The 72,089-nt window shown below is 44.5% G+C and overlaps 1 protein-coding gene across 1 annotated transcript; it reads right to left on the bottom strand.

The window, feature by feature from the left end:
• Positions 1–2,949: 2,949 nt before the first annotated feature.
• vldlr (very low density lipoprotein receptor) lies at positions 2,950–26,607 on the bottom strand. Its single transcript, XM_085984245.1, has 19 exons — positions 26,418–26,607; positions 23,714–23,833; positions 18,762–18,884; positions 17,942–18,064; positions 16,543–16,914; positions 14,629–14,751; positions 14,431–14,553; positions 13,375–13,494; positions 13,164–13,289; positions 12,263–12,434; positions 11,208–11,429; positions 10,851–10,969; positions 10,641–10,780; positions 10,156–10,297; positions 7,666–7,815; positions 6,451–6,549; positions 5,533–5,610; positions 4,464–4,633; positions 2,950–3,453 (listed from the first exon to the last, which is right to left on the bottom strand). Exons 1-19 carry the CDS (start codon positions 26,482–26,484, stop codon positions 3,418–3,420), a joined length of 2,625 nt encoding a protein of 874 aa, XP_085840371.1. The 5' UTR covers positions 26,485–26,607; the 3' UTR covers positions 2,950–3,417.
• Positions 26,608–72,089: the final 45,482 nt, after the last annotated feature.

Raw genomic sequence — 72,089 nt, forward strand, 5'->3', positions numbered from 1 at the left:
ATGAGAAGATAGTCTGTAAAGAGAATATGGGAGTTTAAGTTTGGAACTTTGACTATTTGAGGACATGAAGGGTTAGACAAAATGCAAGTTTTCACTAGGAACAGGCCCAGTCTTTTAACAGAGCACTTTTTGCTCTTGCCCATCAAGGTTAAAAATTGAGCCAATTGGGTGCCTTCAAGTAGGAAGGTGAATGTGACTGAGGCTGCTATGGGAAGGAGGGGTTCATTTCATGGGACACTGGACTAGGAAGGGACTGTACTGCTGGGATGGGCTCCAACCAGGGTGGGACTAGTGACAGAAAAGATGGTCAGTAAGGGGGGGGGGGGGGGGGGAGGATCTGGTGAAAACAAATCTGAAGATAAAGGAATTAGGAGTGTAAGCGATCAGACCAAGGTAAGGAACAAGGGTAACAAATGGTCAGGGAATAGTTATAACAAAAAGGACTGTTAAGGAACTACTAAAGACAAATTAAACTGCCTTTACAGCAGTGTACACTGCATACAAAATAAATTGTGGGAACTGGAGGCAATAATCCACAACTGGAAGCCAGCTGTAGCAGGAATAATTGAAACAGGCTACATGAACAGCCTGGCAACTAAATATTGCAGGTTATAACTAATCAAAGAATAGGAAGGGGTAGGATGAGAGTAGCTTTACTAGAGACAATGGCAGGAAAAAAAGGGATGCAAGAAACAGAATCCATCTGGATTGAAAAAGGGGACTGATAATACAGACCACCCAACAGTGAAAGGAGGTGGAAGAAATATGCAAGCAAAATGTCAAATGAGTAAAGGACAGAACAATCATGGGAGATTTTAACTACCCTCAAATAGACTGACAAGAGGCAGCAAAAGGGGTACAGGAAATTGTGTTTATAAAAAAAAAAGTGCACAAGCCTGCTTTCTTACCCAGTATGCAAAAAGCCACTGCTGGACCTAGTAATGGGAAATCAACTAGGACAGAAGGGTGGTGTGTGTGTGTGTGGGGGGGGGGGGGGGGTGGTGGAAAGAGAGAACATCTAGGCAATAGAGATCACCACACAAGGTTTTAGATAAAATCAAAAGGACATGAGACAAAAGCCAAAGTAATAAACTGGAAAAAAAAAAAAAAAGTTGATTAAGGGGTTGAGAATGGAACTAGGAAAAAATTGACCAAGAAATAGAAAAGTGGGAAACATTTAAAAACTAGAGTCCAGGAGAAATATATTCTACAAAAGAACCAGCCAGTAATGACCATGGAAGAAGAAATAAATGAGCCAAATTGAAACCAAGAGGATAAAAAAAAAAACTCCAAGTATATAGACAATGAAGACAAGCCAAAAAACAAAAACAAACCAGGACAGCAAAGTGAAACTTGAAATTAAATTCAGGAATAAAAAATACAAGCAAAGTCAGGATAGGGTCATGAAGGGACAATAAACAGACAAGGACAGCAAAATAGTACTGGTCTTTATTTTAGGGAAACGCATGGAGGAGAAAAATCAAAAATAAAGATTTAAGGGGAAAAAGAGAATTGAGAAATGAATCAATCTTGAGAATAAAACCACTGGTCTGGATGGATTGCATCCATGTATATTAAAAGTAATGGGGGGGGGGGGGGGGGAAAGATAGCAGAGGCAGTATTGCATAGGCAGTATTACATATATGCATTAGAAAAAAAGGGAATAGTGCCAGTGAAAGATAATGGAACCCTTAAAGATGTATTTTCAATTTCTAGATATTTTATTACATGAGTCAGCAGATTCCAAGGGAAGGTCATGCTTGACCAACCTAATTGAATTCTTTGAAGTACTAACAGAGACAAGGGCAATGCACTAGATGCAACATTTGGATTTCTAAAAGCCTGTGATAAAGTACCACAGACTCATGACTGAAGTCAGGAGACAAGTAGCAAGATAACAAGCTGGCTACAAAAGAGTAGATAAGGTAGTTATTCAAATTGGCAAGGAGGGGAATGTGGTGTTCAAGGGCCATGGTGATCCATGAGGATCAGTGCTGGGACCACTGTTCCAATTACAAGTGATTTGGGAAGTAAAATTTCAAAAAAAGTGTGGTTAATACAGGAAGACATTAAGCTTGCAGCATGGATGTGTAATTGGCAAATTAACTTCAATATGGACAAGTGAGGCAATACATTTTAGTAGTAAGGAGGCCACATACTCCTTGGAAAAGTACCTAAAGGGTAGAGACAGGTATCTGGGGGTACAGACAGGTTAACAAGGCCATTAAAAAAAGCACAGGGGTTCATTGCTAGAGGGATAGAATTGAAAAGCATAGTTATTAAATTTGTAGTTCCTTGGTTAGACCACACTAGAGGTACTGTGAACAGTGCTGGTCAAGATTTACTAGAATGATACCAGGTTATACCCATCAGAAGAAAAGATTAGGCTGGGGCTCTTTAGAAAGACAGAGGGTGACCTACCCAAAGAGGTTTCCACTTATGGGCAAGAGCAGAACTAAGGGCCATAAATACAGGCTAGTCACTAATAAATCCAATAGGGAATGAAGAAACTGGAGTTGAAGTAAATAGCATAGATGCATTTAAGGGACACTAAATGAGTAGAAGGATATGTGGAGTGTGTTAAGTGGTGAAGGGTGGCCTGGACTGGACTAGTTGAGCCAAATGACCTGTTTGCACTATAAATATGTAATAGAATCTTCCAACCCCACAGCAATATAGGAATAAGCAGAGTTGCCTAATAACTGGATTCTAGTATAACAAAGTTGCACCATCCATAAGGAAGAGTCTAATGATGTGGCTTCCAAGTTATGTAAAGAAACATTACTTCTGAATGGGCAAAAACTGGCTTATAGGTTCAGCACAAAGACAACTTGATACTAGCACTGTAGTTTGAAATTGAACCACATTATTGCTGTTGGAGGGGCAATGGGTAGAAAGGGTCAGATGGTGCAAATGTAGTAGCATCAGACTGAAGTATTCAACAGAATATGCAATTATGAAATTTATTTCACACATTTACAGCATTGCTTTTCCCCAAGAATGGCAATATTTCTTTAAACTTCAAGTTACAGACAGAAATTTGTATTTGGCACATATAAAAATTCTTACAAACCCTTGACAGTTTGATACCTAGTTGTCCCTTTACCCAAAACCATTGCAAAAATGTTACTGTATATATTAGTTATTTACAGAGTATTCAAAATGCCAAGACTTATTTACAAGTTTATACACAAGTACAGTATCTTTAGATTATAGCCTGCATTCTCCATACAATGGCTCCATGTGAAAGTGCTTGCAAAGTTACTCAATACTGGAAGATTGAGGAATGGTACCAAGTTTTTACTTTTAAATATTTGTGTAGTAGTAGAAAATTAATGTCCACATAAGCCACACTAAATGCCACTGAAATGGCTTTCAAACTGTAGGGTGAGACATTAAGAATCCATCTGAAAAATATCAAGCTGAATCATCTTCTGTCTTGACAATTGAGATCTGAAATTTTAAAAAGGCAAGGTTAGAGAAAGTACACATTCAAGCCTACAGGAGCTCAAAGAGGCAGGCTGACCAATTGATCCTGCACCAATTAAGAGTCTGTATGACAACTAGACTGGAGGCCAGTGAAAGCAGTACATGGTGAGATTACCAAAAATGAAGTCCGCATGTTCTTTGGCCATCCAATATACATTTCCAACCAATGGCTAACATTATTCAATTTTTATTTGTCTGCCAAATGTAGCAATGGATTGGATTTGAAAAGTCTCCAATCCCAATAATTGTTAGTTTGCTGGAAAATGAATGGACTAACTATTAATTGATACAATCTATATGGGGCTAAATTAGCAAGTGTCTCAGGACAGAATTTGGGGATTTTTAACATTTAATTACAAAAGACACCAAGTACAGATGAAAAGCTTAGCCAATTAGCCATATTGGTAGCAGCAAATGTTATTTTTTTTTTATTCATTGATGGGATGTGGGAGTCACTGGCTGGCTAGGCCTGCATTTAGTGCCATCCCTAATTGCCCTTGAGAAGATGGTGAGCTGCCTTCTTGAACCGCTGCAGTCCATATGGTGTAGGTACACCCACAATGCTGTTAGGAAGGGAGTTCCAGGATTTTGGCCCAGTGATAGTGAAGGAACGGCAATACAGGTCCAAGTCAGGATGGTGTGGCTTGGAGGTAAAGTGCAATTACATGGATTATTGGTGATGCTAAACTAGTTCTAGCTACTTGGACCAGATCAAAGATGTCAAACTAAGCTGGCAAGGTTTCCCCAGGTCAGTTATCATTGGGTGGAATAGTTAGAAGCTACCCCCCATTTCATTACTGGATCTGAAAAGCCCAATTTCACATCCCATCAACTTTTCTTTCCAAATGCAAATTTGGTGGTTCAGTATTGGGGGCTTGGACAGTGGTTTGTTAAAGTTCAGAGAGTTACTGAGTTAATGCATCAAGGGTAGAGTGCAATTCTCTTGTCCCCCCCCTCCAAGCTACATTACTTACTGCAGGGTAGGTATGACCAACTGATTGACTTTGTCTGTTGAGATCAATGTTCACGTCATCCTCAGTAGTTTTCAAATAGACAGGATTATCAAAATTCATACTTTTTGTATTCTTGTTTTGCCAGTTGCGCCAGGCAATGTAACCAGCCACACAGGCTATTGCCAAAAGCACTGAAATTAGAAAAGGTAGAAGTTATGAGGCAGGCCAGAGCAAGAATGTTCCAACACAACTGGTTTTCTAACTTTGGATCACTACCCCTGCCATGCTATACCAGCAGCAAGAAACAAGGCACCACTTAAGTGGATGAACAATGTCATGTTAAGTCTCACCATTACTGCTGAAGGGGTGGGCTGTCATTGTGGGATCATAGAAACTTACAGCACAGAAGGAGGCCATTTGGCCAATCTTGTCCATGCCAGCTGACAAGCCATCCACCCCAATCCCACTTTCCAGCACTTGGGTCTGTAGCCTTGGAAGTGCCATAACCTACAAGTACTTTTCAAATAAGGGTCTCTGCCTCTACCACCCTTTCAGGCAGCAAGTTCCAGACCTCCCACCACCCTCTGGTGAAAAACCTCAAATCCCCTCAACTGCTGACCAATTACTTTAAATTTATGCCCCTGGTTATTGACCCTTCTGCCAAGGGAAATAGTTCCTTCCTATCCATTAATAAGGCCCCTCAATTAAGTCCCCAGCCTCCTCTATTCCAAAGACAATCCCAGCCTATCCAATCTTTCAGCTAAAATTCCCCAGCCCATGCAACATCCTTGTAAATCTCCTCTGCACCCTTCTAGAGCAATCACATCTTCCTGTAATGTGGTAACAGGATACACTAAGAGATGAGCAACAGGAAGACAATCCACTGAAATTAAGTACAATCAAAAAATGGGTACAAGGGGCAGGGGAAAGAAGTGTGGTTTCTCTTGCAGCTCATTTAAATATTGGAAAACATTTAAGGCAGCAGGAAGGCTACGTTCAGCAGGAAGATTTTTGGCCAGATCTTCAAATAGCCATTTTACAGGCCACATCCTGCAGAATATCAAGTTTAAATTTTGAATATCCTACTTACAAATAGGAAGGGTAATCCAAACAGCTGTTGTTCCTTTCCCAAACTGGCTCACTTGGCGTGGAATACTTGCATTTACATCTGTAAGTGAACAGGTTAATTTCAGATGCTCAAGTCTGACAGCAAAAAGAAATGTTCTAATTTGACAATGAGTGCAGACTATGATTTCTTGCAGACATGAAAGACTCAAGCCAAAAAAAGTCTTCCTGCCCCAATTAAAGATCACTGGACCTCCATTTCAGCTACAGGTACTTGCTAGTCCACCCATTTCTAATCTCTTGCAAGACAACCACTGGTTGTTAACTTTATAAACTGAGCAACAATTTCTCCTTGTGTCCCATAACTTTCTGGGATGTTTAGTTTGTTTAACTTGCTGACATACTGCAGGGTTCATTCATAAAGCTAAAATCTCACTAGTTTGGAAAGAGTGGGAGCTCCTGCTGGGGTGTGGAGCCACAGGTGCTGCTACCCTCCTATATTCTACATGAGTGCTGGCAAGTTTCATCAATGGAGGAAACACAAGAGGATGAACTCCCATCTTTATATCCATGTGCAATTTTTAGCTGGAGGTTAGTGGGTAATGTTCAGTAGGATCCTCACTACATTTTTGCCCCAGCTCAAGGGTACTGAGGCTAGTGCTACCTTGACCAAAATTCAACTCAATAGGAAATTGAACTAGTATCTTTGCTTGGCTACACAGTACAAGCAGTAGAGCTCTCAAGTAGCAAGGGAAGGACAACATTAGTTGTGTTTTCCATTTCTCCTTCCCCCACCCACGTCTTAGACAAGCACTATAGTAGTTGATTTAAAGCAAGGGATTGACAACTTGAGCACAAAGGTTTCACAGAATATGGGACTTATGTCTGCATTTATAATAGTCATTATATACTGCATTCAAGTGAACCACTAAAATCAAGTTACCTCTAGAGCCAGGCAAGACAGTTGACATAGTTACATGGGGAGCAAAATGAACACGAGATGTAGAAGGCAGAATGTGAGCATGTCCAGTAGTTGCAGTTCCTTTAATAAAAAAACACATTTTAATTTCAAAACAAGAGGACAATGCAGTGTTTTAGCTTGGAATTGGAAAGTCCATACAAGAAAAAAGGATGCAAGCAACACAGCTAGGGACTTGGCATGAGTGCAAAATTATGAAAAGTATTCCACCACTCAACATTAAGCTTCCAAAGCTGGGGTACAGTGCCTTACCCAATTAAAGCCTTGTGCCAATTTATTCAGCCCAAGGGCACCATGGCAACCTGCTGCTGCCTTTACCAAACTTCTGGGTTCCTAAATTACAACAATGACTACAGTACTTCATTGGCTGTAAAGTGCTTGGAGACATCTGGTGGTCATGAAAGGTGCTATATAAATGCGAGTTTTTTTTTTTTTTTTATAAATAAACGAGAGATAAAGAACTGCTTTCTATAGCAAAATTTCCAGCACTGGAACATTAAAAACTAAGTTGCCAGGCAACTTTTCTAAATCTCAAATCTGGCAGCATTAACTGGTTACAAGTATTATATAGAGCACCTAAATGTAGTAAAACATCCCAAAGTGCTGCACAGGAGTATTACCAAAAAAAAAAAAAAAAAAAAAAAAAGACACCAAACCACATAAGGAGAAATTAGGGTGCGTGACCAAAAGCCTGGTCAAAGAGGTAGGTTTTGAGTCAGGGAGGAAAGAGGCAGAGAGGTTTAGGCAGGGAATTCCAGAGCTTAGGTCCTAGGCAACAGAAGGCACAGCCACCAATGGTTGAGCAATTGAGTCAGGGATGCTCAGGAGGGCAGATCTCAGGGGGTGGGGGGTTAGCTTACTGCAGTACAGCATGAGGTCCAAGATCAAAGTAGCCAGCTAACTGAACACATTGAAGAGTTAGCTACCTCTTCAGGCACTTAGACTGCTTTACAGGCAAGGTGAAAACATTGTATACAAAATTCTCTGCTCAGGTACCATTTAGGAGTGCCTGTTTTATAGCAGTAGGGTCCTTACCTCCCAGTAATGGATCTAGCAATGAGATTGGAATATACACAATTAGTGGAAATCAGAAAAAGCAAAGATTGCTTGTGTTCAGTTACTGATGAATACTAAACACAAGGTTACAATTTAATAGTTGCCCACACAATTCATGCATACCCATTCTACACTGTTGACCATCTTGTGCCAGCTCCATTCCAGAGGGGCATATGCAGGTGTACTTTGGTGAATGACTGTTAATTTGAGGAGCAGGCAGACACATGTATTCACAGCCTCCATTCTTCAGCTTCTCATTGCACCAGTTTTTGCCTGCAACAAAGTTTAAGTCATAAGAGACCAGGACTTGCTCAACAAGGACCCAAAGCAAAGAATTTGTCACATGGGAAATTCATACCCAGCAATCAAGATACAAGACAGACTGCTGGTTGTATTTGTGCCAATCTCAAAGCAGCCCAAATTCTAATAAGCAAACATTAGAAAGCTTGGCATTAGCTCAGGTGGCAGTTTCCTGGGAACATCCTTGTTCCATACAATAAAATGTTACAGCAACATGAAGGTAGAAAAATGGTTGCTTGTACCAAAACTCTACTGCAGTTCAGATGCTAGATTAAGTAGCATTAGTTTTGCTATAGTACTTTGCTGAATACTAGTCAAGTGACCAACTGGTATGAGTAGCCTGCAGCAAAAATATCCAAGATTTTTTTTTTTTTTTTTTTTTTTTAGAACGGTAGGTAGAAGGAGCAATTGTGGCTGTGTGAATGGAATGTGAGAATGAGTTATGTATGTATGTCCACATATATTCCTTTACGTATATGTATGTATGTTTTATATTCCTTTACTAATGTGTATGAATGTATGTTTTTAATTATGATTTTCAAATAAGTTTTTCTTTGAAAGTCATAATTAAATAATACATTCATACACAAAAGGAATATATACAGACATACATACTTTCAGAAGCTCCACGATAAGAAATATCTTCCTCCGCAGCCTCTGGAGCAACTGTACCCATGCTTTTTCCCCCCCCCCCACCAGAGGACAGGAAATGCCGGTTTTCCCCAAAAGCACTGTGCATGCTGAAAACCGGCATTTCATCCAGCCAGATGCTTAAGTACCCCGACCGTACTCGCGCAGTTGGAAGGGAATTACTGGGCCAACATTTTACATGTCAATAGAATGAAAAATTTAACAATTGCACGACTTGCCCCCTCGCATCTGCGACTGAGGGTCCAAGGAGGTGCATTGCGCAAGAGGTCATCGTACGTATCCTCACACTGTTCCCTTTGGGGAACTGTATGAAGTGGTGGAAGGATTTATGGCCGTGATTAACGCTCATTCTGTGACCGTAACCATCTTTGAACCAGCCATTAGGGTGGTTAGTCCTATGGCGGGAGGGTTTTACAGGCTCCCACAACCCATCTGAGGGGGGGGGGGGGGGGGCGGGGGGCCCACGGACGCAAGTATCCCGCTGGATGTCCACCCAGAATTTAAAGTTGGAACTCCGACTCCACTTGCCGGGGCTGTCTGGAGTGGGGTTCAAAACCCTACTCCTTCTGGCCCAGCGGCGGGGATGCTTACTGCTACGCAAAAGGCCCACTCCGCACAAAAGGTGACACCCATACGTTTCCTGTGCCTTTTCCCTCCGTGACTGGAGCCCTATGCTGCCATTTCACGTTGCTAATCGGATTGGGCCTTTGTCATAGCGGTAGGATCCCTGCTGCTGGGCCAGATCAGGGTAGGGTTTCGAACCCCGCTCCAGACAGTCCCGGCAAGTGGAGTCGGAGCTCTGGCTCTAAATTCTGGGTTGACATCCAGTGGGATATTTGCGTCCGTGGGTGTGGGTGGCCCCCCCCCTCCTTGTATAGCTTGTGGGAGCCTGTAAAACCCTCCCGCCATAGGACTAACCGCCCTAATGGCTGGTTCAAAGATGGTTACGGTCACAGAATGAGCGTTAATCACAGCCATAAATCCTTCCACCACTTCATACAGTTCCCCAAAGGGAACAGTGTGAAGACACGTATGATGACGACATTGCTAAATAAATAAAATTAAAAAATTTAGGGCTTTTAAAAGTCTTTAAATTGCTTTAATTCTCTTTAAAACTACTTCAGATTACTCAATAATGTAAACATTTTAAAAAGTTTATAAAAGTTACCAAAATCTTCAAAAAACTTCCAAAAACCTATTTAAACTGCTGCTTTGCATGTAAAAATGATTAGCAGCCCGACAGAAACATTGGGGGCGTGTCCAGTGAAACTGAGACCTCAAGGGGCGTGTCTCACTTACACTGCACACTCCTGGCTTCACGCTGGCTGCACTCCTGGGCGGCGTGACGTCATACGCTGCCCGGGATTCTTCTTTTTCATTCACCAAGTCCAGGCGTCCCTGGAGCTGATTTACCCCGCGCTACTGACAGTGTAAATACGGGGCTTGCATGCGCTGCAAGCCCCGTTCTGGAATTTCTGGGCCATTAAGTGCTAGAATACCATTTGGATCTTGAACTGGTCCTTTAAAAATCATGATAAAAGTATGGTTTCATAACTGAAATGCATTTACAAGTTAGAGCTGTTGCATCCAAATACAACTGATGGGCTATTTACTTTGTTTGCAAGTTAGAAAAGCTCATTGGCTTGAGTTCAAAGTTCATACCTGATGGCTGTACTAGTTCATGATAAACTATGATATCTTGAGGCTCATTAAGGTTAGAGGCTAAAAGGACCACATCTGCTCCTGTGAACTTGTTGGCTCCATAGATAGCTTCATTCTCACCATCAGTCCAGAATACACGGTCCTAAAAATAGAAGTTACTGCAGCATAAGACAGCCACGATACATCTTGATTGGCAGTGAAGCTATAAAATGTGCCCTAATCACACTTGGGCTAAAGCAAGTCTTTGTCAACACCGTTTCCATAGACAAGAGGTTGATCCATTTACATGCTCACTTCATTTAGTCAAATAAAAAACTATCAGCAACATTTTTCCAAGGCAGCACTAGTGCATCTTGCACAGCAGCCAGATCAGATTACTATTAGTGCCCTTAAGGAAGGCTAGCCACCAACTAGCAGAACTTGTTCAGAGACTAGAATTCTAAGTGTTTGTTTTATGGCTGGCAAGGTAAACCAAAAAGCCTTACTTCAAATACAGTAACAGCAAAAGGATGAGCAAGGAAGTCTGGTGACAGAAGCACCCTTCTTCGATCTTGTCCACTTAGGTCGACACTGGACAGTGTATGCATTTTTGAGTCAACCCAATAGAGGCGGCTTTTCACAAGATCTGTGGACAAAGACAAGCATTAGGCTAGGCCTGGCTTCCAGAAAGCCAAGAGAAAGTTTTGTTCACTTACCAAGTGAAATTCCATTTGGCCATTGAATATCTCTGGTAACTAGGAGTTGGCGATCAACACCATTCATTCCTGCTTTTTCTATCTTTGCTGGTTCACCCCAATCGGACCAGTAAACAAATCTGCAGGAAGAGTTAGGAAAGCCTCAGTGCTCAAGTAGTGTCAAATGCAACAACTTTTGGAAAGTTTTTAAAAAATTAGATCACATAGCTCATGTTCCAATAACCCACAAGAATCTTCAGTGGGATATTCTGCCATTGCAGGACAGTGGAATACTAGTTTAATTATTCAATTGCAAATTGAAGCAAAGTTTCATTACATTTTAGTGCATCCTATTGCAAGTGTATATTTAAAAAGTACCCAGCTAGTGGATCAACAGCTACAGAAGCTGGTTCCCTTAGATCAGTGTCAAAGAGGGTCATCTTTTTGGTTCCATCAAAGGTAGCCACAGATAGAGTTTTGAAACCCAGATCAGTCCAGTAGATGTTCTTGTAAATCCAGTCCACAGCAATTCCCACAGGGATTTGCACATCATTAACAATTCTGGAATGACCAGCTGAACTTTGTTCATCCACATGAGTACTGAGCGGGGGGAAAAAAAAAATTAGCAGTTAGAACATTGTAATTCCTTCAGAGCACCTGCATAAAATGTAGTTCATTCAATAGAAAACTAGATGTCAAATACATTAACCATGAGCTGTCCAAGCTTGACTGGTTAGGCCTCAAAGGCCAATTAGTATACAATAGGACAGATATGCCAAGAGGCAGTTTCCCCTGGCTGGAGAGTCTAGAACTAGGAGTCAATCTCAGAATAAGGGTTGGGCCCTTTGACAGATTAGGAGAAATTTCTTCACTCAGGGTTGTGAATCTTTGGAATGCTCTACCCTGACAGCTGGTGTATAGGCAAGATAGATGGAGATTTTTGGGCACAAAGCAAATTCAGGGATTGGGGGTAGGTAAAGTGATCAGCCATGATCTCATTGAATTTTGGTGCAGGCTTGAAGGGCTGTACAGCCTATTCCTACTCCTATTGCAAATGCTACTGCACCAAGATTCCTCCCCCTCCCAAAAAATGCAACTCAATTTTAGTTAGAAATCAATTGATAAATTACAAGACATCAGGCCCACACACAGATGGCAAGTTCAAATTTGGGACACAAGTCAGAGCTAAATGTGCAGTATTCAAATGCACAAAATGCTCCCCCTCTTTACTAACCCCCCCAAAAAAAAAAATCCCATGTCTACAGGAGGAAATGAGTTTTCTACACAAAGTATTAAGGCCAAGTCATTTTTTTGGTAGTACATGTTTGTAGAGTGGGCAAATTATAAATACCTATTCTGAAGTATGCTTATGGAAAGTGCACACAGGTTAGGCAATTAAAATTAAGTCACATACCTGCCCCAATCAGAATTACCTGTAAATTGCCCGCTGTCCCAAGTCAGCCCAGAAGATTATTTGGTCTGCAATATCAGCATCCAGTGCTACAGCATTTCTCAGCGGCTCAACTACTTGAGTATACTCTTTGTGCTCTAGTCCTATTTTCCTGACATCACGACGATTAGTGAACATTAAATAGGGCTCTTTACCTGTTTTGAAAGAAGTTTGCATTCAATAAGTAATCCTCTTTACAAATTTGAGCTTAATTTTCTTGTGGTTAAGAGTTACACTTCACATCTGCGCCCTCCCCCCCTAAAAAAAATTCCACTGCAGTAGACTTCATGAACAAGGGAAAGACACGGTTATGTTCAAGCTTAAACAAATTTACTACACTAATGCATGAAGTGTTCAAAAGATTTGCAAGTTACCACTTGACAGGAGTGGAGCATAACCACCAGCAGATTAGGCCATTTGGCCTGTGCTGTATATCCTATGCAATCCTATCTAAGCATACCCCATCTTGTGGAGTCCAATAATGCTTGAAGGGGCAGTTATGTATTTTAAAAAAGGTAGGACCAAGTTCTCCAGACTAGAGAAAGGTAGCAGAGAAGCCAGTTGTCTAAAGATAGTCACATTCTTCCATGAATGGATGGCATTGTACATTAATTCACATGCATCAATTGTGTATTGCTCAACTTTTATTGGTGCCTTAGTACAAAAAAAACCTAGCCACTAGTGCTAAAAACAGCTTGGCCAATTCCATATAAAGCCATGTAAATTACAGATGTAATTTACATGACTTGAGACATGATTAGATTAATATTTTGAAGTTAAACACATGCCACAAGCTAGTTGAAGCCACTTGGATCTGGGACTGCAGACATTTGGGTGCTTGGCAGGATTATGCAAATACCACTGGGCAGGAACCAGTTTCTTACCAACTGCCTTGCAAACTCCATTAGCTGGATCCATTTGATATCCTTTAGAACATTCACATTTATAGCCTCCTTTTAAGTTGATACAAATTTGACTGCATATTCCAGGATTTTGACATTCATCAACATCTGCAGAGAAAAAAAATAAAAAATAAAAATAGTAAATCTGCAGATTCTAGAAAGTGATTATTAAAACAGGATATTGCCAACTTACCACCACATGTTTTTCTGTCAACCAACTTGAAGCCAGCAGGGCAATCACATTCATAACCAATGACAAGATCTCTGCAGATGTGGGAGCAACCTCCATTGTTCACCAAGCATTCATTCAAACCTGGACAAGAGAAAAGAACTCATTAGTAACACATCAGAATATCCCTAAATTGTTGGCACAAAGTATACAACATGTTCAGTGGAGAAGTTGGTTACAAGTTTGGTAATGAAGTTATTACCACAGAGATGGTTTATTCACACCAATAGTAAACCTGCTTGGTGTTTGCTGTCACTAAGCCAAGCCCTTTAAGCTAGTTATAGGCCACTAACCAACTCATCAAGCTTGCTGCGAGTACATGGTGCTCCATAGCAAGCATAACTAGAGATCTGTGTGCATTGCTGCTGCAAGATAGCAGTATTTCACAGATCTTAGGGCTTGGAAAGATTTGTCAGATTGTTGCAGTAGGTGCTATGTGAACATACAAGTGACTAGGGCTGGCATTTAGAGAAAAGTTTGGTTAATCAGCCATGAACACTCCAGGGACTGTCCTAGTTAAAAAAAGCCACCCCATGCTAGTGGATCACAACCAAGAGACCATTGGTCTTTCTGGCTAGTCCAATGAGTTTTTGCTTCCCAGTTTGAAAAGTGCCATGTGAATACAACAGCAATACAAGTCATAACTCCTACCTTTGCTTTAGATGTTCAATATACCATTGACTGACCTTTATACCAAAGCTACAACAAGGGTAGTGGACTTAGGCCATGTCCCACAAATCAGACTGCTATTGATGTTTGTGAAAATAAATTAGGCCATCAATCTTAGTTCAAGGGTTTTGGGACAATGCCAAAAAGCAAATTGGTTTATAGTAACTGGAGGGTCTTACAACATAGGTAGCTATGGAAAGAAAGGTTGGATCACTGAAGTGAACTCAAAACTAGGAGACTTGTTAATGAACAGTACACATACTGCTAGTGTTTAAACTAGAGGTTAACACCAAGCCAGTTAACAGAACAGGAATGCCAGTTACAAGCCAATTATAATCTGGAGCCACTTACCACATTCTTTGAGAGGCTCATCACTCCAGTCCCTGCAATCTTGCTGCTGATTACACACTTGAGTCATATCTATGCATTCTCCACTATGACACTTGAAGTTAGTTGGCCCTGTACACTCTGAAACTGCAGAACACCAATGTTAAAGCTTATGCAATAGTGAAGTAACTATGCAATAGTTAAGTAATTTAAAATATTTACCATTCCTACAGTTAAGCTCATCAGTGCCATCAGGACAGTTTCTAAATCCATCACATTGTCTGCTTCCATGGATGCAGCTACCATCACCACATCTGAAATTATCTGGTCTACAAGTTAGAGGAGCTGAAATCAGAGTGAATAAAGTTTGATCAGCAACATCTACAGAGATCAAGGTTATCTGGGACCAAAGAGCCTGATCTGTACAATATATTTACCACATACAGCTGTATGGTCATGCTTGTTAGTTGGGGGCTCCCTAGCAGTGCTTTTGGAAATCCAAAAGTTTAGCTGTATTGTAGAAGAAAAATTAATTCACAGGATGTGGGTGGTGTTGCTGACGAGGCCAGCATTTATTGCCATCCCCAACTGCCCTTGAAAATGTGCTGGTGAGCCACCTTGAACTGCTGCAGTCTGTGGAGAAGGTATTTCCACAGTTCCAGGATTTTAACCCACCAATGGATATTCCCAAGTCAGGATGGGGGTAGCGTTTCCATGTGCCTGCTGCCCTCATCCTGCTAGGTGAAGTTTGAGGTGTTGAATAAGCGGTGGCAAATTTCTGCAATGCATCTTGGTAGATGGTACACTGCAGTGGTGGTTGGGTGATGAAGCAGGCTGCTTGGTCCTGGATGGTGTTGAGCTGCAAGTGTTGGAGATGCACTGCACTCATCCAGGCAACTGGAATGCATGCCATCACACTTGACTTGCAGATGGTGGAAAGGCTTGGGAGTCACTTGCTGCAGAATACCCAGTCTTGGACCTGCTCTTGTAGCCATAGCATTTGGCTGGTCCAGTTAAGTTTCTGGTGAATGGTGACCCCCAGATGTTGGCAGGGATTTGATGGTAGTGCCATTGACTGTCAATGAGAAGTGGTTAGGCTCAGATGGTCATTGTGCCACAAGTGCCAGGCAATGTTACCTGCCAACACCAAACCCAAGTTTGCTGCTGCCAGGCAATGTTACCTGCCAACACCAAACCCAAGTTTGCTGCATGTGGGCATGGACTGCTTCATTGAGAAATTATGAATTGAACTGAAAACAGCAAACATCCCCCACTTCTGACCTTATGGAGGTCATCATTGAAGCAGCTGCAGATAGTTGCACTGGTCATTGCCTTGAGCAACTCCTGAAAGGCTGCCCCCCCCCCCAAACCAACTTCCCTTGACTTCCAATTTTACTAGGGTTCCTTGGTGCCAGTCAAACACTGCCTTTAAGCAGCACCAATTCAGTTCTTCAGAGGACTTTGCAGGGTTGTCTGGGCTGGGTGTACCTTGTGTCGGAATCAGATGCTGGTGTGGTGTTACTTTTTTGTAGTGGCTTGAAGCAACGGAGTGGCTTGCTAGGTCATTTCAGAAGGCAGTCAAGTGGGTCTGGAATCATAGGCCAGACTGGATGACAGCAGGTATGGGATACAAGAATGAAGAGCAGGAGTAGCCCATATGACCCTTCAAGCCTGCTCTGCCATGAATGATAACAGCTGATCTTGGACTTCAACTCTACTCTCCTGACTGATTCCTGTCCAAAAATCTCAGCTTTGAATATTCAATTTAGTATCCACAGCTCCTTTTGGGTAGAGAACTCCAAAGATTCACCTTGAAATTCCTCATTAGTCTTAATGACTGACCCCTTATCTGGAGACTATGCCCCCTAGTTCTAGACTCTCCAGCCAGGGTAACCACCCCAGCCTCTACCCTGTCAATCCCCCTCAGAATCTGTTATACCCCTAAAGGGCAGTTGGGTTTGACAAACTTAATGGTCACTGCTACTAGCTTTTTATTCCAGATTTATCTAAATTCACAGATCATGTGGGATTTGAATTTCTTAGTCCAGTAACAACCACTATGCTACTGTACACAAGTTTCTAATTACACCAACTAGCCAAGTTAACGAATGATCAAGTGCCAACAAAAAAACTTACGGCAATTTGCTTCATCACTTTCATCTTTGCAGTCAGCATCCCCATCACAGTACCATCTGCGGTGGATGCATTCACCCGAATTACACTGGATTTCACTGGCAGAGCATTTTACGAGGGGAGGAAGGGTGCGCCCACAGCGTTCTGGAGACTCGTCAGAGTGATCAATGCAGTCAACATCACTGTCACACATCCATTGTAGTGGGATACATTCTGAACTATTGCACTGAAATTCATGTGGGCCACAGGTAGGTGGAGCACAGCCTTGCTCATCACTTCCATCACCACAGTCATCCTCACCATTACAGACAAAGGTCTTGGAAATGCATCTGCCACTGGAGCAAGTAAACTCTAGTAGACTGCAAGTAAGGGCACCTGAAAAGGAAATAAAGTTTAAACTAGATGCCAGTTCCAAGTCTGAGCTGTTAAGCCTTAATGGCAAACTATCTCAAAAAAGAGTTTACTCTGCCACTGGTTGTAGTAACCTTAAATATATGCCATTTAAGCTGCTCAGCAATAGAATTGATAACTGCAAAATGGTTATTTTTGAGAGAGAGAACATTAAAGCCTATATCCCTTAACTGATGACAGCTGAGTTTTGTTCCCACATGCAAGTTTGTGGGGAAAAGGACTAAAACATAGCATCAAGGTTCACTAGAAGTCATGTAGTGCCTAGCTGATTTAAGAAAAGCAATAGTCTTCCCTTGATCTAGTGTTTGCTATAGGAAATTAATTGTTTAGAGATCACAATTAGCCCTGTAAGCATGAGCCCAAACTCATCTTGCCAAGTGTGGTATTGGGAAATAGTGCAATCCACCATAAGCATGCTGAAAGTTAGGACAATAGGCTTGGGGAGGGTCAGCTCAAAAAATTAACCTTTTGGAAGAGATGTCCCACATGTGCCTTTCTGTAACAGTAGATAGGCAAGTGTGACAAAGCAGTGGAATTGTCCTATAGCAGAAGAGGCACATTGTGAAGGGAAGATAAGTATTGGTCAGTCACTGCATTAAAAACCCTGATGCAAGCAGCCCTAAAGCCTTGAACCTGCTTCAAGCTTGACCTGGTAAAGTTTTAATGGAAACAGTAAGTGCAGAAATTAACAGTTGGCATTAGGACAAGATCACTATTTTAGGCTTTGCTCTAGGTACCAAAACCTGAGGCAATCTGCTGGCAAGTGTGCCCTTCTGCTTCACAGCAATTTGAATACAAGTATAATTGTCAGTGCATGAACAAAAATACAAGTGGTATAATGAGCTCAGAACAGTCAATAGTGAGGCATTTCAGCCAATGGGGCTCATATCTACCCCTTCAAATGGAGTGCAAGTTTAATACATTTGGAAGAGCAATGCAAATTCAAACAGACAATGTGATTTCAAGTCTTGCAGTGGAACAATCAACCTACCACAATTCTCCTCATCTCCACCGTCATCACAATCTCTTTCTCCATCACACCTCCAGGGCATAGGAATACATTGAGCAGATCCATGGCTACAGCTGACTTCATTGACACGGCAGGTTCTCATGTCTGAAGGTACAGAAAAGGCCTTAAGCATTCTGTTAAGCAACACATTAATGTCGCAAATCAAAACTTATGGGCATGTGAAAGTGAAGTGCGCAAATAAGGACACAATGAAAGAATGACAAGTCAAGACTGAGCACTTGGGTCAATGATAACAAATGCTCTTCAGGACTGTTCCTTCAGTACAGGAGCAATACACTTTCTTCCATGCCTATGGGTGGATTAAATACCATTAACTAGCCAAGGGCTACCTAGTTCAGTTATGCATGGAACTCAAATGGTGCATGAAAATGCCATTAGTCATTCTGCAGAATGAGGGGCTTACATTTTGCTAGCTAATCCAAATTGAGAAATGTCCACACTAAAGCTGGTCTTGTGCCTGATGACAGCATCATGGACCTCAACATATATGTGGAGTATCTACAACCACTCTAGGCCCCCCCAGATGTGACTACCAAATCAAAAATGGAAGCAAGTACATGCTATTTATGCCATAGCTTGTTTTTACACCACTAGTATCAGGGCCCCAACTTAGTAGACAGACCCCAACATGAGTCCTAATGTGCTTTTGGGTTCAAACCAGACAATGAAAACTTTAGGGTCAGTATGAAGCAAGCTATACGGCACTGGAAATATCACTATAAATATACCCTTGGATCATAGATGGGGCATGTTAGTCTTCAGGTTTGCAATAAATACTTACGACAGACTTCTGGACTTTCATCCGATCCATCTTCACAGTCAGCATCACCATCACACTGCCACCTACTAGGCACACAATGTCCATCTTGGCACACAAAGTCAGAACTACCACAGGTCTTCTTAGCTGAGAGAAAAAGAATCTTATGATAGTTATTCGCTCTGCTCTGGTTTAAAGTACTTTAAACAACCCCCACCCAATTCAGGAGTTTAAAAGCTTAGCAAAAGCTCTCCTCGGCAGCAAAGGAGAGTTGATTATACTAAAGTCATAGCCAGTTTATCCACAAGTCTGTGGCAGCTTGTACTAAAGCTAGGTCATCTTATCCTCCAGACCTCAGGTCAATGCGGTCTTTTAGTTAAGGCATTAGGAAAAGTCCCAAGTGTTCAATTTCTACTTGGTGTCTGCCTCAAATTAGTTGAATTTAATGCGATTCAATGGCCAGAGAGTTGCTGGAAAAAGAGTCCCAACTTCCTGGTTGTGAAGGATCAACACTAGTCAGCAAGTCAAATCCAAGTGGAAGTGAGTGAGCTCCATATGCACAGTCCAAAAGACTGGCATAAATTTAAGACTTTTCACTGATGAACATTAAGCTTGAGAAACTAATTTGTTTTCTTTAAAAACTAAAAAAGTCAGTGATTTAGCAAGTTGAGAGCAGGGGAAAGGTGCAGTAATTTGCCTCACTTCATGAAAAATATCTAGCTTTCAGAGGAGGCTCAATGGCCTTATGCTGCAAGGATTCTATGCCATTATTTGTAAACATCTGGTTTACAAGCCACGATGAACCTGCCCTCTATTTAAAAAAAGTTGGCAGCTATGATGCTGCAGTGGTTTTTTGGCCTATATGTAGGAGGCATGTAGAAAGTGGTATACTACCAGAAATAGAACAAGAATGACAAAAGGACCAAGTCAGTAGTATCAGAATAAAGTGACTGTTCGGTTCCATTCCCAGAGTTCAAAATGAACATTTCAGGCCTTGGACCATTATTTCCTGACTTACCTACTGGATGTGATGAAGTAACCAAATTACTATTATACTTTAATGTTTATGTTAGAATATGTATAATGTAGTACCAATGTACAAAGTGGAGGTAATGAGTTAATTCATACCCTGAGTTAGACAATACATGGGTCTGTATATTGCATTTACCCAGTTAAGCTTTAAAAACATTAAGTGACTTCAAATGCTGAGAAATTAAACTGCAGAGCAACTCGTGGGAAGATTGGGGAGGATGTCTGCTCGGCCAGGTGAGGCAGCACATACACAAGATAACATATCTAAGAATTCATTTGTTGTAAACTCAACAGGGTTCCATTACATCAAAGTATGGTGGGACTAATCAGGATGTGCTTGCTTTGCAGCAGTAACCTAGAGACAAGGCCAAAAGTCTGTGCCTGTTATCTTAAGAAAACATACAAGCAAACCACCTCACTAGAGACAACTGGACGGTTGTAAAGCAATTAAGAGGCCCCAGTTGCAGAAGGTGACAGGACCAACTGATAACAAAACAGTTTGTAGGTGGCAGGAAGGATTAAATGTTATGGTTTATAATTGCCATTTAGCTATAACTATGCCGATAAGCTTTGCACCCACCCCAGGGCAGGGGTTTGATTTTTGTATAATTCTGAATGTTGCTAGGATATCGGTGGAGTCAGATTCAGACAGCAATCTGAAAGGTTCTCCCCAGGCCTGAATAAACCATTGTGACTTCAATTAGTTGGTCTGTCTTTCTTACAACAAGCTGTTGATGTTGACCTTGTATATCACTTGGTCTGCACTTTGGGGGGCTTACTTTAGTGAATAGCAGAGCTCAAAACAAAGGCAAAGATATTACTATTTGCAGCCTCTGCTCAGCAACATGAATCCATTTTCAAATACAGATTTGCAGAATGTTTACTGTAAATGGGTACACTAGTATCCAAGTTTGAGTGGGTGGAGATTTGGCCTTGAACAAGGAGAGCATGTGCTAGTTTTAAATTTCTACAATGAGGCTAGTTTTCATGTGAAGAAAGCAAATCTGTTGATCAGATCTAAAATGAATAGCTTCATGGCAGCATCATTACTTACTGTCAGTACAACACATGATTCCTCACACCTAGCTCCTTTTAGAATTGCAGTAGAGTCTCAATTCATCATGCTGTTTGCAATGCCATGTCATGCCTGTATTAGCATCTGCATCATGTCTACAAGCTGTACTTGCATGTACTGTCTTTTTGCTCCATAGTCAGGTAATGTCTTAATAGACTAAAGAAAAGCCCCTGATTTTAAAGATATGTATGGTGCCTTCAGTACCTTGGGCATTAGCAGGAATAAAATGCGAGGAAAGTCAAGTAATAGAATCTCAAAACAGGATTACTACATTCCTCCAAATGTAGTGCTCCTCAATATCTGTCTGTGCAAATATTAGCGATCAGTCTGTCTGCAGTCACTAAACTGATGGTTCTGTGATTGAGCCTCCTTTACTGGAGATATGCAAAAAAGTGAAACAAACCTCCTAAAAAAAGTAAAGAATTAAATGAGAAATTATTTTTCAAAAAGATTGAGCTCATCTTCAAATATACATCTACTGGTGAATTATGGAGCAAACCACAGCCAAAGCTCAACCCAAGAACCATTGAGGGCTTCAAGATCCATCCATCACTAAAATGAAGCACTGGGAGGAATAATTTCTCATGTCATAGCCAGAACAAACAAGTGCAGATATTGCTTCGCCATACTTACTTGCAAAATGTAGAGCTAGGAAGAGAGATGTCTGTCCAGGGGAATATATCTTAATTGTTGCAAGATAATATCCCATTACAGCAAAAACAGAAGGATTGGCCATGTAGATTACCATGGTCTCAAATCTGATAGTGACCAAGAATACTAACTGAAAGTTTTAACTTCTCCCCGCTTCACATCTTAGCTCTATTTTACCACCCTGGTCTCAACCATCTGCTGACAATTCTATCTTGGCCAGTTTCTCATTCCAGGCTATATCAAGATTAGTATTTTATGTGGGTTCTGTTATTTATCTCCCAATTGAATCAACTGATTTCTGCTCCAAATGCCTCTAGAATCCACTTCAAGACATCATTTGTCTTCAGTCTTGTACTAATCCTGCACACCCCACCCTTCAACAGGTCAAAAGAATCTGCAACAGATTACAATTTTTTTCCTAGCACTCAACAGCAATTAATAGCATGAATGATGTACTGCATGCAACATCTATGCCTTGTAAGAGATCAGAGATCATAAGGCAAGTAGAAGTCTTTAATTAGTACTGTACACAAGGGCCTCTAACTGGTCACCTCAAAAGTAACAAAAACACTTAATATCCATTAAAACTGCAATTTCTAAATGGGGACTGGATAACAGGTGGTTACTTTCATCACCTTCAAGTGGAATACATGTGGATGGAATTCCCAGGACCACATGTAATTAAAGTGGGATTATCTTTATTGGCAGCATTCATGCACTGTTTAATAGAAGAATGTTGGTAGGGTTTGATGAAGTAGGGTGGGAGAGGCTCATTGAGCATAAACACACATGGACCAAATGGCCTGTGCTGTAAATTCAATGTAATCATATGTAACTACTAGCAAAGTGCAAGAGCAGTTTACTTAAACATCAAGCAGTTGCAAGACTGCATGACAAATCATCCTTCTAGGTCAAATATTTTACACTTAAAATCAGCACATACTCCAGTAAATACTCTGTGGCAGCACTAAATTAATTTGAACTCCTACTCAAGGAGTTGAGCTTATAATCCAAGCTGATACTAGTACAGTACTGGAGGAGTGCTTATTGCAGAGAGGGTATCCTCACTAATGGTCACCCAAGGTGCAGTCTAAAGACACCAGGGCACTAGTCATGGAAGAGCAGGGTGCCGTGTCCTGGCAAACATCCATCACTCAATTAACTGGTCATTCATCCTCTGAGCACTGAAGTTGGTTGTATTGCCCCAACAGATCAGCCAATTGCTGATCAAATAGGAATTGGTGCCTGCAGTTTGTATATTAATGCTACTTAGAGGGTCCTCCCCCCCAAAAAAAAGTCACCATGCAGTCAAGTGAGGCCAATCTTATTTTAAACTGACTGATGAAGTGGATTTGCAGAGGCAAGCATTTAGATTTTAATCTGGAGCAAAGTTGGTTTTACTAGGTGGACTCAACTGTCCACCCATCACTACAAATAGTTAATGCCAATAGTGTACTGGCATTGGCACATGGTAGGAAATATCATTGGGTTAAAACTTAAGACAAGCATTGTGCCAATAAACTGAAGGGTTGGCAGAGGTGAGATTAGTACAAATGAATGCTGCAGCATAAGATATTAAAGTATTAGCATGTATTATACAGTCTTACTGGAGTGTCCTCTTTTCATTCGACCAAAAAACAAGTGCACAAATTAACAAAAAAAAACAATAACCCTTTTAAAGAGCCCTCCACCAATCAAATTAAAATTTGGTTGCCCAGATTAATTATGCACTCCAGTCCCCGCAGCGCCCACCGGTCACGAAAAAGCTCGAGCGTGCCGGCGGACACCGCGTGCTCCATCTCTAGGGCCACCCGGGCGCGAACATGGCCACGGAAGAGGGGGAGGCAATCCGGTCGGACGACCCCCTCGCTCGCCCGCTGCCAGGACCAATTGATGGCTTTCTTGGCCAGGCCCAGGAGCAGGCCCACGAGGAGGTCCTCCGACCCGCCCGCTCCCCTCCGCACGGGGTGACCGTAGATCAGGAAGCAAGAGGTTAACTAGGACATTAAGTACAAGTAAACATTACTGGACATTAGACAAGGGTGTCAGTTTACTCCTTTGAGGGTGCCAATGTGACAGTTAACAGCTGATAATTACACAAAGCATTTGAGAATAAGACTAGAATCAAACTGCTCAAGACAGCACTGTCAGTAATGAATGTCAAGATGTAGCATTGCAGCTAGTAAAAGTGAACTTCATGTTTATTTCAGTTACTTACCACAGGAACTTTCATCACTTCCATCAGTACAATCATCATCTCCATCACATTTCCATACTGAGGGGATGCAGCGTCCATTTCGGCACTGAAATTGTGACGCCTCACAAGATACTTTTGAGCCTCCGGGGAAAAATAAAATAGTTGGACATGAATTTATCCTTCAACTTTGAGAACACATCCATCAAATACTAGCCTTTTGGGTTTTTAAATAGCCTTTGGAAGACATTAAAATTTAGCTCTGGGGCTGTACTTATTTTTTAGCAATGCCTTGCAATTTGGATCATGTCTGTACTGTAGAAGTCTTGACTCAACCACTTCCTGATAGCTTGGCTTAGTCACCAGTCAGAAGGTTGTGGGTTCAAGTCAGATTGCAAGACTTGAGCACATTTTACAATTGGGCAACATGCTCCATTTTAGAGAATAGCTAAAAAGGTAAAGTATTAATAGACTCAATACAGCATTAGTCGTTGGCACAGCAACAATGCAGCTAAAGCAGGTCCTTTCTGGCAGTTAGATGACCATCATCCAGATGTGTGGGTTCAGTCTCAAACATGGGCTTAGGCTACAAGTTCTCACCACCCCCCACTTCTTTCAAGGACACACTTCAGCCCACTAGTTATGCCCAAGCCCAACTGACAAGTCGTTATTTCCATACTGGAGGCAGGCTCCACTACCAGAAGTCTGGTAAACAGGGTAGAGCTTCGATATGGTAGGCCTTGAACGACGATGCAGCATCAGAATGGAAGGAGCAGTCATACCATCTGCCAATCATTTTGCAAAATTTTTCCTGGCCCTACTCCCGGAGCACTTGCACAGACCCTGCCTACCAGGTAGCTTTTTCCTTCCACCAACCATTTAATGCTCGACACCTGGGACAAATAAGCAGCTTCCATACAACCAGCATTTAAACAGTTAAGTGGGTGTGTTCTTACCTACTCCCACCCATGTCAGCAGTCGTATTCCGCAACAAGGGGAGGGGGCGGGGACACAAAGCAACTACTCGAGCATATCTCTGCTCCACCAAAACAAGTAGCAGGAAGAACGAGTTACACTTCAAGGTTATTTAACAAACTCAGAAGAGTCTATAAAAACCCTCCACAAATACAACTCGTTTCTAGGAAAGATCCGTGTCACATTGCAAAAAAAATACACAATGGGAAAACGCGAATCTAGTTTATACAGGTTGCTCTTAAAACAGCCAGTCCAGACCGTTTTGCCAAAGAAAGAAAGCACGTCGACACAAGCTGACTGGATTGGACAGTTTCTATGATTCAAGACCCAATCACTTTCAGAGGCGGGTCCTGTGGTTCAGGGCATCAAATAACAGTGAAACAGAACATCTGACAGCACTGTAACCTTCACAGCGGCAGAAGCGGCGATTGCAGCTCCAGACAATTGGGGCACGCACTGACTGCATTCCAGTGTTGTGTTTCACTTAGAGTGGTGCAGACAGTGCAAGACAACGCCATGCGTCTGACCCACATTAAAAAATAAGTGGCAGTCCAACAAATCGGGGACTTCAGAAGTTAAAGCGCTTTAAAAAGTGGTCACTGTGTGACCATCATAGTTAGTGCCAAGGTCAAATAAAAGATAAGCTTTGAATTCAAGGTAAACAGCCAACGTTTCATGTCCCAACTGATCTACGAAACAGCCACAAAAGGCTAAAGTCTCAGATGCTTAACAGTTTGAAGTTAATTCGTTGCAAGTTGAGTTTTGACTGAGCCTAACTGCGCTTATAGAAGCCGTATTAAAGGGTAACTACAGGTGCAAATTCATAAACTAAGTTTATCTAGTGTTACCCACACCCCCAAAACACTGTCCTTGTATATACCCATAATAATAATAATAAATAATAAGACCTGTAGCTGTCCCGATTTGAACTACAGGCATTGCAGTCCACGGTAGCAGGCTACAGTTTCGGCGTGTAGACTAATTTCATGTCTCTACCTGCGATTGGTTAAGCACTGAATCCATTCACAAGATAACGCAACGCCAGCAGAGACTTGCATCACATTCGCTAGATTCTGGGGCAGACACACCAAGGTTTAAGTCTTGGATCGAAAGGCTTTTCCCCGAATAATCAGGATATGCAATTCTGAAGTTTCGCTTAAATTTCAGGAAAGCGTGAACTGGTGGGACCTACTAATACAACATGGGAAACCTCGGGACAAGTGTACTTTAGAAGTCAAGTACTTTTACAAAAATAAATGGTAGCTTCCAGCATGTGCCACGGGGTGCTAACCCCTGCCATCTACTTCTAGCAGAACACATTTTACACGAGATCAACGTTAGGTTTACTGTTGCCATTTTAATAGGGTGCTCCATTTTAATCATATATAGGTCTGACTAGTCCCAAGCGTATTCCCTACCCGGCTGTGTGGCTTTTTAATATATCAACCGACTGCTAGCCAAGAGCAAATGAATGGCACAAGGAATATATGTGCCAGCCTTCAAGATTGTTGTAATAATAAAAGCCCATTTAGATTTGCGTTCCGTCACGAGTCACAGATCACTCAACGTTACCGGGGGGGGGGGGGGATGACAAAAAGCAGCTCACAGCACCGTCGTAGCCCAAAGTCACTCAGTTTATGCCAGATTTCTAAAGATTGTATTCCTTTCTTTCGTCTCTGGGTCTTGCACTGCCACCTGCTTCTTTACAGCAACCACCGGCTCAGCTCCAAGATAATGGAGTCACATTACTTACCATTTACATGTCTGCACTGATAGGAACACACTGCCAGCAGCAGTAAAACCACACGAAAAGGAATCATGTCACTGCTTCGCCGTCAGCCGACAGCTACTGTTGGCTCCTGGATAGTAACGGGTGTATTGGATAATTTTGTTTCCTCTCAGCGAACTGAGGATAGACGGACACGCCAGAATGACGCAGGGACGTGCTCTTATATCAGTCTAAGTGCATTCCCTCTGCTCACTGGAACAACTGGTTGGTCGGCGTGTGCCCCCCTAACCCAATTACCTTGTTAAATAACTGCATGGCAAATCCAGATCTGTCGATATTGCTGCCGAGAAACGGGCTGATAATGATTGATTAACTGAATGTATCCCCACACCCCCCCCCCCCCCCATGATGGTTATTCTGTTTTTTTTACTGCCAATTGCAATGTATATGGTGAAGGTTCTCACAAAGACTTTTGAATGATGTACAATTTTTTTCCTCGCTCTTCTTGCGTTCTGATTTGCCAGAACTGGAAGATGGGGCAGATATATATACACACGCAGGGGTAAAAGTGAAAAGGTCATATGTTCATTTATATTCGTAATATTCCTCGGTCGAGCCGAGGAGAGCAGGATTCTTTATAAGTTCAGAGTCGTGTTTATACAAATGCAAGATTCTATGTAATAAAACATTTCACGTGTTTAATTAGTTCAGTACTGAAAAGATGGATTATTGCTTTGAATCCTGTAAGACACTGACAACCTCTTGTAAAAGGCATTGTTTATTGACCTTCGATAAATTTGTACAAAGGGGGCAAACTCCAAAAGTTAATGGAATTTTGCAAACCAATTCATTGACCAGTATATTGGGTGGAAGAGAGAGAGAGAGATACACATTAAGACTTTTTGCCATTTGCCATTTCAGATCACAGAAATATATATTTGAATAAATATTGAGCAAATATGCAATCTCTATAAAATCAAGTCCAATTATACTTCAGTTCGAAAACCTTAACTTAAAAAAACTCTTCAGGTAGAAACATAACACTTTAGTATTTATCACAGTCTTGAAGAATAATTTATGTACAGTATGTTGTGACAATATATCAGCTCAATAGTTCTTTAATCAGAATTAATAACATCTGCAAGTGTATCCCATACATTGATCACTGATGGTGTGAAGAAGAATTTCCTGACAACAGTCCTAAATTTACCTTTTACTGGTTGAATTTACATCCCCTTGTCCCTCGTCTTAATATTTAACTTAAAGTAATATTCCAGATTTACTTTTTCCATTCCCTTACCAATTTTATTAATATTTATAAGCTCAGGCACCTCCTTTCCTGGATTAAAAGCCTAGGTTTGGCCAGTTTTTTCTTATAACTCAGATCTTTAAACTAAATTTGATCACTTTCGTGGGCTTTTTCTCACAGGCCATTGTCGGGAGCGGTGAGAGCGGAGATTCAGTGAGTATTTAAACTCAGTTTTGCGGGTTTTTTTTCATAGGCCAGTGTCGGGAGCGGTGAGAGCAGAGTTTCAGTGAGTATTTAAACTCACGTTCACGGGCTTTTTTTCACAGGCCAGTGTCGGGAACGGTGAGAGCGGAGGTTCAGTGAGTATTTAAACTCACTTTCGTAGGCTTTTTTTCAGAGGCTTACCATTCTCACAGACCAGCGGCGGCGTTCCAGAGCCATGTCACGATTCAAAATGTGATGCGGGCAGGAGGAAGCAGCTGATTGGGTGAGTACGGCCAGGTGAGTATTTATACTACTCTATAGTTTGACAGTTAATGTTCATAGTTTATAAAGTTTAGAAGGTCTTAATATTTTGGTTATAGTTTCTAAGGTCTCTGTTGTGTAGCGGGGAGTGCTAGGAAACAAGGGTATATCATTTAATTGTAGTATAATTGGTGGTATTAATTTAATTTAAATTAATTAAAGGGTAAGTCATGGCAGCAAAGCTCGGCCCCGTGGCATGCTCCTCCTGCACTATGTGGGAAATCAGGGACACTTCCTGTGTCCCTGACGACCATGTGTGCGGGAAGTGTATCCAGCTGCCGTACTGGCAGACCGCATTGCGGCGCTGGAGCTGGGAATTCAACATCCAGGGGTATTCAATATTCAGGAAGGACAGGCAAAAAGGAAAAGGCAGTGGGGTAGCATTGCTGGTTAAAGAGGAGATTAAAACAATAGTAAGGAAAGATATTAGCTCTGATGATGTGGAATCTGTATGGGTAGAGCTGAGAAATACCAAGGGGCAGAAAATGTTAGTGAGAGTTGTGTACAGACCACCAAACAGTAATGCTGAGGTTGGGGATGGCATTAAACGGGAAATTAGAGATGCGTGCAATATGGGCACAGCAGTTATCACGGGTGAATTTAATCTACATATAGATTGGTCTAACCAAATTAGTAACAATATTGTGGAAGAGGAATTCCTAGAGTGTATACAGGATGGTTTCCTGGACCAATATGTCGAGGAACCAACTAGAGATCAGGCCATCTTAGACTGGGTATTATGTAATGAGAAAGGATTAATTAGCAATGTTGTTGTGCGAGGCCCCTTGGGGAGGAGCGATCATAATATGATAGAATTCTTCATTAAGATGGAGAGTGAAGTAGTTGATTCAGAGGCTTGGGTACTGAATTTAAATAAAGGAAAATATGATGGTATGAGGCGCGAGTTGGCTAGGATGGATTGGGCAATGTTACTTAAAGGGTTGACGGTGAATAGGCAATGGCAAACATTCAAAGATCACATGGATGAACTACAGAATTTGTTCATCCCTGTTTGGCATAAAAATAAAACAAAAAAGGTGATTCAACATTGGCTAACGAGGGAAATTAGGGATAGCATAAGATCCAAGGAGAGGACATATAAATTGGCCAGAAAAAGCAGCAAACCTGAGGATTGGGAGCAGTTTAAGATTCAGCAAAGGAGGACAAAGGGATTAATTAAGAGGGGGAAAATAGAGTAAGCTTGCAGGGAACATAAAAACTGACTGTAAAAGCTTCTATAGATATGTGAAGAGAAAAAGATTGGTTAAAGTCAAGCGTAGGTCCCTTGCAGTCAGAATCAGGGGAATTTATAATGGGGAACAAAGACATGGCTGACCAATTAAATACATACTTTGGTTCTGTCTTCACAAAGGAGGACACAAATAAACTCCCAGAGATGTCGGGGAACATAGGATCTAATGAGAGGGAGGAACTGAATGAAATCAGTATTTGTAGGGAAATGGTGTTAGGGAAATTGATGGGATTGAAGGCTGATAAATCCCCAGGGCCTGATAATCTACATCCTAGGGTACTTAAGGAAGTGGCCCTAGAAATATTAGATGCATTGCTGGTCATCTTCCAAAATTCTATAGACTCTGGAACAGTTCCCATGGATTGGAGGGTAGCTAATGTAACCCCACTATTTAAAAAAGGGGGTAGAGAAAAAATGGGGAATTATAGACTGGTAAGCCTGACATCGGTAATGGGGAAAATGCTAGAGTCCATTATAAAAGATGTAATAGCAGAGCGCTTGGAAAACAGTGACAGGATCGGACAAAGTCAACATGGATTTACTAAAGGTAAATCATGCTTGACTAATCTACTGGAATTTTGAGGATGTAACTGATAGAATAGATAAGGGAGAACCAGTGGATGTGGTGTATTTGGACTTTCAGAAGGCTTTCGATAAGGTCCCGCATAAGAGACTAGCGTGCAAAGTTAAAGCACATGGGATTGGGGGTAAGGTACTGACTTGGATAGAAAACTGGTTGGCAGACAGGAAGCAAAGAGTTGGAATAAACGGGTCTTTTTCCGAGTGGCAGGCAGTGACTAGTGGGGTATGGCAGGGATCGGTGCTAGGACCACAGTTCTTCACAATATATATTACTGATCTAGACGAGTGAACTAGATGTAATATCTCCAAGTTTGCAGACGACACAAAGCTGGGTGGGCATGTGTGCTGTGAGGAGGATGTAGAGAAACTCCAGTATGATTTGGACAGGTTGGGTGATTGGGCAGATGCATGGCAGATGCAGTATAATGTGGAAGGCAGATTATTATCTGAACAGCAATAGATTGGGAAAAGGGGAAGTGCAACGAGACCTGGGTATCCTTGTGCACCAGTTGCTGAAGGTAAGCATGCAGGTGCAGCAGGCGGTCAAGAAGGCAAATGGTATGCTGGCCTTCATAGCGAGAGGATTCGAGTACAGGAGCAAGGATGTCTTGTTGCAGTTGTACAGGGCCTTGGTGAGACCACACCTTGAGTATTGTGTGCAGTTTTGGTCGCCTTATCTGAGGAAGGGTGTTCTTGCCATGGAGGGAGTGCAGCGAAGATTCACCAGACTGATACCTAGGATGGCAGGAATGATGTATGAAGAGAGATTGGGTCGATTGGGCTTATATTCGCTAGAGTTTAGAAGAATGAGAGGGGGTCTCATTGAAACTTATAAAATTCTAACAGGACTAGACAGACTAGATGCAGGAAGGCTGTTCCTGATGGCGGGGGAGTCCAGAACTAGGGGTCACAGTCTAAGGATAAGGGGTAAGCCATTTAGGACTGAGATAAGGAGGAATTTCTTCACCCAGAGAGTGGTGAACCTATGGAATTCTCTACCACAGAAGACAGTTGAGGGCAATTCATTAAATATATTCAAGAAGGAGTTAGATATATTTCTTAAGGCTAAGGGGATCAAGGGATATGGGGAGAAAGCAGGGACAGGGTACTGAATTTGGATGATCAGCCATGATCGCATTGAATGGCGGAGCAGGCTCGAGGGGCCAAATGGCCTACTCCTGCTCCTATCTTCTATGTTTCTATGTTTAAAGATCAGGCATTGTGGCTCTTCTCTGCATTGCCTTCTGTGCTTGAATGTTCCCTTTGTGTCTTGGTAACCATAACTGAACATTGTGGTGCAGTCTGACCTGAGCACTGAACAGCTTGATGACAACTTCCTCTGAGTTGTATTCTACTATTTTGGTTATATAATTGAACATTGGCTTTGTTGATTGTTGGTTGGATATGTTTAGTGTTGACTCTACTAAAACTCCAAGGGGGGAAAAATTCAGTTGGTTTGCGCCTCCCGTTAGCACCTTAAGAGGGCGCGAATGGGGCACAAAGCAACTAGCGCCCGGGCGAGGCGATATCTGCACCTCTCACGGAATTGACCGGACATTTTGCGGCGGCGCTAAACAATACCGCCCGATCTCCTGCGCACGCAGATCTTGACATCATTCGAGCGTGCAACGCCCTTGGGGCGCCCCGGAATGGAAATTGAGTGGCGCCCCCCTCCTTTCCTCCTGGCGCTACCAATGACAGGTAGACTGGAACACTACCCAGTCGCTGTGGGGCTGGGGGGGTGGGGGGGCGTTATTTAAAGCAGGCCTCTTCCTGGCTTTTTCTGTGGTAGACATTTTTGCACCACTCGTTCTGAGAGAGAGTGAGAGAGATTTTGAGAGAGAGAAAGAGAGAAAGAGAGACTTCTGCATTGAGTCAATGCTGTCTGAAATAGTTTTGGCTTCTGACCATAACTTTGCAGGTACTTTGGTTTTTGACCTTCATTACATTGCTTGCCAAGATACTATGGGTGCTGCAATGAATGGGGGCATCGTCCTGCGCCATCAGATTCGGAGGGCACAGAGACGCAGAGAGAGAGTGGCAATCATGGCCAGATGGAGGAGGGCCAACAGGCCTTACCCTCCCAGGGTATTTCGCCAACAATTCTCCTACATTAATATGTCTGAGGAGCAGTGTTTGCAAAGGCTGCGCTTCAGCAAGGAGGTGGTCACTGAGCTCTGCCACCTGCTGCAGTCAGATCTGCAGCCTCAACTGAGGAGCAGGACGTCTCTGTCGGTGGCAGTGAAGATAACAGTGGCTCTGACCTTTTATGCCACCGGCTCATTTCAATCAGCTACTGGGGACATCGCCAATATCTCCCAGTTCGCGGTGCATTGCTGCATCCGTCAGATCACAAATGCCCTCTATAAAAGGAGACGAGAGTACATCTCTTTCCCCATGACCCCGGACAAGCAGCAAGAATGCGCAATGGGCTTTGCTAGGATAGCGGGCTTCCCCATGGTGCAGGGCGCCATTGACTGCACGCATGTGGCTTTGCGTGCGCTGCAAGAGAATGCCGAGGATTTCCACAACCTGCTTAAACGTTCAGATGGTCTGTGACCACAGACAGCTGATACTCGCTGTCAATGCCCACTATCCTGGCAGCAGCCACGATGCATTCATCCTGCGCCAGACTACTGTGGCAGAACTTTTCCAGGCACCGCATCACCCAGGTGGTTGGCTTCTCAGGGACAAGGGATATCCACTGTGCACCTGGCTGATGACACCGCTCCGGTCGCCCAGCACCCCTGCTGAGCTGCGGTACAACGAGAGCCATCAAGCTACCAGGAACAACGTTGAGCGCACAATCGGCGTGCTCAAGCAACGGTTCCGCTGTCTGGACCATTCTGGAGGAGCCCTGCAGTACTCGCCTGAGTGAGTCTCCCATTTCGTTGTTGTGTGCTGCATGCTGCATAATCTGGCAATCCTCAGGACCCAGCCAATGCCACCAGGCCTTGGAGCACCACCAGAGGAGGAGGAGGAAGAGGAGGAGGAAGATGAGGAGGATGATGATCAGCAGCACCAAGGCGGGAGGGAGGCACACAATGTCGAAACTGGAACGGCTGATAGCAAGCCGCTTCTAGGCCACTGCTGAGGAAATGGCTTCTGCCATTGAGAACAACATGAATGAAACCAACCCGCAACCCCTAAGCTGGTCAAGGCAACAATGACTGCAAAGACCAAACATGTACATTTTGAATACAAAAACTTTTTTATTTTACAAACTCTGTGTGTCATTTCCGCATGACAAACTAATAGAACGAAACACAAAAAAAACAGTCATTAACATAAATGGCTCTCACAGCCTGGAGATAATGTCCAAAACAGTAACAAAAATTGGACCACGAGCCTCGGCCTTTAATAAAAAAATGAACAACATTTTGTCACACCTCCTACTTTTTGCCCTTCGAGGGTGATCTCCTTCCCTTGCGCACTTCCCCCCTTCCCACCCTACAGCTCCTCCGTAATGGGACCCCAGTGGCTGCAGCAAGGCTGGTGGAAGGCTGCTGATTGTCACAGCCTGAGACTGCAGATGCCCTTGAAGGACGGCCTCGACCAGCTCTGGGCCTGGAGGGCCTGGCTACAGACTGCACCAACTCTGCATGGGCGGCAGCAGTCTGTCCTACAGGCGGTGGCAAGTGCAGTGGAGAAGTGACAGTGGTGGCAGCAGGAATGCTGTCATCTTGAGAGAGGACAGCAACTCCCTGCTTGACCGACACACTGGCACTCCCATGGGGCAGCACTTCAGCATCCGGAGTAATCTGCTGGAGCACAGATTGCTGGCCTGCTGCGGTGCGGTGAGAGCCCCGGGGAAATGTGTCCGAACCAGCGAGGATGGCAGCAGTCAGTGCTCGCGTGGCCTCAATCTGAGTCTGCATGAGAACAGTCAGAGATGGGCTCATGGCAGCCAGTGACTGAATTGCAGCACTAAGCATTTGCGTGGCATCCGCCTGTGCTACAGCGAAGTGCTCCACACTCCTTGCCAGTGATTCAATGCACTCGGGCACCCTTCCCACTGCACCCATGAGCTCAGTGTGCCTGTGCACCGCCTGGGTGTTCATTTCAGCGAGGAGCCGCACCTCCTCTGCGTCCAGTGGAGTAGGTCTCACTGGCATACTCTCCCTCCGGGGAGAAGGCCCCCGAGCTTCCCTACCCCCATCGCGTTGCTGAAGCCCGCTGGGTCCTGGAGCTTCACCCTCATCAGACCCTTCCCCCCTGCTCCCCTCCAGGGAAGGCATGTTCCCAGTGTGGGCATGGGCTTCCTCGGGAGAGGGTGGCGCTGATGCACCGGCTTCCTCTTCCTCCTCGCCTGCAGCTTCACTCCCGCTGGCAGCTTGAGGGCCTGTCTCCTCAACTGGTGAATCACCATCTGAAAGCAGGGAGGTACAAGAGTGGCTTTAGTGTGAGGACAGGGTGCCAGCAAGGGAGGAATGAGTGCAGCGATTTAGTAAGTTGGATTGAAAGTGTCAAAGGCTGGTGTTGTGAGGAACAAGTGGAAGGAGAGCGGAAAAAAGGTGATGACCTTACCATTGCTGTCCAGAACGGGGTCAGCGTCTCCAGTGGCGACGGGACCGATCACCCGGCTTGCCACAATCCTCTGGATGCGCACCTCAAGATCGCTGAGGGGTTGCAGCTGAGGCCGCCGTCCACCCATCCATTGCTGCTGTCTCCTATTATGAGATAGCTTGGCCTGCAAGAAAAAGGACGGCGTCTGAGTAAATATACAGCCATGGTCTTGCCTAATATGCCTCCCATAGTTGAATAGCCCTTACTGTATGCAGCCACGGTCTTGCCTGATGTGCATCACATAGTTGAATAGCCCTTACTGTATGCAGCCATGGTCTTGCCTGATGTGCATTCCATAGTTGAATAGCCCTTACTGTATGCAAAGTGTGGAATGTGCGTGTGTGTTTGATGAAAGGGCCATAGGTGTTGGATGAGTGTTGGGCATTGGGGCTTTTAAGACCCTCTGGCCATAGAGTGAGGTTGAGATGGAGGGATGGAGAGGTTTTGAAAAGAAGCCACTCACCCTGACGACCCGAGTGAGGTCGTTGAACTTTTCTACATTGGATATGGGTCCTGGGCACCATGCTCCTTGAGGAGACGCTCTGAGCCACCTCCCTCCACACTCTTCTGTACTCGCGTGGCAAAGGCCTCCTGTCACTCTCTGGGTACAGGATAGATCTTCTACACTCCACCGCGCCAACCAGAGCCTCCAAGGCCCGCTCGCTGAAGCACTGTGCTCGCTCCCTGGCCCTCTCCATAGTCGTTGCCTGCAAGATTTAGCCACAGGTCTGTCCAGGCCGAGATTCAAGGCTCCAATGAGCAGGGTGTGGCTGGAGAGCAAGATCGACCCTCCCCTTTAAGAACTGGCCAGCGCCAGTGTGTCTGTGTTCAATTGTTAACTGACAGCACCTGCACTGCGCCCGCGCTCTGAGGTAGCGCCTCACTCCTCGGGCTTAGCGCCTTAAGAGAGGTGTGTTGCACCTGATTTAGCGCTCCAATCACCTCCAGGGGCGATAAAAATCAAGTTTGCCGTCGGAGGCGATAATTAGCGCCAGGTGCTAAATTTTGCGCACGGCTGATAACGGCGCCCCAAACAGGGCGATACTGAATTTCTCTCCCCAAGGTCTCTTTTGGCTTCATCCTTAGCTATTTTAATATCATTCAAAGTCAGTTATTTTTTCCTTCCTTTGTGCAATATTTTACATTTGTCTGTAGTAAATTACATATACCATTTTCTGCCCACTTACATATTTTATCCGACTCATTCTGTAATTTCCAAGCCTCCTCCTTTGATTCCAGTGCCTCAGCTAGATTGTAAGAAGTCACACAACACCAGGTTATAGTCCAACAGTTTTATTTGAAATCACAAGCTTTCGGAGCGCTGCTCCTTCGTCAGGTGAAGTGGAGAGATACATAAAGACACAGCTTATATAGTCAGAGAATAATGCCAGATGATTACAGGTAATCTTTCTAACTGCCATTTATCACACCTCGGCAGAGAGATAATCACAGCAATCAAAGGTGTGAATGGTGTCCAAACAGGTTAGTCAGGAAAACATTACATCAAAGAACAATGAGGTGGGGTCACAAGGGGTCAAATGTTGCAGATGCTGGTGTCTGTATGAAAAACAAAAAACAGACAAAAAACATTTTTTTTTGCTGGAAATCACAGCAGGTCCGGCCGCATCTGTGTAGAGAGAACAAGCCAATGACGACTCGAGTCTGGATGACCCTATGTCAGGTGGGGTTACATGTAGCGTGACATGAACCCAAGATCCCGGTTGAGGCTGTCCTCATGAGTGCGGAACTTGGCTATTAGTTTCTGCTCTACGATTTTGTGTTGTCGTGTGTCTCGAAGGCCGCCTTGGAGAATGCTTACCATCTCCTTTTCTGTCCACTCTATCTTTTCTGAACATTCTATTCCCTTTAATAGAATAATTGAATCATACAGCACAGAAGGAAGCCATTCAGCCCACCGTGCCTGTGTCGGCTCTTTGAAAGAACAATCCCAATTAGTCCCACTCCCCTGCTCTCTCCCCATAGCCCAGCATATATTTCCACTTCAAGGCTTTATCCCATTCCCTTTTGAAAGTTATTATTGAATCTGCTTCCACCATCCTATCAGGTAGTGCATTCCAGATCATCACTTTTTTTTCCTCATGCCACCTCTGGTTCTTTTGTCAATTACCTTAAGTCTGTGTCCTCTGGTTACCAACCCTTCTGCCCTTCATGATTTTGAACACCTCTATCAAACCTCCTCTTAACCTTCTCTGCTCTAAGGAGAATAATCCCAGTTTCTCTAGTCTCTCCACATAACTGAAATCTTTCATCTCTGGTACCATTCTAGTAAATCTCCTCTGCACCCTCTCTAAGGTATCGACAACCTTCCTAAAATGTGATGCCCAGAATACTCTAGCTGTGGCCTAACCACTGTTTTATAAAGGTTTAGCATAACTTCCTTGCTTTTGTACTCTATGGCCTAGAAATTCGGTTGGCTTTGCGCCCAGTTTTCGCCCAAAGAGGGCTTTTGCGCCACTTGCTAAACTTCCCACGATATTCAGCGGTGCGGTAATGGCGGCGTTAGCCAGTAGCGCTGCGCCGCCACCGATGACGTCATCGGTGTGCGCAGTGCCCCGCTACCGCCCCGCTACCGGCCCGACCGCCATATTGAGTTGCGGCCGCCTCTTCCGCGGCGGCCGCAAACAGCGACCAGAAAGCGGGGCCTACCTGATGTGGTAGTGGGGCGAGTTAAGGCGGATGTGCGGCCGGCTGCTTTTTCGGCGGTCGCCTGCCCGCACCTCCTTCCCCGGCCTCCTCCACCCCCCCCCCGTGGCATTGCCGGCTGTTTTCCGGGAGCCCGGCACTTCTCCGTGGTGCCAGGCTCATTTGCCGGCACTAGCGAGCGGCGATCGCGCTGTTGCAGGCACCTCCCCCTTAAGAGAGGGAGGAAGGCCTGCAGTACCGCAGCCTGCCGCTCCGCAGCGGGTGGCGCTGCAGCACTTAGTGCGCTGATATTCAGTTTCAGCGCCCCAAGCGGGGGCGCCGAAACCCTTGATTTGCGGCCGGCTTCGACTTGGGGCGCTGAAACTGAATATCCGGCGGGCGCAAGTGGCTCCGCGCGCAGCGGTAATTTCTGGGCGCAAGCGAGCTGGCCGCCCCAAAGTCAATTTCTAGCCCAAAGTCTCTGTTTATAAAGCCAAGGATCCTGTATGCCATTTTAACAGCCTTCTCAACTTGTTTTTTTTAGTCATCCTTTGCTGGTATAAATCAACAAATAATGGAGGCCTGTAAAAAAGGCCAGTAAAAAAGGTACGGTAATAATCATGGGTGATTTTAATCTCCATATTGATTGGATAAAACAAATTGGCCATGGTAGCCTGGAGGAGGAGTTCATAGAGTGCACCCGGGATGTTTTCTTAGAACAGTATGTAATGGAGCCAACCAGGGAGCAGGCTATCTTGGATCTGGTACTATGTAATGAGACAGAATTAATAAATGATCTCATAGTAAAGGATCCTCTAGGAAAGAGTGATTATAGCATGGTTGAATTTCAAATTCAGTTGGAGGGTGAGAAAGTTGTATCCCAAACCAGTGTCTTGATCTTAAACAAAGGCAATTATAATGGCATGAGGGCAGAACTGGCTAAGGTGGACTGGAAAAACAAATTAAAGAGTAAGAAAGTTGAAATGCAGTGGTGGACAGTTAAGGAGATATTTCATAGCTCTCAACAAAAATATATTCCAGTGAGAAAGAAAGATTTTAAGAGAAGGGAGCAGCATCCATGGCTAACTAAGGAAGTAAAGGATGGTATGAAATTGAAAATGAAGGCGATAGCAAAATACTGCAGATGTTGGAAATCCGAAATAACAACAGAAAATGCTGGAAAAACTCAGCAGGTCAGGCAACATCCATGGAGAGAAATTTGAGTTGACGTTTCGGGTCGAACCCTTCTTCAAAACTGGAAAGAAAAGAAAATAGATCGAAGGCAGGGCTGCGATCGGACAAAAGAAGTAAAAGAAACAAAAGCAGTAAAAGAGGCAATAAAAGGTATACGAAGCTAGATGAGATGGTAATAGGCTGAGATTAGGTGTGAAGTGTACTGGCAGGGCAAGAGATAGCTGCCAGGTGTGAGAGAGAAACAAAAGGAAAGGGAGGGGGTGGGGAAAGGAGTGGAAAAATTACAAGTGAAAATGTAATAGGGGCCGAGGTTATGATCTGAAATTGTTGAACTCAATATTGAGTCTGGAAGGCTGCAAAGTGCCCAATCGGAAGATGAGGTGCTGTTCTACAATGTTGCCAAGATTGGTGGGAGACCAGAGGATTGGAAATTTTTTCAAAACCAGCAAAGGATGACTAAAAAATTAATAAAGAGAGAGAAGATGAATTATGAGAGTAAGCTGGCAAGAAACATTAAAACAGATAGTAAGAGCTTCTACAGGTATATAAAAAGGAAGAGAGTAGCTAAAGTAAACATTGGTGCCTTAGAGGATGAGACTGGGGAATTAATAATGGGGAACGGGGAAATGGCAGAGACTCTGAACAAATATTTTGCATCTGTCTTCACTGTAGAAGACACTAACAACATCCCAATAATGGATGATGAAGGGGCCACAGGGAGTGGGGAACTAAACACAATCACTATCACTAAGGAAATAGTACTCGGCAAAATAATGGGACTAAAAGACGACAAGTCCCCCAGACCAGATGGCCTGCATCCCAAAAGTGACTGCAGAGATAGTGGATGCATTGGTTGCAATATACCAAAATTCCCTGGACTCTGGAGAGGCCCCAGAGGATTGGAAAACCATTAATGTAACAACCCTATTGAAGAAAGGAGGGAGACAGAAAGCAGGAAACTATAGACTAGTTAGCCTAACATCTGTCGTTGGGAAAATGCTGGAGTCCTTTATTAAGGAAGCAGTAGCAGGGCATTTAGAAAAACATACTGCAGTCAAACAAAGTCAGCATGGTTTTAGGAAAGGGAAATCATGTTTAACAAATTTGCTGGAGTTCTTTGTGGATGTAACAAGCAGGCTGGACAAGGGTGAGCCAGTGGATGTGGTGTATTTGGATTTCCAGAAGGCATTCGATAAGGTGCCACATAAAAGGTTACTGCATAAGATAAGAGCTCACAGAGTTGGGGGTAATATATAAGCATGGATAGAGAATTGGCTAACTAACAGAAAGCAGAGAGTCGGGATAAATGGGTCATTTTCTGGTTGGCAAATGGTAACTAGTGGGGTGCCACAAGGATCGGTGCTGGGGCCCCAACTATTGACAATCTACATTAATGACTTGGATGAAGGGATCAAGTGTAATGTAGCCAATTTGCGGATGATACAAAGATGGGTGGGAAAGCAAGTTGTGCAGAGGACTCAAAGAATCTGCAAAGGGATATAGACAGGCTAAGTGAGTGGGCAAACATTTGGCAGATGGAGTATAATGTGGGAAAGTGCGAGGTTATCCACTTTGGCAGGAAAAATAAAAAAGTAAACTATTATTTAAATGGAGAGAGATTACAAAATGCTATAGTTCAGAGGGACCTGGGGGTCCTTGTGCATGAAACACAAAAGTTAGCATGCAGGTACAGCAAGTAATCAAAAAGGCAAATGGAATGTTGGCCTTTATTTCAAGGGGGTTGGAGTATAAAAGCAGGGAAGTACTGCTACAACTGTACAAGGTATTGGTGAGACCACACCTTGAGTACTGCGTACAGTTTTGGTCTCCTTATTTAAGGAAGGGTATACTTGCATTGGAGGCAGTTCAGAGCCGATTCATTAGGTTAATTCCAGAGATGAGGGTGTTTGACTTATGAGGAAAGGTTGAGCAGGTTGGGCCTATACTCATTGGAATTTAGAAGAATGAGAGGTGATCTTATCGAAACATATAAGATACTGAGGGGGCTCAACAGGGTAGATGCAGAGAGGATGTTTCCCCTCATGGGAATATCTAGAACTCGGGGGCACAGTCTCAGAATAAAGGGTCGCCCTTTTAGAACTGAGATGAGGAGGAACTTCTTCTCTCAGAGGGTCGTAAATTTGTGGAATTCTCTGCCCCAGAGAGCTGTGGAGGCTGGGTCATTAAATACATTTAAAGTGGAGATAGACAAATTTTTGCAAGATAAGGGAGTGAAGGGTTATGGGGAGTGGGCTGGGAAGTGGCTTTGAGCCCAAGATCAGCCATGACCTTATTGAATGGTGGAGCAGGCTCGAGGGGCCAAGTGGCCTATTCCTGCTCCTATTTCTTATGTTCTTATGTCCTGCCACCTTCAAAGACTTGTGTATGTACACCCTCAGTTCTCTCTGTTCCTGCACCCCCTTTAAATTGTACCATTTAATTTATATTGCCTCTTCTCATTCTTCCTACCAAAATGAATCACTTCACATTTCTCTGCGTTAAATTTCACCTGTCATGTTACTGCCCATTTCACCAGTCTATGTCCCCCTGAAGTCTGTTACTATCCTCCTCACTGTTTATCACATTTCCGAGTTTTGTGTCATCTACAAACTTTGAAATTATGCCCTGTATACCCAAGTCCAGGTCATTCGTATAAATCAAAAAGAGCAATGGTTCTAATCAGTGTTCCCCCTCTTTTTTTGGTGCGTGGTCCCTTTAAGTGGCTGCACGGCCCATTCAAATTTTTGCATAAGCGACGTTTCTCCCATATAAAAGCCGGAGCCTACTCAGGACCTCCAGACCACTGTGCAGCCACGCAGCTTAGTGAGAACGTTGGTCCTAATACTGACCCCTGGAGAACACCGCTGTATACTTCCCTCCAGTCTAAAAAAACAACTGCTCACCACTACTCTCTGCTTTCTGTCCCTTAGCCAATTTTGTATTCATGCAGAAACTGCCCTTTTAATCCCATGGTCTTCAATTTTGATAACAAATCTATTATGTGGTACTTTATCAAATGCCTTTTGAAAGTCCATATACACAACATCAAGCACACTGACCTCATCAACCACCTCTTTTACTTCATCGAAGAACTCAATCAAGTTAGTCAATTACAATTTTCCTTTAACAAATTGTGCTGCCTTTCATTTATTAACCTATATTTTCCCAAGTGCTAATTAATTTTGTCCAGGATTATTGTGTCTATAAGTTTCCACACCACTGATATTAGGCTGACTGGCCTGCAGTTGTTGAGTTTACCCCTCTCTCCTTTTTCGAACAGGGATGTAACATTTGCAATCCTCCAGTCTTCTGGTACCACTCCTATATCTAAGGAGGATAGGAACATTATGGCTAGAGCCTCGGCAATTTCTACCTTACTTCCCTCAGCAACCTAGGACATATCCCATCTGGACCGGGTGACTTTTCTACTTTGAGCATTGCCAACCTTTTAAGTATCTCTTTATCTATTTTTATCCTATCCAATATTTCTACTACCTGCTCCTTTACTGTGAAATTGGCAACATCCTCTTCTTCAGTGAAGGCAAATGCAAAGTACTCATTTAATACCTCAGTCATGCCCTCTGCCTCCACAAGATCTCCTTTTTGGACCCTAATCGGCCCCACCCTTCCTTTGATGACCCTTTTACGATTTGTATGTTTATAAAAGACTTGTGGTTTTCCTTTTATTTAATCTATTCTTTTACACTCTCTTTGCCCCTCTTATTTCCTTATTCAATTCTCCCTTGTACTTTTTTTATTCAACTTGGTTCTCTACTGAATTATGAACCCAATATTTATCATAAGCCCTTTTCTGTTTCATTTTAACAATGTAAAATTTCTTTAGTCATCCAGGGAGCTGTAGCTTTGGATGCCCTTCCTTTCCTCCTCATGGAACTGTGTGTCCTCTTTGAAGGCTTCTCATTGCTCTTTTACTGTTTTACCTGCCAATCTTTGATTCCAATCCATCTGGGCCAGATCCCTTTTCAACTCACTGAAATTAGCTCTCCTCTAGTTGAGTATTTTTCACGTTTGCTTGTTCCTTGTTCTTTTTCATAACTACTCTAAACCTAATGATATTGTGATCACTGTTTCCCAAATGTTCTCCCACTGAAACATGCTCCACTTGCCCCACTTACCCCACTTCATTTCCGGAATTAGATCCAGCACTGCTTCCTTCCTTGATGGGCTGGAAACATACTGATCGAGAAAGTTCTCTGGTACATATTTCAAGAATTTCTCCCCCTCTTTACCTTTTACATTGTTATTTTCCCAGTCTATACTAGGACAATTGAAGTTCTCCATTATCACTACTTTACCGTTCTTGCATTGTTCTGCAATTTGTCTGCAAATTTGCTCCTGTATTTCCTCCTTTGTGGCCTTTAGTATACACCCAGCAGGTATTGTTCCTTAATTCTAACCAAATAGATTCTGTCTTTGAACTGTCAAGTACATCATCCCTTTCTAGTACTGTCACCCCCTCCTTTTTTTCTTCCCTATCTTTCCTGAGTACAGGAAACTTTCTGGTATCCAGCACCGACGGGACCGAGCTGGTGCCGTTAGATCAAAACTGCCGTAGAAACCAGCGCTAATGTTAAAACATACGGAGCTCAGAGCTCCGTGTGAAGCAACAAACCCTGTTGCTTAGCAACAGCTTCAAAACAGTCGGTGCAGCTTGCAAGCGTCTAGCTGAAGCTGTTGCTTAGCTACAGAGACGCTTGCAGAGCCAGGACTGGAGAAAAGAAGCAACGAAAAGAAAAAAAATTATCTGAACCGACTCCTGAATTTTGCTGGTAGATAGAGCTTTCTGGACATTTAACCTCCGGATAAACGAAAGTTTCCTGTACATTGTAGCCAGGAATATTAAGTGCCCATTCCTCCCCTACATTATTGGCACTATGGCCAGAATTTTGCCAGCGCTCAGGGGGTGGGTTTGGAGGCAGAACCACTGGCAAAATCGCAAAGATTGACAGCGGGCAGGAAACCCGCTGTCAACCCGCCTCCATCAATCTTCCCAAGTGTCGGGTCCCTGATTTGTGCATGGATCCAAGACCTAGCGACGGGAAGAGGATTATAGCCACTTGGTTAACAGGCTCTTTTTCAATTTTGACTCTTCTACTTCATGCTTCCCGACGTCCAGACACCATGTCAGGTAAGTGTGGCGTGTTGTGAGTCTGCTGTAATGTTTCTGCATTGATGACAGCTGCAGAAGTGATGTGAAGGATCCAATGGTGCACTGGTGAGTTTCAGAGGTAAGAAAATGTTTGGAAATTCATTTTTAATGCATTTAGACTTTTCTGTAGGTAACAAGTTTTGAATTGTATATGTAGTCCTACCTCACTGGGAGAACCTCTCTCACCAGTGACAGATTGCTTCTGTAACCTCTTCTGCAGCTGCCAACTGTTCTAGCCTAAGGAGGAAGTCACCGGAGAGCCTGGGAACAAGAGTTCACCTGTGAACAGTGAATGTCAATGTTTGCAGCACCGCAAAGCTGTCAAACACTGAGGAATGAGCTGTCAAAAAAAATTGTGCGTGGTCCCTTTAAGAAAACCGGCAGATGACGTGTCATCAAATGACATCACCTGACCGGCTTCCTCTCAATTGGCCGGTAAGCCCGCAGGGCGGGCTTAACAAGGCCAATTGACATAAAATCATGTCTGCGGGCCGGATGTAGCTGGGGGCGGGACTGGAACCTGAAAATCAGCTGACCTGCTCCCAAGCCGCATCGATCGAAAAAATCGCAGCCTCTATCATAGTTCCGTGTGGCTACTTCAGCCTGCAGCTCACCAACCTTATTTACCATGGTCCGTGCATTTGCGGACATGCACTCTAAATCCATCTTAGCCTGCTTCATATTTCCCCGCTGTCTGACCCCTCCTATATCGGAACTACTATTTATTCAAATGCTGTTTGTCACTCCCAGTCCTCCGTGCACCTTGTGGGGGGAAAATTCAGTTGTTTGCGCCTCCCGTTAGTGCCTTAAGAGGGCGCTAATGGGGCGCAAGGCAACTAGTATATACATTACATACATTACAATTCCTCCCCTTTTAGATTAACAGTACCATAATACTCATTTAACAATTAACATTTTTAATATACAATGTTATATGAAAATAGTCCATTCATATATTCAGTCTCTGGGGAGGCTTCCTGATTCTATCTGGATAACGCCTTTCCCGAGTGTCTCGCTCTTGGTGCGGAGGCGATTCTAGCACCCTGTCGTCAGTTGATTCATCAGCTTCCAATGCTATTGTTTCTGAGGCAGATGCGACCTGTACGTCGGGTTCCTCACCAGGTACGTATGGCCGAGACATGGGGTTGACTCGTTCCTGTGACTCTAGGATCTGGTCAGCATAGCGTCTCACAATGTTCTCCCCAACATCCACTGTGTACATTAGTGGCCCCTGCCGTGTGCATATTGTTCCTGGTTGCCATTTCTCTGTTCGGTAGTCGCGGGCCAAGACTGGTTGCCCTACATTGAAGCTCCTTGTCGGCTTCTCATTGATGTGCTGGAATTGCTTACTCTCAACATCTCTTCGTACATTTGGTCTGAGCAAATCCAGACAAGATCTCAACCTTCGGTTAAAGAACATCATGGCCGGAGCCTGGTTGGTGGCTGCATGTGTCGCATTTCTGTAGGCTAACAGGAAATTGTCCACCTTATGCTGCAGTGTAATGTCGTCATCGCACATGGCCTTGACTGCTTTTTTAAAGGTTTGTACGAACCTCTCAGCCAATCCATTTGTGGCTGGATGATACGGGGTGGATGTGTAATGCCTTACCCCATTCCTTTTCATAAATCTTTGAAACTCTTCGGACACAAACTGTGGTCCGTTATCAGAGCAAATCTGCTCTGGCAATCCGTTCCTGGCAAAAATGGTCCGTAGGGCTGCAATAGTTTTCTCCGTGGTGGTGGAGGACATTTTGATCACCTCAGGCCATTTCGAGTGCGCATCCACGGCTATTAAAAACATTGAGTCCATGAATGGACCAGCAAAATCAATATGCACCCGTTGCCATGGAGATGAGGGCCACTCCCATGGGTGTAGAGGGGTATGTGGTGGTGCATTTTGGACCTTCTGGCATCCTGAGCAGCTCTTTGTCAGGTCCTCGATTTGCTGATCGATCCCCGGCCACCACACATAAGCCCTAGCAAGGCTTTTCATTTTCACCCCTCCCAGATGACCTTCGTGAAGCTCATTGAGCACTCTCTCCCTTAACTTGGGTGGAATTACCACTCGGGATCCACACATCAAGGTCCCCTGGCATACTGACAGCTGTTCTCTTCTGGATGAGAATGCTGGCAACAGTGAGTCGCCATGTGCTGGCCATCCCTTCACCGTCAAATCATATACCCGAGACAGTGTCGGGTCATTTCGGGTCTCCTTCTCTATACCAGCGTTAGTTACTGGCAAGCATTCAATTATAGTCGAATTAAATATTTCGACAGAATCCACTACTGGTGCTTCCTCCACAGTAGGCAGTGGCAGGCGTGATAGCCCATCAGCGTTTCCATGCTGTTTCGTGCCCTTATACTCGATTTCATATTGGTGCGCCCCTAGAAAAAGGGACCATCTTTGTAGCCGTTGTGCAGTCATCACCGGAACGCCCTTCTTTGGATTAAAGATGGAGACAAGTGGTTGGTGGTCAGTCAGCAAGGTGAACTTCTGCCCGTGCAGATAGTGATTGAACTTTTTCACTCCCCACACTAGGCTGAGGGCCTCCCTGTCAATCTGGGTGTAGTTACGCTCGGCTGAGGTTAGTGACCGAGACGCAAAGGCGACTGGCCTCTCCGAGCCGTCCGGGAATTTGTGTGACAGCACCGCTCCAATGCCATAGGGTGATGCATCACACGCCAACCGAATTGGTAGTGCTGGGTTGAAATGAGCCAACACCTCTTCTGGAAAGCTCGTTTACATTCGTCACTCCACTTCCATGGTACCCCCATTTGCAGTAGGGTGTTCAGTGGGTGTAGTACGGTAGACAAATTCGGCAAGAACTTATGGTAGTAGTTCACCAGCCCGAGGAACGACCTCGGTTGTTGTTAGATCTGTGTGTTAATGGAGACACGGAATGCAGGAGTTGATTTAACAAGTGTTTGCTGAACAAAGTCTGGAGGTGAACTAACTACACAAGACGCTATACAGGCTTATATACCCGAGTGGTCACTACTGGTACTACAGTACCCAGGGGCTTCAAAAACATAGTTCCTCTTAAAGGTACATACACTACAATTCCTGCCCTTTTAGATAAATAGTACATAACATTTTAAGTAATCATTAAATAACATTTTTACAAGAACAATAATCTACACATTTGCTGAAGTTAATCAATTACAAATTCAGTCTCTCTGGAGGCTTCCTGACTCGGTCTGGATAACGCCTCGGTGGTGTAGTAGGTTTCAGTGGTGTAGTAGGTTCTTTTGGCAAGGTCGATTCGGCTTGAATGCCAGTGTCGGGTTCATCTGGTTCCAGTATCACCGGATCGGAGGTAGATACTATGGGTATCTCTGCTTCATCACTAGGCGTATAGAGTTGTGGTGTAGGTTGTCCTTTTTCAGATGACTCTATGATCTGGTCAGCATGGTGCCTTATTATGCTTTCTCCAATGTCCACGGTATACATCAGTGGTCCTAGTCATGTGCAAATAGTTCCAGGCTGCCATTTCTCGGTACGGTAGTCCCGGGCCAAAACTGGTTGACCTATCTGGAAGGTTCTAGTTGGCCTTTCATTCATGCTTTGAAATTGCCGGTTCTCTACGTCCCTTCTGATGTTTGGCTTGACCAAATCCAGCCGGCATCTTAGTCTTCTATTGAAAAACATCATGGCGGGGGTTTGGTTTGTAACCACATGTGTTGCATTCCTGTACGCAAATAAGAAGTTATCTACCTTATGTTGTAGATTTATGTCTTCATTACCCATGGCCTTTATGGCCTTCTTGAAGGTCTGGACAAACCTTTCAGCTAATCCATTGATGGCGGGATGGTATGGGGCGGACATGTAGTGCTTAACCCCATTGTTTTTTAAGAACTTCCTGAATTCTTCGGATACAAATTGCGGTCCATTATCAGAACAGATCTGTTCAGGCAGCCCATTCCTGGCAAATATGGTCCTTAATACTGTGATGGTTTTTTCCGTGGTGGTGGAGGACATCTTTATTACCTCCGGCCACTTGGAGTGTGCATCCACCGCGATTAAGAACATTGAGTCCATAAATGGACCAGCAAAGTCGATATGTACCCTTTGCCATGGAGATGAGGGCCACCCCCATGGATGTAGAGGGGCTTGTGGTGGGGCGTTTTGGACCTTCTGGCATCCTAGACAGCTCTTGGTCATTTCTTCGATGTCTCCATCGATACCTGGCCACCACACAAACGCTCTGGCTAAGTTCTTCATTTTCACTCCACCCAGATGCCCCTCGTGAAGCTCCTTTAGCACTTTATCCTTGAGTTTGGGTGGAATCACCACTCTGGATCCACACATCAAGGTTCCTCGGCACACTGACAGCTGTTCTCTTCTTTGCGAGAATGCTGGCAACAGTGGTTCGCCATGTGCTGGCCATCCCTTCACCGTTAAATCGTAGACTCGTGAGAGAGTTGGGTCATTTCTTGTTTCCTTTTCAATGGTAGAATTTGTCACCGGTAGACATTCCACTATGGTCGAGTGGAACATCTCCACTGGGTCCACTGTAGGCGCCTCTTCTACCGTTGGCAACGGTAGGCGCGATAACCCATCAGCATTCCCATGCTGTTTTGTTCCTTTGTATTCTATGTCATATTGGTGTGCCCCTAGGAAAAGGGACCACCTCTGTAGCCTTTGCGCTGTCATAATGGGAACGCCCTTTTTAGGGTTGAATATGGAGACGAGGGGTTGATGGTCAGTCAACAAGGTAAATTTTTGTCCGTGTAGGTAATGGTTGAATTTCTTCACCCCCCACACCAGGCTGAGTGCCTCCCTGTCGATCTGGGCATAGTTACGCTCAGCTGAGTTCAATGAGCGTGACGCAAAAGCTATCGGCCGCTCCGAGCCATCAGGGAATCTATGCGATAATACCGCTCCCACGCCGTAAGGGGATGCATCGCACGCCAGTCTGATGGGCAATGATGGGTTGTAATGAGCCAACACTTCCCTGGACGTGATCAAGCCTTTGCATTTATGGAAGGCACGTTTAAAGTCTTCGCTCCATTTCCAAACTACTCCCGTTTGTAGCAATGCGTTAAGAGGGTGCAGAACCATTGACAAGTTCGGTAAAAATTTATGATAGTAATTTATTAATCCCAGGAACGACCTTAATTGTGAGACATTTTCAGGCACGGGGGCCTAGAAATTCACTGGCCTTAGCGCCGCTTTTGAGGCGCTAGAGGGCCTAGCGCCGAAGTTATGGCCAGTTTAGAAATTGACAGGGGCCCTAAATCGGCGTTAGGCCGGTAGCGCTGCGCCGGCACCGATGACGTCATCGGTGTGCGCAGCGTCCCGGTTGCCATGGTAACCCGCCCGAACTCGGAAATTGAGTTGCGGCCGCCTCGCCCGTGGCAGCCGCAAGCAACGTTCTGGCAGAGGTGCCTTACAGAACTTTGCGCCGGCGCATTAAAGGCCCCGCGGCGGCCGGCCGCTTTCCCGCCGGCTGCCTGGCCGCAGCTCCCTCCCCGGACTTCCCCCCCCACCCCCCCGGAACAGAAGCAAGCCCGGCACTTGTCCGAGGTGCCGGGCTCATTTTTAAAAAGATTATCGCGGGCCGCGGCCGGGTGCAGGCAGCTCCTCCTTAACGGAAGGAGGAGGCCTGCACTTCCCGAGCCTGCCGCACCGCAGCGGGCACCGCAGCGCCGGAATAGCGCCGCAATGCGGCGCGTGGCGCCAGTTTTGAGGCGCTGAGACCCCTCAGTAGCGCCGGCAGCCGTTTGGGCGCGGCGCTACTGAATTTTTGGCGCGCGCAGGGGGACTTAGCGCCGGCACTAACTTCCGGCGCTAAAGCCCTCGCTGCGCCAAAACCGAATTTCTAGGCCGGGGGCTTTTACGACCGCTTCAATTTTTTCAGGTGACTTATGCAACCCTTCTTCGTTAATGATATGGCCACAATATTGTGGTATCTTGAGCTGGCCATAGATGGAGACAGACACAGGTTAACTCCTTAACATGGTTTAATCAACCCTTGCACATAAAAGCTTCTGCCATGAGCTAGCATAAACAAAGAGTACCACAGTACAGATCAGACTTAACTCAGGAGAGCAATTGCCACAGCACCACCTGGTGGATCAGGTTACTCATAACCTCCCAGGTTACTACACTCCTCCCCCCTTAAGATTGCCGTATGCAATTCTTAAACAATAACCCTTACTAGGTACTACGTTTTAATTAACCAGTATGCTCTAACCATGGTTAACCCCTAACTAATTTAACAGGTTTGTATAAGTCTTTCTGGTTGCTTGCGAATCCTTTGTGAACATCTTAATTCCACTTGTGGTGGATTCCCAGATTCATTCGCACTTGAGATTGGAGTAGTCTCTGATGTTGGTTTTACTCTGTCCCGCTGTGGCCTGGCAGTACCAGTGTCCACTGTCAGCTTATAAGCCGTGCTGGGTCCTGGAACAGCCTCCTCTACTGCCCTTTGTTCCATCTGAGGCAGTTCCCCCTGCTGCCGGCTGAAAAGCTGATCCACATGCCGACAAACCCCTCGACCATCCCCTAGTAACACGGATTACGACACAGGTCCTGTAATGTCCTGGATTAGTCCTGGTATCCATTTAGGTCCATAACCGAAGTTCCGGGTGTACACAGAGTCCCCTATGGCGAAATGGCGAGCTTTAGTATGTTTTTCATGGTACGCTTTTTGGTTTGTTTGTTTTGTCTCAACCTTGCTTTTGAGATCTGGGTGTATCAGGTCTAACGTGCACCGCAACTTTCTCCCCATTATCAACTCAGCCGGAGAAAGCCCCGTGGTAGCTTGGGGTGTTATACGATAACTAAACAAGGCTCTCTTGAGCTTGGTCTCCAGGGTGTCACCTGAGCTCTTCCTCATGAGCTCCTTAAAAGTCTGCACGGCTCGCTCGGCTAACCCATTTGAGGCTGGGTGATATGGAGCCGAGGTGACATGTGTAATTCCATTCCTTACCATGAATTCTTTGCTCCCTTCACTAACAAAACACTGTGCATTGTCGGATACAATCATTTCTGGAATACCATGCGTGCTGAAGCTGTTCCTGAGTCAATTCAGTGTGGCATCAGTCATTGCAGAGCTCACTGGATAAACGTCGATCCACTTTGAGTGAGCGTCAACCAGCACCAAAAACATTTTGCCCATAAAAGGTCCCGCATAGTCTATGTGAATTCTCCTCCAGGGTTTGCTGGGCCACTCCCAGGGATGGAGTGGTGCCCCGGCAGGCGCTTTCCTCTGTTCCTGACATATGGTGCATGACTTTACCTTTGACTCAATTTCAGCATCCAAGTTAGGCCACCACAGGTAGCTCCTAGCCAGTCCTTTCATTCTAGTCATTCCTGGGTGCGATTGGTGCAACTGTTCCATCAAAGTAGAGCGTCCCCACTCTGGGACTATGACGCGTGCTCCCCATAGCACACATCCATCTTGGACACTGAGCTCATGCTGTCTCTGTCTGTACGGCGTGAACTCCGGTCCCTCACGGTGATCTGGCCAGCCTTTCAACACATACTCAAGGACCCTTGACAGAACAGGGTCCTTGGCTGTCCAGCCCTGGATTTGCACTGAAGTCATCAGGGGACTGATCTCCTGATCCAGCATCAGGACGTGCTCCTCAGGGTAAGTACTGCGAGGAGATTTTGAAAGGGGCAGGCGGCTGAGAGCATCCGCGTTCCCGTTTTCCTTGCCGGCTCTGTACGTGATCACATATTCATAGGCTCTTAGTATTACTGCCCATCTCATTATTCTCTGTGATGCCATTTGAGGCACCGCTTTCATCTCATTCAGTAAGCTAATAAGAGGCTTGTGGTCAGTACTGATTACAAACTTCCTCCCATATATGTACTTATGGAATTTCTTTACTCCAAATATAATGGCCAACCCCTCTTTATCAAGCTGTGAATAGTTCTTTTCCGCAGCTGTGAGCGTGCGTGAAACAAACCCGATGGGCCTTTCTGCTCCATCTGGCATGTGGTGGGCCAACACTGCCCCCACTCCATAGGGTGATGCGTCGCAGGACATTATCAGCTCCTTCTTCTCGTCGTAATGCACCAACACCCTGCTGGACTGAAGTAGCTCCTTTGACTGCTGAAATGCTTTCGCTTGCTCTGGCCCCCAACGCCATGGCTCCTCCTTTCTCAGCAGTTTGTGCAGGGGTGCCAGCAGCATCGATAAGTTTGGAAGAAACCGGTTATAATAATTCAGGAGCCCTAGATAGGCTTTCAGTTCAGTCACTGAGGTGGGTGCAGGTGCATCCTGCACTGCCCGCACTTTCCCTGGTAATGGATGGAGGCCTGTGGCATCCACCCGATGTCCCAGGGATGTAACTTCCTTCTCCATGAAACTACACTTACTCCGTTTCAGGCGTAGCCCCGCCTCTTCCAGCCGCTGTAGCACTTTGTCCAGTGTTTTTAAGTGATCCTGATCATCACTTCCTGTTAGCAGAATATCATCTAAGTACACGGCCACCTTTGGAATGCCCTGCAGAATGCCCTCCATAGTCTGTTGGAATATTGCTGGGCTAGAACTGACACCAAATGGTAACCTGGCATACATGAACAGCCCCTTGTGCGTGTTCACTGTGACAAACTTTTTTGATTCTTCATCTAGCAATATCTGCTGATACGCATGACTCATGTCCAGTTTGCTGAATCTTTCTCCCCCAGCGAGCGATGTTAACATGTCCTCCATTCTCGGAATGGGGTACTGTTCCAGTGATGATACTCTGTTCACTGTTAACTTATAGTCACCACACACCCTTATGTTACCGTCGGGCTTCAATACCGGGACTATTGGTGCCGCCCAGTCTGAAAATGTCACTGGTTCTATTACTTTGTCCCTTAGCAGGCGATCTAGTTCCGCCTCAACCTTGGTTTTCATTGCAAAAGGTACCGACCTTGGTTTAAAGAAACGAGGCGTGGCATCACTGGCTACATGAATCTTGGCTGTGGCTCCCCTTAAGGTTCCCAGTTCGTCCTTGAAACTAACTCATGCTTCATCAGCACTTCTTGCAGTGCCTCTGTACTGTCCTCCATTTTATTCATTGCCTGCCAGTACACACTCAACTCACTGATCCACCCTCGCCCTAACAGGTTTGGCCCTGACCCTGCTACCACTACCACCGTAAGCTCTTTGGTGACTCCTTTGTGTTCCACTTGTACTTAGGCCGCCCCCAAAATGTCCACCTTCTGTCCTGTGTAGGTTTTGAGACTAATGGGGCATGTACCTAGCTCTGGTACTTTTGCTTTCCTCCATAGCTTGGCATACTCAGTCTGTGACATTATGGTTACGCTACATCCGGTGTCAATCTCAAACTTTACTTGACCTCCGTTCACTATCAAATACTGAGTGAGAGGGGGTACGTTGGGCCTTGAAGTGTCTCTACTGTATACAGTGAAAACCTCCTCACTAGACTCACTAGGCTCTTCCTCCTCTTGTATGTAATTTGCCCGCTTTGTGTACTTCTCCCTCCCCCCTTTAGCATGCTTTGGCCCTTTAGCACTGCTTCTCTCACTCACTGCCCTTTTACAGACTTTCTTTAAGTGCCCTATTTTTCCACAATTGTGGCACTTTGCCTTTGCAAACCTGCAGTCCTTTGCATAATGGCTCGTCCTGCCACATCGGTAGCAATCCCCAACCCCGACTGGTGGACTTTTCGCGCCAGCTTCCATCTTGAAAACAGCTCCTCCCCCTGGTTTACTCCATTTCTCCTTGCTCATACTGTTTAAGTCCTTAATGTCGTTGTTAGCCATCTCCATGGCTTGTGCTTTTTAAAGTGCCGTCTCAAACGTTAATCCTTCTTCTGACAGCAACCTTTGCTGTATACTGTCGTCGTTAACTCCGCATACTAGTCTGTCCCTTAACATGACTGTGAGCGCATTTCCAAAATTACAGTCCTGTGCGAGCTTCCGAAGCTCCTCCACATACTCGGTAACGCTTTCTTCCGGCCTCCTAATCCTCGAATTGAATTTCCATCTCTGTACTATTTCACTAGGTTTCGGATTGAAATGATTCTTTAGTAGACTCACCAAATCGTCAAAAGATTTTTCTCCTGGCCGCTCCGGGCTCAGCAGATTCCTCATCCATGTATAGGTTTGCGCTCCCACACAACTCAGTAAAATGGCCCTTTTCTTTTCAGCACTGTCCACCTCGTTTGCCATAAAGAAATGGCTCAGTATTTCAATATACTCCTCCCAAGACTGCGACTTGCTGTCAAAAGGTGCCACGGAGCCTACCGTTCCTGCCATCCTTGGAGTCCGGTCACTTCAGCCAAAAAATCAAACTCCGTTTCGACTCCCGCGGCCTAGCCTTGTGCTTTTCCAACTAGTTTGCTAACCAACCCGAGCACCTCTTCCGAATACTCCAAAACTCTTCCGTCCTTTATTCTCGTCGCCATATGTGGTATCTTGAGCTGGCCATAGATGGAGACAGACACAGGTTAACTCCTTAACATGGTTCAATCAACCCTTGCACATAAAAGCTTCTGCCATGAGGCAGCATAAACAAAGAGTACCACAGTACAGATCAGACTTAACTCAGGAGAGCAATTGCCACAGCACCACCTGGTGGATCAGGTTACTCATAACTATCCCAGGTTACTACAATATGATATTTGTTTCTGGAAAAATTCGCACTTGGGGCGATTTGCTCGTAGGCCCCGTTCTCTCAGCCTCGTGAGCACCTGCTCCAAGTTGGCAAGGTGCTCGTTGTCGTTTTCTCCTGTTACAAGGATGTCATCTAGGTAGCATTGAGTCCCCGGAATCCCTTGCAGGACTTGCTCCATAGCTCTTTGCCAGATAGCCGGATTTGATGCCACTCCGAAAACCAGTCGATTGTACTGGTACAGGCCTTTGTGTGTGTTTATCGTGAGATACTTTTTACAGGCCTCCTCAACCTCCATCTGTAGATATGCCTGTGCTAAGTCAATTTTGGTGAAACGTTTCCCTCCGGATAGTGAGGCGAAAATATCTTCTATCCTCGGAAGAGGATACTGTACCGTGTGAAGAACCGGGTTTACAGTCACCTTGAAGTCCCCACAGATGCGAATTTTTCTCTGTTCTTCAGATTTATCATTATTCAACATTTTCTTCATGACCGGGACGATGGTTGTTGCCCACTCGCTCCAATCTACCTTGGATAACACGCCTGCTTTTTCCAAATTCTCCAGCTCTGCCTCGACGGCTGGACGAATTGCGTATGGCACCGGCCTTGCCTTAAAAAACTTGGGAATTGCCGCATCTTCCACTTTTATTGAGGCGGTGGTGCCTTTCAGGGTTCCTAGTTCCTGTTGAAACACTTCTTTGGCGTTAGCCAAGATTTCTTTTAATCGTCCAGGTATGACGTCATTATCATTTTTTTTCTTACTGGTCACCGTCAGTGCCTGAATGGAGTGCCAGTCTAAATGTATCTTTCTGATCCATTCATGTCCCAACAACGGTGGACCACCATCTTGCAGAACATATAAATACAACTTCTGTATTTCCTTGCCGTTGTATTCAACAGGCACCCTTATTTTCCCTCTGGGGTATACTTTCTGCCCCGTATATGTCTTCAAGATAATGGATGTGTCTTTCAAAGGTATATGCGGAAATAGCCGCTCGTAATCCCGTCGACTCACGACAGTCAGAGCTGATCCTGTATCTAGCTCCATTTTGACTGGGGACCCCGCTATCGTGAGGGTAACTCAAATGGTCTGGTAATCTTCTTTGGCAATTACATTATGTAATTTGAGACAGCTTAGTCTCTTGTTTCCGGAGTCGCTGTCGCTCTTCTGGTCTTCGGAGCTACTGTCCGTCAACATTTGTACCTTTCTGTACTTTTCCTTATTGACCTTTTTACGGTCAGCGGATTTTTTTCCAGATCTGCATACATGTGCAATGTGTCCTGTCTTTCCGCATTGCCTGCATGCTTTGTCCTTGAACCAGCAGTCCTTCTGGTCATGGGTGAATCTGCCACAGCGATAACATCTCTCGAAACCCCGTGTCATTTCATGGGTGCCGAAATCCTGTGGCTTTTGCTGTATCTCTGCAGCTCCTCTTGCTGCTGCTTCGTATGATACAGCCACACTGAAAGCCTTGTCCAGTGTCAAATCTTTCTCAGAAAGTAGTCTTTTCTGTGTTCCTTCGCTTAGGAGACCGCAGACGAATTTGTCTCACAGAGAATCTGCCAGTCCTGCCCCGAATTGGCAGTGCTTTGACAGCTTTCGTAATTCGGTGAGGTAATCAGCGTTACTTTCATTCTTGTGCTGATTCCTCCTGAAGAATTTGAATCGTTCCACTATCAGCAGCGGTGTTGGGTTTAAGTGCTCCTGTAAGGTATCAACAATCTCCTTAAAATTCTTGTCCATCGGTTTCGCTAGAGTGATCAAGTTTCATAACAGCCCGTATGTCCTTGCGCCCATCAGATTTAGAAGTACCGCTGCCTTTTTATCATCCGCTACTTCATTCGCCTTGCAATATACCTCCACTCTTTCCACATATGTGGTCCAATCCTCTATATCACTATCGAAAGCAGTAATATTGCCAGTCTTCGGCATCCTGAAAATCAAAAATGGCGCCTCCCGCGCTTTTCCTTCTTCCCCGTCGAGTCAAGATGGCGCCTCCCGCTCTTTCCCGCCGCTGCCGCTTCTGCCAACGCTGTTCTCCGCGGTTCCTGTTGTGACCTGCAGCTTTTCGCGGTATTTCTATTTTTTTTTTATATATATCTTTTAAATAGTTTCTCCGTTACTTGGAGAACCGTTCCCGTTGTGGAGCAGACCCTCTGGGACTTTCCCCTCACTCTGCTCGGTCCGAAAGCCGACCTGCTTTGCAGCACCAGCCGCCTCCTGAGTGTTCCACCCTCTGTCTCTCTTTGCTTCTGCTTTCCGACTCGCTGCCCGGCCCCGCTGCAGAGCCACCCGATCGAGCCCCAGCCCACCGCAGCCCAGGAAGGATCAGTGCACTACCTGCCACCAGCCCGTTTAGCTGGTGAAACCACAGTTTTTTTTCCTTGCTTCTGGCTTCGACCTTCGTCTGTGGAATCGATCTCCTTGAGGTGCTGCCGAATTGCAGGTAAGTTCATTTCTAACTCGTCGCCACTGTTAGATCCGTGTGTTAATGGAGACACGGAATGCAGGAGTTGATTTAACAAGTGTTTACTGAACAAAGTCTGGAGGTGAACTAACTACACAAGACGCTATACAGGCTTATATACCCGAGTGGTCACTACTGGTACTACAGTACCCAGGGGCTTCAAAAACATAGTTCCTCTTAAAGGTACATACACTACAGTTGTGACACATTTTCCGGTGCTAGAACCTTGACTACTGCCTCAATCTTTTCAGGGGACTTATGTAACCCTTCTTTATCAATAACATGGCCACAATACGAGATCTGCTTCTGGAAAAACTCGCATTTGTGGCGATTAGCTCGGAGCCCATATTCCTTCAATCTAGTGAGCACCTGCTCCAGGTTGGCGAGGTGATCACTGTCATTTTCGCCTGTGACCAGGATGTCGTCCAAATAACACTGGGTCCCTGGAATCCCTTGCAGGACTTGTTCCATTGCTCTTTGCCAAATAGCCGGAGCTGATGCTACCCCGAACACCAGCCGGTTGTATTGGTAGAGACCTTTATGAGTGTTGATCGTGAGGTACTGTTTCGAGGCTTCTTCTACCTCCATTTGCAGGTACGCCTGGGCCAGATCAATCTTAGTGAAGCGTTTCCCTCCAGATAGCGAGGCGAAAATATCTTCAATCCGCGGAAGCGGATATTGTACAGTGTGAAGGACTGGGTTCACTGTCACCTTAAAGTCCCCACAGATGCGAACTTTCTTTGGTTCCCCAGGCGTGTTACTCAACGACCTCTTCATTACAGGAACGATGGGTGTAGCCCACTCGCTCCAGTCCACTTTGGACAGTACTCCTGAACGTTCCAAACCTTCCAGCTCTGCTTCGATGGCTGGGCGGATCGCATAAGGTACTTAAAAAACTTTGGGCTTGCATTTTCCTCTATTTTGATCGTCGCTGTTATGCCTTTTAATGTTCCGAGTCCCTGCTGGAACACTTCTTGTGCGTCAGTTAGCATTTTTGACAGTCGTCCAGGTGTGACGTCGTCATCCTTTTTGGCATCTACAGTCAGTGCTTGTATGGAATGCCAATCTAGCTGTATCTTCCGGATCCATTCACGTCCTAGTAGTGGTGGTCCTCCATCTGGCAATACATATAGGTCCATTTTTGGTGTTTCCTTGCCGTTATATATAACGTTCGCCCTTATTTTTCCTTTGGGGTAGACTTTTTGCCCCGTGTACGTCTTCAAGACAATCTTTGTATCTCTCAAGGGTATATGTGAGAATAGCCGCTTGTAGTCCCTTCGGTTTATGACTGTTAGGGCTGATCCCGTGTCCAATTCCATTTTCACTTGGACTCCTGCTATCTTGAGCGTGACCCAGATAGTTTGGTGATCCTCCGTTTTGATCACGTTATGTAGTTTCAGACAACCCAGCTCCTTGCTTTCGGAGTCTGTATCACTCTTCTGTTCATCTGAACTACTCTCCGTCACCTTATGTACCTTCTTGTACTTCTCCTGTGGAGATTTCTTGCTGCTGGTTTTCTTTCCCGACCTGCAGACTCTTGCTATGTGTTCTACTTTTTCACACTGTCTGCACACTTTGTCCTTGAACCAGCAGTCATTATGGTCGTGTGTTGTTCTGCCGCAGCGATAGCACTTCACTGTTCCGTATGACATTTCATTTGTGCCATATTCTTGCGGTCTCCGTTGTATCTCTGCAGCGCCCCGTGCTGCTGCTTCGTGTGATACTGCAATGCTGAAAGCCTTGTCCAGCGTAAGATCCTTTTCTGATAGAAGCCGTTTCTGGGTTCCTTCACTTTGTAGCCCACACACAAACTTGTCCCTTAAAGTATCTGCTTGTCCCATTCCAAACTGGCAGTGTTTCGATAGCTTGCACAGTTCTGTTAAATACTCAGCATTATTTTCATTTTTATGCTGGTTCCTTTTGTGAAACTTAAATCTTTCTGCTATCAGCAGCGGTGTGGGGTTTAAGTGGTCCTTTAGGATTGACACTATGTTTTCAAAATCCTTTTCTACTGGCTTCTCTGGGGTTACTAGGTTTCGTAGTAAGCCATACGTTTTTGCACCCATTGAATTCAACAATACCAGCGCTTTCTTGTCATCTGGCACTTCATTCGCCTTGCAGTATACTTCTATGCGTTCGACATATGTCGTCCAATCACAGAATCACAGAATCACAGAAACCCCACAGTGCAGATAGAGGCCATTTCGGCCCATCGAGCCTGCACCGACACATATCCCATCCGATCCCCGTAACCCCTACACCAACACATATCCCACCCTATCCCTGTAACCCCACGCATTTAATCCCCCTAACACTAAGGGTCAATTTATCATAGCCAATCAACCTAACCCGCACATCTTTGGTCTGTGGGAGGAAACCGGAGCACCCGGAGAAAACCCACGCAAACACGGGGAGAATGTGCAAACTCCACACAGACAGTCGCCCGAGGCCGGATTCGAACCCGGGTCCCTGGCGCTGTGAGGCAACAGTGCTAACCACTATGCCACCGTGCAGCCAACCTTTGACTTCATTGTCGAACGCTGTGATACTGCCACTCTTCGGCATTTTTGGGTGTGGTTAGACTGGCTTAAAATGGCGTCTCCCTTGCTTTCCTTTCTTCCCCGCTGCGGCTTAAAATGGCGTCTCCCGCGCTGCTGCCAACGCTGCTCTCGGCGGTCCTCGTGGCAAATGGCAACGCCCTGTGGGTTTCGTGCGCTGCTCCTGCGCTGCTGCCAACGCCGCTCTCTGTGGTCCTCATGGCAATGGCAGCACCTCACGTTTTCCTGCGCGCCTCTCTCCCCCGTTGACGCTGCTCGGCCCTTGAACACCGGCTGCGCTCTGCTCTCTCTCGTCTCTCTCCCCCGTTGACGCCGCTTGGTCCTGAACACCGGCTGTGCCCTGTGCGCTCTGCCCTCTCTCTCTCCCCCGTCGATGCTGCTCGGCCTTTTTCTGTGCCGCTCAGTCGGGCTCTAGCCCGCCGCTGTCCGGGAAGGGTCTGCGCAGTACCTGTTGCCAGCCCGTTTCGCTGGACCACTGTGACTGGAAAGCCAAGCCTGGCTCTCGACAGCCTCCCCTGCGATGCTCAAATCTCCACTGGATGACTGGGCGGTTGCCTGTGGTTGACGCCCGTGCTTCTGGACTCGACCTTCTTCCACAGTTCCCCAGGAGCGAATCCCTGGGAGGTGATGCAGAGTTGCAGGTAGGTTCGAATCTGCCTCGTCGCCAATGTTATATTCGTGTATCTTAATGTTGTGTCCTTCAATAATCAGACAACAGACTGCAGGGAACGATTCAACAGGTGTTTACTGAATGAGGGTTACTCTAGAACTAATTGTACAGATCACTACTCAGGGTTTATATACAGGTGTGGTCACTGCCAGTACTACAGTATACAGGAGCTGTAAAAAGTAGTTCTCTCCCTTAAGGTATATATATACATTACATACATTACAAGTATAAGCCCAATTGACACAATCTCTCCTCATACGTCATTCCTGCCATCCCAGGTATCAGCCTGGTGAATCTTCGCTGCACTCCTTCCATGGCAAGAACGTCCTTCCTCAGGTAAGGTGACCAAAACTGCACACAATACTCAAGGTGCGGTCTCACCAAGGCCCTGTACAACTGTAGCAAGATATCCTTGTTCCTGTACTCGAACCCTCTTGCTACGAAGACCAACATACCATTTGCCTTCTTAACCGCTTGCTGCACCTGCATGCTTACCTTCAGCGACTGGTGCACAAGAACACCCAGGTCTCTTTGCACTTCCCCTTCTCCCAATCTATTGCCATTCAAATAATAATCTGCCTTCCTTTTTTTGCCACCAAAGTGGATAACCTCACATTTATCCACATTATAGTGCATTTGCCATGTTTCTGCCCAATCACCCAACCTGTCCAAATCGTACTGGAGTTTCACGACATCCTCCTCACAGCATACCCTCCCACCCAGCTTTGTGTCGTCTGCAAATTTGGAGATATTACATCCAATTCCCTCATCCAGATCATTAATATATATTGTGAACAGCTGGGGTCCTAGGGCCTATCCTTGCGGTACCCCACTAGTCACTGCCTGCCACTCGGAAAATGACCCGTTTATTCCAACTGTTTGCTTTCTGTCCGCCAACCAGTTCTCTATCCAAGTCAATACCTTGCCCCCAATCCCATGTGCCTTAATTTTGCACGCTAATCTCTTATGCGGGACCTTATCGAAAGCCTTCTGAAAGTCCAAATACACCACATCCACTGGTTCTCCCTTATCTAGTTTATCAGTTACATCCTCAAAAAATTCCAGTAGATTAGTCAAGCATGATTTACCTTTTGTAAATCCATGTTGACTTTGTCCGATCCTGTCACTGCTTTCCAAGTGCTCTGCTATTATATCTTTTATAATGGACTCTAGCATTTTCCCCACAACTGATGTCAGGCTTACCGGTCTATAATTCCCCGCTTTTTCTCTACCACCTTTTTTGAATAGTGGGGTAACATTAGCTACCCTCCAATCCATGGGTACTGTTCCAGAGTCTATCGAGTTCTGGAAGATGACCAGCAATGCATCTACTATTTCTAGGGCCACTTCCTTAAGTACCCTGGGATATAGATTATCAGGCCCTGGGGATTTATCGGCCTTCAGTCCCATCAATTTTCCTAACACCATTTCCCTACAAATACTGATTTCTTTCAGTTCCACCCTTTCATCAGACCCTATGTTCCCCGGCATCTCCAGGAGGTTATTTGTGTCCTCCTTTGTGAAGACAGAACCAAAATATGTATTTAGTTGTTCTGCCATTTCTTTGTTCCCCATTATAAATTCCCCTGATTCTGACTGCAAGGGACCTACGCTTGACTTCACCAATCTTTTTCTCTTCACATATGCCCCCTGCCTTACCACCTGCCGCTAGCAACGACAGGTTGAGGGGAGCGTTTTGAAGTCAGGAAGGGACTGGGGGAGCGCTATTTAAAGGCAACCGCTTCCTGCCTTTTTTTGTTGGTGACATTTTTGCACCACGCATTCTGAGAGAGAGAGAGAGAGACTTCTGGAGAGATTCAAGCTGTGTGAAGGAGTTTTGGGTACTGAGCATCACTTTGCAGGTTCATTTTGATTTGCCCTTCCTTGTATCGATTCAGAAGAGTCTGTGGGGGCTGCACTCTGAGCTCTTTCCCATGGTCTCTCCATTGTTCTTTCAAGCAGATTTGATGTACAGGTCTCTCCAGGCCGAGATTCAAGGCTGCAATGAGCAGGATGTGGATGGAGAGCAAAATCAACCCTCCCCTTTAAGATAAAAGCAGAAAATGCTGGAGAAACTCAGCAGGTCAGGCAGCATCTGTGAAGAGAGAAACAGAGTTAACGTTTCAGATCGATGACCTTTCGTCAGAACTCCCCTTTAAGAACTGGCTGGCGCCAGTGTGTCTGTGTTCCATTGCTGACTGACATCACATGAGCTTCACCAGCGCTCTGAGGTAGCGCCTCGCTCCTCGGCATTTGCGCCTTAAGACAGGTGTGAAGCGCCTGATTTAGTGCTCCCATCACCTCCAGGGGCGATAAAAGCCAAGTTTGCTGTCGGAGACAATAATTAGTGCCAGGCGCTAAACATTTGTGCACGGCCGATAATGGCGCCCCAAATGGGGCGATACTGAATTTTTCCCCCTGTATTTCCTCTCTAATGCTTCAACTTGGTGCACCTCCCCCTTCCAAATTAGTTAGATTATTTTCCATCCTCTGGATTTAGCCATGTTTCTGATAAAATGTAGCACTAGCATGTTTTCATTTTTAGTATCTACCTTTGATTTTTAATTGTGAAAGATGTTGTGTCTCCTTGTGTTCTTATACTATATATATTACAGACACTTTTAGTTCATTTTAGGTAGTGCTTTTACTTAGCTGTATTTTTTGCTTTGTTACAGTGCTGCCGCATGTTGCGGAGTGATACAAGATGTCCGACGCTGCACTGTGCACTGCCTGTGCACAGTGTGCCACATAGCAATATAACTACACCATACCAAAGTAGTTCCATACCAAAGTAGTTCCATTTAATGATGTGATACTATAACAATGTAACAAAAGATATTACCTCTTTCAGGTAGTAGCAGATTTACTGAAGTGTTAAACAGTTCAATCAGTTTCAGTAATACACCAGTTCAGGTTTTGCCAAGTTGTCTATCATCAACTTCCTGCTTGGCAATCTCCTTCTTTGCACTCTTCTTGAACTCTTTGTCACCTTAAAATCCTCACCTTAGTAATCTTCTAAGATTTATTTGAATTATGTTGAACCTTAGAGTGTGTGGGGTGAACCCTAAAGGTATCACCTCTGCATGATAAACAACCACATTCAGAAGGGTGGTTTTATTAGCAATTGGTCCTGATGATTCACCCAGCTCTCACTAGTGGCACCAAGTACCACACCCTGGGACCTTGTCGTGGGTTGGCATACAAAACCAAGTGAGAGTGGCCAAGAAATAATGGTCAAGCACTTGCCGAATTCTAGACCTCTGAAACCAAATCCAGCCTCATCATCACTGCTGACCTGATAGTTGGGAATTTAGCAGTAGTAGTAGTAGTATGTTTAACCTTAAGCTACTACAATTTTGACCTCACCATGTCATTGTGGCAAATAAATCCATTGTCATCAACTAATTTAAAAGAGATGATTCAGCTGGAGAGAAAAAAACACAACCACTAAATTGTGGATGTCAAAATAATTAGTATAACACGTTTACTAATTAATTTGTTTTGTTTCACAGATTTTACTACACTGTTATCAGGCACAAGATCAGGGAGAATAAATCCCCTTTTATGCATTCCATTGACCTAGACAAATGTACCAGAAACCGTATCACACTAAGTTGTACCTCTATAAGCTTTAGTGTTGTGGTCACAAGACTAAAGAGAATATATCACTTTGTCCTTTGTTCAGCTAGACAGATAAATCCTGAAAAACTGAACTATAAAGTTCACTTTTATTAAACTCACACAATTTCAAGTTGTCAAACTCTTTTGTTTTAAATTGCTTTGTTCATTCATCATCTGTGATTGTGCAACTTCTGTATCAGTTGCACTACAGTTGCCGATGTTAATTGAAAGGGTTTCAAATAATTAACCTTCTAATACAACCTACATTTTCAGCGTCTTCTCCAACTTCCATCAGCTCACTGCTAAAGAAGAGAAAAAGAGCACGGCCAAGTGTAACAAACCCACAAACCGCTGAGTAGCATTGCGATTCAAAATATATATATTTTTTATTATCACTCAGTGTTTGCATCCCATGAGAAAGCTGAGTATCCAACTTAAAAACTCACCAGCTACTTGCATTTTTAAAGCACCAGATCACATCCCAAAATGCTTTATAGGCATGAGTTAATTCTGAAGTGCAGTCCCGTATGTTATGTAAGCATATAACAGTAACTGCACTGGCACAAGAGACTAGCTTCTCAATGAAGCCAATATTCTACACCCTGTGAAAGTATTTGTAAATGTTGAGGACTAATGCTCTGGCTTTGTGTTGGGCACCAAGAGGGTCACTCCAGTTCTAGAATACAAGTTTGAGAAGATCATTCTTCTTGCTGGCCACTGTACATTTAGGTTCAAAGTTAGGTACTCTGAGTTGATCTTACAATGCGAGTATAAATTGCAAGGCATCAGAATTCCTGTATTGTATGCCCCAAATAGACTTCATAAAGCACCTTCCTGCTGCAAGTCGACAGAAGGACTGGAAAGTAATTCAGGACCTGTATAGATCCCAACAACAGGACTTCCTGTGTTCATGGCCTAAAGGCAGAATGGGCTGCCAGTATACACAGTTAGAAGAGGTGTACCAGCCCACTGAAAGGCTTATGTGGGTCCATCTGGGGACATAGGCCAGGATTATGACCTGGATCCCTGTAGAAACAGGGAGGTACATGCTTTTTTCCTTATTTAAATGGGGTCTAAGGGGACTTATCTACATTCTTTCTGAGGGAAAATGCCCCGCCCCACCCCGCCCCCATCAGACATGGCAGCAGTCATGGATTTTCTGACATGTTCAGGCAGGCAGGTACCATCAGTATGCAAAAGAGGGAACCTCCTCCTGGGTCTGGAAACCCTGTGGAAATGGTATACAGGAAACTTTCGATTTACCGGCACCTAAATAACCGGAAATCTCGGTTAACCGGCAAAATTCAGGAGTAGGTTCAGGTAAGTTTTACTTCATATTGTACTTGCCTTCCTCGATCTGTTGCTGTGCAAGGGTGTGGCTGCAGCTGTTGCTAAGCTACAGAGACGCTTGGAACTTGTGGCCATTGTTCTGAACCTGTTGCTAAGCAACAGGGTTTGTTGCTTTATACGGAGCTCTCAGCTCTCCGTATCTTTTACTATAGCTTTCGGTTATCCGGAATTTTTGATGAACTGGCACCACGTCGGTCCGGTCGGTGCCAGATAAAAAAAGTTTCCTGTAAATGGATATTATGTCATTTCTCTGAAGTTTCTGTGGATCTTCCACTAAAGTCATGGCAGAAGAACCCCCTATGGAAATTAATGGTGCCGTTGCCAAGCACATAACTGATTGCTCCCAAACTAGTCCACTTAGATCAAATTGGTTTCATCGAGGGGCACCAACTCCAAACCTACCACATGTCACTACTGTTAGGTAAGTGATGGAAAGGTTGTAGCCAGAGCAGCAGAGCAGCAGCATAGAACCTTTGGTTCTGCCCTGAATTTAACCTTTTTGGAAGTGATTTGGAAAACCATAAAGACAATGGTCAGCATTGATTTCCCCAGATCCTCTGCCCTGTCTGCTAGACCTGCCCCCCAGGTGTATGAGATGGACCTGAGATGCAACGAAGAGCACAATTTTTACTGCTAAAAGGAGTAGGTCATTCAAATAGATTATGGTGGATCTGCACCTCAACTCCATTTTCCCACCTTTGTTCCATACTCCTTGATACCCTTACCTAATAAAACAGCTACCAATCTCAGTCTTCAACAGTTCCAATTGTCCTAGCATCCATAGCCATTTGGGGAGAGAGTTTCAAATATCTATACCCTATGTATGAAAACGTGCTTCCTAATTCTGCTCCTGAATGGCCTAGCACTAATGTTTAGATTATGTCCCCTTGTCCTTGATTTCCGTACCAGAGGAAATAGTTTCTCCTTATCTATCCTATCAAAACATTTAAAAAACCTCAGTCAGATCACCCCTTAATTTCCTATACTCAAGGGGGATACCATCCAAGTTTATGCAACCTGTCCTCATAATTTAACCCTCTAAGCCCCTGTATCATTCTGATGAATCTGCGCTGCCTCACTTCCAAGGCTGATATATCTTTCTTGAGATGTGGTGCCCAAAACTGAATGTAGCACTCCAGATGGGGTCTGACCGAAGCTCTAGACAACTGAACCATAATTTCCTCATCTTTGTATTCCCCTTGAGATAAAGACAAACATTTGATTAGCCTTTTTGATTGCATTTTGTACCTGTCTACTGGCTTTTAATAATTTGTATACTACATGCATCCATCTACAATGGCAAAACCACAAATGTGGATTCAGCATCTGTGGGCCGTATGCAGTCAGAACCATAGAAGTTTACAGCACAGAGGAAGCACTTCAGCTCATTGTGTCTGTGCCATTGTGTTATATACAGCCTCTGCCAGGAATTGAGAAAGTATAGAGCAGTGTAGACCCTCTTCCTGGTGATCTCTATAATAGGCACCCTCTCACAAACCCTACAACAAACCTCTGCAGAGGAAGGGACGGGCTAATATGAATGAGACCATTGGTCTCCAGCCATACAGAAAATGTGATGCAATCCAAAAACACTCCTGCAGGGGCTGGGGTAACCCATGTGCATTCCTGTCCTTTGTGTTGCCCCCATCTTGTATCCACTTCAGACATGAAGCATGTTAAATTATTGTACAAATATACACAACTAGGCTGGAACTGTAGTCTCCTGTAAATGTGTTGAGAATATACACCAGTATAAAATCAGTGTGAAAAATAATACAAAAAGAAAATACTGCAGATGCTGGAAATCTGAAATAAAAACAGAAGATGCTGGAGAAACTCAGCAGGTCAGGCAGCATCTGTGAAGAGAGAAACAGAGTTAACGTTTCAGGTCGATGACCTTTCGTCAGAACTGGAAAAAAGCAGGAAATGGAACAGATTTTTAAGCAAGTGTAGTGGCTGGGAAATGGGGGAGGGGATGAAAGAACAAAAGGGAAGGTCGGTGATAGGATAGAAGGCAGGAGAGATTAAGAGACATTAAGAGATATGCAAGGCAAAAGGAGATGAAAAAAATATATGCGTTTTCTCTTTTGTAAAAAGTTTTGAATTTTTTTTAATGTAACTGCACTGTTAATTGTTATATATTTGCCGATTTTCCTGTTTCAACTTGTGAACTGTTTCCTTATAATGTTTGGAGTCTTGAAGAAAATGTTGAAAACAAACCATAAAATAATATTACAGGGTGGTCCAGGCATAAGAGGCAAAGGATAGCTCGGAACAGAGCTGGATGGGTGGTACATCTCTGTTAAATATTATGCACCTGCATACCCAAGAATTCTAGGCATTAGCTGCATTATAAACACTGCTTACTTCCACAAAGATAATATCACCCACCTTCACCCCTACCTCAGCCCATCTTCCACTGAAACACTCATTTATGCCTTTGTCACCTCCAGATTCGACTATTCTAATGCTTGTCTTCCATCCACCATAAACTTCAGCTCATTTAAAAATGTTGCTGCCCATATTGTATCCTGTGCCAAATTCAAGCTTGTCCATTACCCCTGTCCTTGTTGACCTAGACTGGCTCCCAGTCCCCCAAAGCCTCAACCTTAAAATTCTCATCCTTGTGTTTAAATCACTCCATGGCCTCATCCATCCTTATCTTTGTGACCTCTAAACTCCACCTCCCCCACCCCACACACAGCATTCTCTGACTCTGCTCACTTTACATCTTCCTCCCTTCACCCCACCTTTGGTGGCCATTCTTTCAACTCCGGAATTCCCTTCTTAAAATCCCTCTGTCTCTCCAGCGCCCTTTCCTCCTTTAAGACCCTCCTTAAAACCCATCTTCTGACCAAGCTTTTGGTCACCTCTTTGGCTCAGTGTCCATTTTCCCCTGTGCCTCTGTGAAACATTAAAGGCATAATATAAATGTAAGAAGTTGTTGTAGTTCACTAGCCCCTGAAAGTGAGTTCCCTTGTTCCATCCTGTTGAAAAATCCCTTGTTATATCATAAATCTGTTTATTTACTTGCAAATCATTTGAAGAATTCACGAGATTAGAGTATGTAAAAAATTTGATTACAGTAATTAATATTTGACTGTCATACAAATTTCCTTCAAAGATTACTTAACAGCTACTTATTTACAGCCTTGCTGAATATTATGTGTATGCAGATATTACAAATGCTCACATATCTTTTCTTTAGATCGGTGTCGATAACAGAGCTGGTGGTATTTAAACATGATTATCACTTTCCTCTTATTGCCAGTTAGGAGGCTAAAGCCAGTCAATAATTAACTGGCTTGATAATCCAAGAAATTTAACTCTTTGATACTTGAAGCAATAGGTCAAGCAAAAGGGCTGTTTATTTATTGCAAAATACCTTATGAAAATACGATTTTTTTAAAGCTTTCCTATGCTAGTTTGAACTGCTTGTTAATTCAGCACTGAATGCAGAGTTTCCTCAGGTGTATGTGTCTGAATCTGTAAGTCCATATACTGTAAGTGCATGGCTGGATTCTGTATGTAAGGTCTACTCTAAATAGAAGTAGGAAAACAGCGCATTCTATCCATTTCCAGGCACTGAATTCTTGATAAGAAATGACCTCACTTTACATGTTACAACTCCACTGTACCCCAGTGATCTTTTGCTCTTATTGATCCTTTGTTTTGCATTAGACTGCAGCAAAGCCAATGCTGTGTTTGTAACATCGCTGGTGTATTTTAAAATAAATGAATTGTATCCTAAGCTTTTATGTCTTGTTGCTGGTGTGGCTCTAATATTTAGTTTGACATCAGATATTTTTTAGTAACTTATTTATGATTAATGTTACATATTTTCAGGTGAGCAGTGAACTTATTACTCCCGTAATGACTAGCAGTAAAGGGCCATCATACACCTATCATTTAGCCCTGGACACCTAGAGAGGCATAACTGCCATCCACTGCTGGCTAATCACTTTCAGTCGTGGGGCAGTTTTAAACTACCCTTACACTGGCCTTAGAGAGGTGCTTGCACCACTGATTCTCGGCACAAAGGTCTAACACATCCAGCAGCAATCCCAATGTAAACTTGCTGAATTCACTAAGACTGATTACTAGAAAGGTCAATGATAAAGCAGCTTTGAAACCAATTCAAGGTTGGCTTTTAGCACTGCTGTGAGTACATAAGGTGCTAAGTCCTTCGCTTCTGGAGACAACAGTGGCAATGCTATTAAACAAAAGAAAAGTAGTGGAGACTCTTCGGCAACAGGATCCTGTTCTTGAGCTTACTTTACAATCAGATATTCCATGTCACTTGTGTTAACAGTAAAAGAATAACTAATGAGAATGAGGGCTGTTGACCATCTACTAAGTGGCTACTCTCAATCATCAGGAAGGTGTTGGTGATAGTGCTATCAAGCAGCACTTACTCACCAATAACCTGCTCACTGAAGCTCAGTTTGGGTTCCACCAGGACCGCTCAGCTCCAGGTGTCACTACAGTTTTGGTCCAAACTTGGACAAAAAAGCTGAATTCCATAGGTGAGGTGAAAGTGACTGCCCTTGACATCAAGGTAGCATTTGACCGAGTGTGGCATCAAGGAGCCCTAGTAAAACTGAAGTCAATGGGAACCAGGGGGAGGTGCACAAAGGAAGATGGTTGTGGTTGTTGGAGACCCATCATCTCAGCCCCAGGATATCGCTGCAGGAGTTCCTCAGGGCAGTGTCCTAGGCCCAACCATCTTCAGTTGCTTCATCAATGACCTTCCCTCCATCATAGGGTCAGAAATGGGGATGTTCGCTGATGATTGCACAGTGTTTAGTTCCATTCACAACTCCTCAGATAATGAGGCAGTCCGTGCCTGCATGCAGCAAGACCTGGACAATATTCAGGCTTGGGCTGAAAAGTGGCAAGTAACATTCACACCACACAAGTGCCAGGCAATACTATCTCCAACAAGAGAGAGTCAAACCACCTTGACATTCAACGGCATCACTATCACCGAATCCCCCACCATCAATAGCCTGGGGGTCACCATTGACAAGAAACTTAACTGGACCACCATCTATAAGGCACAAGTAAGGAGTGTGATGGAATACTTTCCATTTGCTTGGATGAGTGCAGCTCCAACAACACTCAAGAAGCTTGACACCATCCAGGAAATAGCAGCCCGCTTGATTTGCATCCACCACCTTAAAAACATTCACTCCCTCCACCACCGGCGCACCGTGACTGCAGTGTATACCGTCTACAAGATGCACTGCAGCAACTTGTCAAGGCTTCTTGAACAGCACCTCCCAAACCTGTGACCTCTACCACCTAGAAAGACAAGGGCAGCAGGCGCATGGGAACACCACCACCTCCAAGTTCCCCTTCAAGTCAACACCATCCAGACTTGGAAATATATCGGTATTTCTTCATCATCACTGGGTCAATATCCTGGAATTCCCTCCCTAACAGCACTATGGGAGTACCTTCACCACACGGACAGCAGTGGGTCAATAAAGCAGTTCAGCACCACCTTCTCAAGGGCAATTAGGGATGGACAATAAATACTGGCCTTGCCAATGACGTCCACATCCCATGAACAAATTAAAAAAAAATTCCATTCCTATGCGATGACAGCCCAGGCACACGCCAGGTGCAGAGGGGGGTGGAAGACCACATCCGGACTCCTAGTTTTAGATTTGCAATTGCCCCAGGTTTTCGAATGGGCATGTGATTGGGGCATAGGCAGCTTGTGCTGCCCTGGGCATTCTAATATGTGGGCATCATTGGTACAATGATAGCACTGTGCTAAAGTTGGAGCAAAGCACACTCTCTGCAGGCACCTGAAGGTGATATCTGGCCTCGTTTTTGAGGTGTTTGGTTTAATTGTATTGAACAGTTGCTTCTTTTTTTTTTGGATTGGATCAATTTGTTCCCTTTCATTTGGTATTAACTTTACGCCTTCCATTCCAGAGAGTTCACCTGTCATAGGCTACTCTCTTTCCCACTTAGACTTAGCAGACTGCTGTCACATCTCAGCACAATAGACAGCAACAAAATGCCCAATTTCAAACTTTGCTACCAGCAGGGTTCAGTGCTGCTTTAAGGAGCTGCATCTTCACATTTATAATCCTTGCCAGGAAATCTTGCTCCCCAAACATGTGCGCTCCCATCATAGGATGCATATCACTCTGGTTATACAGTAGCACTATATAAATGAGGAGACCTCCAAAACCAAAGGAAGTCCACTCATTGCACTGACAGCATGAAATGCGTTAGCACTGCCAATGCAGTCATAGCAGAATTTCATCCGCAATGTGCCTTAACTGCCATCATAATTTCAATTAAAGTGGCTATAACTTGTGAAACTGGCGGAAGTGGAGATTTCAGAATCAGTAGCCTTACAGCTGAATCTTGCAGGAGAAAATTCTGCTTTAGTGACACTACTGCAGCAGTGCTGGTGGATGAAGTGCTGCCTTGGCAGCAGTTTATGTTTGGGTCCATTGATTATATGATCCCCACCTCCCCAACCCCCAAAGATCCACCAAATGTGAATGTGGGAGGAGGTGGGTGGAGGCAGCAAGTAAACCCTGTGCCACATGTCAGGAGGACAGTTAAAGAGGCCCAGAAGAAATTCAGTGACCTGGTATTAAGGAGGTGGTTACTGACAAAATATCGGTAGAAGTGGAAAAGGTAGAAACAATGGAAGGGGTGAAAATTGATAGACAGGATGTACTAGAAAGGCTGGTTATGCTTAAAGTGGACAAGTCGCCTGATCCAGATGGCTTGCATCCCAGATTACCAAGGGAATTGGGGGAGGAGATAGCGGAAGGGCTTGTCATAATTTTTCAATCTTCCCTAGAGGCGGGGGAGGTGCCTGAGGATTGGAAAGTGGCAAATGTGACACCATTGTTCAAGAAAGGGTGTAAGGACAATCCTAGTAACTAGTAACATCAGTGGTGGGGAAAGTTTTAGAAACAATAATCAAGGAAAAAAATAACAGGCACTTGGAGAGGTTTAAGCTAATTAAGGAGAGCCAACATGGGTTTGTAAAAGGCAGATCATGTTTGACTAATCTAATTGAACTTTTTGATGAAGTAACGGAGAGGATTGATGGAGGGAATGCAATGGATGTTGTCTACATGGATTTTGGGAAGGCGTTTGACAAAGTACCACATAGAAAGCTGGTTAACAAAATTGAGGCTCATGGAATATGTGGGTCAGTGGCAGCTTGGATAAGGAATTGGCTTAAGGACAGAAAACTGCGAATTGTGGTAAATGGCTGTTTTTCAGAC

This window comes from Somniosus microcephalus, chromosome 1 (assembly GCF_052327205.1).
Source record: "Somniosus microcephalus isolate GS21.2 chromosome 1, FLI_Smic_1.0, whole genome shotgun sequence".
NCBI classification, from domain to species: domain Eukaryota; kingdom Metazoa; phylum Chordata; class Chondrichthyes; order Squaliformes; family Somniosidae; genus Somniosus; species Somniosus microcephalus.

Excerpts from the sequence above, each read along its gene's own strand:
- vldlr (XM_085984245.1), bottom strand. The coding sequence starts at position 26,484 with ATGATTCCTTTTCGTGTGGTTTTACTGCTGCTGGCAGTGTGTTCCTAT. Across the intron at positions 11,430-12,262 it reads GGACAGCGGGCAATTTACAG|TACTCATGTGGATGAACAAA; the intron begins GTAATTCTGATT and ends CCCCCCGCTCAG. Across the intron at positions 7,816-10,155 it reads TGAACTAGTACAGCCATCAG|GCAAAAACTGGTGCAATGAG; the intron begins GTATGAACTTTG and ends ACTTTGTTGCAG.